General features: G+C 33.8%; 5 protein-coding genes across 7 annotated transcripts; 1 reads left to right on the plus strand and 4 right to left on the minus strand.

Annotated features, from left to right (window-relative positions):
- The first annotated feature begins 462 nt into the window (after nt 1-462).
- Nucleotides 463-7,525, plus strand: LOC132303730 (uncharacterized). 2 transcript variants are annotated; one of them, XM_059801120.1, is made up of 9 exons: nt 463-700; nt 793-867; nt 973-1,098; nt 1,188-1,377; nt 1,470-1,583; nt 2,497-2,944; nt 5,106-5,499; nt 7,076-7,153; nt 7,289-7,525. In XM_059801120.1, the coding sequence occupies exons 6-9, from the start codon at nt 2,514-2,516 to the stop codon at nt 7,337-7,339; spliced, it is 954 nt and encodes a 317-aa protein (XP_059657103.1). In that variant the 5' UTR covers nt 463-700; nt 793-867; nt 973-1,098; nt 1,188-1,377; nt 1,470-1,583; nt 2,497-2,513; the 3' UTR covers nt 7,340-7,525. The 2 variants fall into 2 exon arrangements, with proteins under 2 accessions (XP_059657103.1, XP_059657104.1); XM_059801121.1 differs by lacking the exons at nt 7,076-7,153; nt 7,289-7,525 and adding an exon at nt 5,725-6,000.
- A 7,230-nt stretch (nt 7,526-14,755) lies between these two features.
- LOC132303731 (glycosyltransferase BC10) lies at nt 14,756-21,761 on the minus strand. The gene is made up of 2 exons (XM_059801123.1): nt 20,583-21,761; nt 14,756-15,864 (listed from the first exon to the last, which is right to left on the minus strand). The coding sequence occupies exons 1-2, from the start codon at nt 21,099-21,101 to the stop codon at nt 15,226-15,228; spliced, it is 1,158 nt and encodes a 385-aa protein (XP_059657106.1). The 5' UTR covers nt 21,102-21,761; the 3' UTR covers nt 14,756-15,225.
- Nucleotides 21,762-25,784: 4,023 nt separating this feature from the next.
- On the minus strand, nt 25,785-30,856 carry LOC132303733 (uncharacterized). 2 transcript variants are annotated; one of them, XM_059801125.1, is made up of 4 exons: nt 30,631-30,856; nt 29,574-29,675; nt 28,370-28,537; nt 25,785-26,097 (listed from the first exon to the last, which is right to left on the minus strand). In XM_059801125.1, exons 2-4 carry the CDS (start codon nt 29,673-29,675, stop codon nt 25,975-25,977), a joined length of 393 nt encoding a protein of 130 aa, XP_059657108.1. In that variant the 5' UTR covers nt 30,631-30,856; the 3' UTR covers nt 25,785-25,974. The 2 variants fall into 2 exon arrangements, with proteins under 2 accessions (XP_059657108.1, XP_059657107.1); XM_059801124.1 differs by having other exon boundaries at nt 30,635-30,855.
- Nucleotides 30,857-48,712: 17,856 nt separating this feature from the next.
- Nucleotides 48,713-50,814, minus strand: LOC132305247 (F-box/FBD/LRR-repeat protein At1g16930-like). Its single transcript, XM_059802920.1, has 4 exons — nt 50,768-50,814; nt 49,662-50,562; nt 49,404-49,550; nt 48,713-49,012 (listed from the first exon to the last, which is right to left on the minus strand). The coding sequence occupies exons 1-4, from the start codon at nt 50,812-50,814 to the stop codon at nt 48,713-48,715; spliced, it is 1,395 nt and encodes a 464-aa protein (XP_059658903.1).
- An 8,965-nt stretch (nt 50,815-59,779) lies between these two features.
- On the minus strand, nt 59,780-61,884 carry LOC132305248 (F-box/FBD/LRR-repeat protein At1g16930-like). The gene is made up of 4 exons (XM_059802921.1): nt 61,838-61,884; nt 60,729-61,629; nt 60,471-60,617; nt 59,780-60,079 (listed from the first exon to the last, which is right to left on the minus strand). Exons 1-4 carry the CDS (start codon nt 61,882-61,884, stop codon nt 59,780-59,782), a joined length of 1,395 nt encoding a protein of 464 aa, XP_059658904.1.
- Nucleotides 61,885-72,089: the final 10,205 nt, after the last annotated feature.

The raw sequence follows: 72,089 nt of genomic DNA on the forward strand, positions 1-72,089 counted from the left end.
TAATTAACGGCGTTGAAGATTCCGTTAGAGCGTCGTTCAGAGGTAGGGGATAGAGGGAGTAATTAACTGATAAGTTAAAGAAATATCACTAAATTAGAATATGCAGAGTTAGATATGAAAAAATAATAATAAAAAAATAATAATAATAATTGACGTCAGATCAAATGCTCATGTATTTATTTAACACGCGCGCAAAAATTGAGTAGCGCGAAGAAAAAAGAATATAGGTAAATTGGTGACAAATTAATTAACGGCGTTGAAGATTCCGTTAGAGCGTCGTTTACCTGCGTGAAGTGGATTTGGAGTGTTTTAAATGGGGATAATTGGTGACGGACTTGACGGTTCAAAAGAGGAGAGATGTGGACCGTCTGATGTGTGATGAACGGTCTGGGAGACAAATGATTGGGCCGTGACGGACTGCGAACAAGAAACGGGCGGGTATAAAAACAGGGCTTTCAAAGGGAGAGAGAGCATTCCGTTCTATCAGAAGCTCTGTTCCTCTCTGTTTGTTCCCCTTAATTTTTCCTTCACTTTCTCGGGAAAACATATCAACAGAGGGCATTTTCCAGGAAAGTTCTGTGAGAATCACGTTTGCCTAAATGTTGAAGTTGTCCTGGTCTTAGAAGATCTGGAGCTCGTGAAGATTCGGATATTGTAGTGAGAGAGAGAGAATTTTTCTGTTTAACTGAGAGAGAGATAGGTTTGTAAATTGTAATTGAATACACCGTTTGATTTCGAATTATGTATCGTGTTTTTTAGTTCTCTAAAGTTAATTTTCCTTTTCTTTTGAAGGATTGGTTTCGTCTCATTGAATTTAATACAGAAATCGTGAATTCTGGAGAGAAAGAGAGAGATTGGAGTTCATAGGTTCGTAATTTCACACAGATTGATGCTGTATTGTTTTCTATGTAATTAATTTTGAAAGAAAAAAAAAAAAAAAAGACTCATCTTCTGTTTGATTATGTTTAACAGATGCATTTGAAAAGTTTTGAAGGTGTTATTCGAACGAATTTGGAGTGGTTTTGGTTTTGATTTCTCAGTTGTTTGTGAAGATTTCAAGTGTTTCACTGAAATACTAAAGAGAGAGATTATTGAGAGGTTCGTAATTGAGAAAATTTGAGATATAGTTCAATTCTGTACCAGTTTTCTATGATTAATTCTTGTTTTTGCTCAATCCTTGTTTACAGGTACATTTCTCAGAGACGAGTCTGAACTGCAAAGATCAGTTTCTTGGTTCTAGAGATCGGAATTGAATACGAATTCGTTCAAATAAGCCATCAATTTGAAGATACATATAGTTCGAAGATTCAAACTACAAAAGCTTGTGTTGATTTTCGTTGTGGTAGTAACAAATCTGTCGAAATTCAGGCCTTGAAGGTATGGAATTCATTAGAATTAGGGCAAAAAGAAAAGCTTCAGTTTGAGATTTGCGACGTGGCTGACGATATGATGTGTTGTGTTTATTGCAGTTTCATTTGATGATCTACAATCTGTTCAAGCCTTCCTGATTTTTCGAAGTGAAGCGACTTGATTCTTCTTTCTGTATCGGCTTTGTTTGTCGAAGACGAAGTTGAAAGTTTCAGGTAATGCGACGATTTCTGAAACAATTCTTCATCTCCTCTTCTTTTTCGCGGGTCGTCGGTGTGTGAATTCGATTCCGTCACCAGATTGTATCATCTTCTTCAATTCTGATTCACAAGTTTTTGACTCGTTAATGGCTGTTTGAACTTTTCAGTTTCAGCAACAAATCAGTCCTTTATGGCGTTTTGTTTTTGTTCTCGTTTTCTGAATCAACCCTTCCTTTTCCTAGTGATTTTGTTCGTAGATTGAAATTTTCTGCGAAATTTGAACTCAATTGTGTTTTTTGGAAGAACCAATTTGTGCAACTCTCTCTCTCTCTGATGGTGAGTTCAAAGTTCTGGGTTTTCGTTATCCAAAAGTATTCGTGAACTCGTAATCCGTAAACCCTTTCTCAAATTTGTTGCTCTGTTTGGTTGCTGAGAAAATGCAAGGTGAAGAGAAGAAATTGAAATCTGAATTCTCACTGTTTGAGTCTGAAATCCATGCTTCATAGCCTTTTAATTTGATTTCCTCTTTCGCTCGATTTTCTCGGGAACCAAACAGAGGGAGAAGAAACCCACCATTTTCCCGTCAGTGTTCGACGGTTCGTGATTATTCTAGTGAGTTAGATGTTAGATCTGCATAGACCTATTTTTAGCACCCACTACTTTGTTCAATATCTGCTTGAATTTTCTTAGAACTAATCATCAATTTTGTTTTTCTCTTCTTTTGTTTGAATTCATAGAAAGGCCTGAAGAGAGAGAGAGATCTCCAAATCTGTGTTTTTACTTTTTCTGTGTTCAGTTACTTTAATTATAGATAGAAAAGCTTAACTATAGTTATAAATTAGATAAACCAAGCTAACCTCAGTCAATTATTTCATTTCAGGAATTTTTTTTTTTTATTTAAAAATATTTATTTATTTTTAATGGACAGGTGTGATAAAAAAGGAGATGGAGAGGAATAATAATAGCAACCACAATCGAGAAAGAGTAGGAGGAGTACTAGGTGGTGGTGGTGATCATGGATTTACAACAACAGCAACAACGTTAAGAACATCCTCATCGACCTATCATCAGTCGGAGGTGACGAGATCGACGGTGACGGCGTCGTCTGAGTTCGTTCTGCAGTGGGGGAACCGGAAGCGGCTCAGGTGTATGAAGATCCAGGTGAAGGACAACAACAATAACAACAATGACTCGGCCTCGGCCGCTGCGCCGGTTCACAGGACGACCACGGTTCGCGTGGACCGCCGGGTTGTTAGATCCGATGCCAATAACAACAAGGGATCGGGTTTGAATCAACCCGTCATCACCAACAATAATACTAATGGATTTCTCAATCTCCGGCAACGTCCCTCTTCGCCGTCTCGTCGAATTCTCAGGTACTACTTCACTTCACTTCTTAAATGCTTTTTCAGCGCGTGTTGTAAACGCTCCGGTGCTTTTTTTTTTTTTTTGTGAGGCCTTTTTGGTTGGGTATTTTATGAGAGAGAGAGATAGCTAAAGCAACGTAATTGCATAAATATGTTGCTACATTTGATGAAATTTATATTTGTACACGCATATTAGGGTACTTAAAGGGCCAGCTCAGTATAGGAATCCCAACATAAAAAGTCACAATATTTACTGTTCAAACAAGTTCGGTGCACGTTCAGTATTAGACGTGGTTGTTTCGAAAGTGTATGCATATAGTATAATAAATAATAGAAGGAGATACATCCTTCAAATTTAAAGATCAAAATTATATATATATAAATGTATATATATGTATATGTATTTATCTTTTGAATTATAATGGGTGGGCCCACCACAAGATTCCAACTGGAGAAATGCGAGTAGGGGTGTGGTTTCTAGCTCATGAATTAGAAGGGTGCATCATGACTCGTATGTGCAGTAATTAATAGAGGATTGTTGCTTGTTTCAATAGTAGCACATTGGCGTTCTTTGGAGCTTCGGAGAGTCCCCTTTCACTTGCGAAAGGTTAGATTTGTATACAGTTTTATTTAATTATTTATTTTCGACGACTTCTTTTTCTAGAATTTGGTGTAGCATGATTAGAATTTGGTAAAGTTACTTATATATAATATATATATATATATGTGTGTGTGCGCGCGTGTGTGATGAGTTCATATCTGTGTGTTTGGATAATGAAACTGACTCGTCATCTTTATGATTCTCTCCCGACCCGAATGTGGGTAAAATGGGTTATGATGGTTCATCCGGCCTCGTAATAGGTTTTTTTGGGTTCAAATATAGGAGATGATTTGAGGCGTGTGTAGATGCGTATTTTAGAAAAGAAAATTAATTGTGGCTAATATGTAATGTAGCGTTATGAATATTGAATTTTCATGAAGCGGGATTGGTACTTCTTTGCTGGGTAATTAAGAGGATTGCGTTGTATGGGGGATAAGGTGGGTCATAGTGAGGTTCTGTATCATGTATTGGGAGCCCCTCTTTGTTGACTGTCCTTTCTCACTGGGATAAGGATCCCCTCAAGAAAAAGGTTGGAAATTGCCATTCAATTATTCCCACACAGTGACGTTAGCAAGTGTAAGTTTCCGTTTGCCTTGTCGGAGTAATTGTATTTTTTCTCTTCTTTCTAATCACTAACTCTTGACATTCTTGTCATAACAAATATAAGAAATATTAATAAGTTAAAATTGCTCAACTATTTGAATAGACTCGATCTTTCAAGAAGAATGTTCAATACTGTCTCATATAATGTATTTGCTCATATTTGTTTGTGTTGGAATCTTCTACTGTTACAGAACGTGTGTTATCAACGAATCTCCTGAGATTGCGCTCATCATAACATGCGATCAAGAGGTTATTGTTGACCTCCTCACTGATCATCTTACCTAACCATTGTTTAAATGTGAAACTTGTGAAAGAATAATCATTGTAGCGGGCTTATGATGTTTTGGTTCACATCTGATCATAGCTCCCACCTCTCTGGATGTTAGGTGTCAGTCATTTGAGAGGAGTTGGGAAAGTGGATACATCTCGTGCCACGTGTCCACAAAACAACTTCCCACACAAACCATCCTCAACCGTCCGATCCAATCTGGTCCCATTCCCTCCCCTCACCCACCCAACATATTGACACGTACACTCAACACGAAAAAAAACATCAACCGAATCCAACGGCCATTACGCTGCCACAGACACATATCACTCCCTTTTCCCAGTTCGTGTCCCCCAGCTGTGCACGTTAGATTCAATCACACACGTCCCAAGTCCCAAATATCTCTCTCAACGATAATCAAATTCATAACTGAACCCTCCTTAAAAAGCGCATTTTCTACGCAAAACACTAGGCCTTCACTTGCGCCCGATCTGGTCCTCCCCCCAAAGCCCAATTCCGTAATTTTACACGTAATTAATTTTTTTCACTTTATTATTCAATTATAATTTATAAATATACATGACATATATAAATATATATATATATCTACATAAATATATATAAATCTGTGGTTTGTTTGTCTATTTTTTTTTTTTTTGAATTTTCTGATGATGTGTTTGGTTGGTGTGATTTTGCAGGAATTCAGAGGGTTCAATTGGTATGAAGGGACATCACGGCAACGGTGTACGGGGACTGGCGTCACCGGAGAGAGGGGGTGCGCAGGATAAGAGGGGTACAGCTCATAATAGCAACATGGGCAATAATAACAACCACAACCATATTAGTAATGAAAATAACAACCATATAAATAATAATAATAATAATGGTGGGTCGGCATCGTCGGAGACGGCGCACGATAGCAAGAGGGGTGGGTCGTCGTCGGGGAGTGATGCGATCCCGATGGTGTGGCCGCCGAAGTTTGTGATCGCGTTGACGAACAAGGAGAAGGAGGAGGATTTCATGGCGATCAAAGGGTCGAAGCTGCCTCAAAGACCCAAAAAAAGAGCCAAGTTCATTCAACGAACCCTCAACGTAAGTTTCTCTCTCTTTCTTAGTTTTTTTTTTTCCTTCCCCGAATTATTTTTAATATTATGGTTTTTTTTAAAAAAATTACATTTAATAATTGATTAAATGATAATAAACGTTATTATGTATTTACCAAATAAATTCATCAATTTTTTTATTTTTATTTTTTATAACACAGTAGTTTTAAGTGATTTTCATTTTTCCTGAAATGCTTTCACACTCCATTTGTAGGTACTTTTGCAGACTGTAGGTGTGCTAAATTGTCTAAAAACAAAAATACTTTTGAGCGAGTGATATTTGTTTGTTTGTTCTTATTTTATTTTTTTATAAACAAATATAGAAAATGAGAAATACTCTTTGTATCATTAGTTAAAGCATAGAGAATGTATTTGAGAATACAATTGTTTCTATTTTTTTTTATTTTTTCAGCTAAAAGGAAGTGTAAGAACATGTGATATATTCCCTTTCTACATGGGAATATCTTTTTTTTTTTTTTTCAAAATTAAATACATCAATAAGAATCAAAATATATTCCGGAACATGGTGGGCCCTATCGGCTGTCACAAGGGAAGGAATGGATATGACCTACAAAACTTTCATTTGCAGTCAATTACTTTCTCTTTAATAATGTGAAATGACATTATTAACCTTGATTCAACCGCAAGAATCAAGTGTAAGGGACATTTCTGTTTAAGAAAAAAACAAAAAGTGAGTGTATTTATCATTTTATTTTCTTTGACCCAAAGAACTTCGCATGTTTATTTATTTATTATATATTGAATTATGTAAAAACAGAAGATTAAATGAATCCAGCCTATTTTTTTTTTTGTTGTAGTCCAAATTGTCATTCTTGGAGGTGAAAAAAGAGTTGGATTTTTGTAATGGGTGTTGATTTTGGTGGGGTGGGTCAGTGATATTTATATTTGCCTTTTCTTTTGATCCAAGTCTGTAACCTCCAAGAGAGGTGGGTGTCGTTAATACGCTTTCTACGTGTCAATTTATATGTTAGTGGGGCTGCTCTAAATAAATAAAAATCAGAAACCTTCCAAGAATGTCACCGGAAAGTCATGTACGGTGGATCCTATACTGTTCCAGCACGCGTGGACCAGTAGCCGGATAGTCAGATCACTCGTATGTGTGTGTGATCATAGCCGTCCACCCGTGTTTTGTACAGCTGAGGATTCGGACACGGGTGTGGCGGACAATGTCTATGGTGGTGATTAGTGGGCAAATCACAACTAGGTGAATATATACATATATTTATACATGATCTCTCTATTGAATAGTGGTTGAATCCCAGCTTGGACCACACTCTCTCTCTCTCTCACACACACACACACATAATGGTTGTATTCTAGGCTGGACCACACTAGCAACTTCCAAAATGCAAGAGACACAAAACCCATGATAACCCACCAAATATCAAAGATAATGAATGAATGCGAATAATAAATAATTCATAATAACGTTGAATTTATTTACTCTCTACGATCACACTCATGTAGCTAAGGTGGTGTTTGGCTTTGATTAATGTATTTTTAGTTGGACCTAACATGACTCAAAACTTTGTTTTGTTGCATAGTTGGTAAGTCCAGGGGCATGGTTATGTGATTTGACCTTGGAACGATATGAAGTTCGGGAGAAGAAGATCTCTAAGAAGGTATAGTTACACACTATTGCCCAAATGCAGATGAAATTTGTGTGTGTGTGTGTGTGTGAATTTGCATAATTGGATGTGTGCTGTCTTGTTTTTTAATTGACTTGTATACACTTTTTGCGTTTGTATTCTTTGCAGAGACCAAGAGGGTTAAAGGCTATGGGGAACATGGAGTCTGACTCGGAATAGTAGGAACTGTGGAACAATTAATTGGTATGTTTGTGTTGTTGAAAGGAAGGAAGGTGATTCTGATGGTGATTGATAAATATGTGGTTGGGCTTTTTTTTTTTTTTTTTAAAAGGTTGTGACCTTATTTTTCAAGAACAGTGTATTTGTTGAGAAGCTGAAAATAGTTTAGTCATATGATTCCTTTAACACAGTGGTCAATCTGATAATGTAACCACAGTGAAAAAGGACAAAAAAGGAAAAGAAAAAGTTCATCCCACAAATTAGTGCTTGATTGAGAAATGGCTTTGGAAAAGATGAATTAATATGGTACTACCATCGAAAGTTGGACTATGCTTTGATATTCGTTGCATTACAAATCATGAGTACATAGAAGTTATACAAAAATTTTATTTTGCCACATAAACTTATTATTGGTTAGTAAGCTACCATCTCTTAAAATTATTTTTGCCTTTTGACCCATTAGTCCATAAACGTTTTGGGTGGGTGCTTCCCTTAACGTTTTGATGAATTCTCCCGTACATGTTACCTCCACAAAACATTTCTCTTATACAGTAGAAATTTTCTCCCGCCTTCAATCCCTTTTTTCCCCCCTTTTAATTAGATAAGAATAAAGTGAGAAAAACACTTACAATTTAGGCAAATAATACCCATAAATTCATTAAGTTTGAAAAAATGAGCAAACAATGATTTATGTTAGGTATATAATTCTGGTATGTTATACCTATAGACTTATGTTGAGTTTTTAGAGGGATAGTTTAGTCATTTCATATTTAAATAGTTTTTTAGCTTTTTAAACTCAGTTATAGAGGGACATTTAAGTCCTTTCATAATTCAAGTCCTTATTTGTTTCAAAATTAAATGTTTAATAATTTTTAAAACTTATAGAGATATTATATACTTTATATATATACTTTATATATATACCATAAATATGTATTCACTCACTATGTGAAAAGGACCTAAGAATTGTCCGAAAGTGAATTAATGACCTAAGGTCTATTTTTTCAATGTGATTTAGGATTTAAATCGACGAAGTTAAAAAGAAAATTACTGAATCGCTTCCCAATGTGTTAGGGTGTTTTGCATTTGTAAAGGATGCTGAATTTTTTTATGTAAGGGTGTTTACGTAATTAGATGCAAGCGTGTTGGAAGACGAAAAAGTTCGTGTTGCATTAATATCAATTTTTTTATAAAAATAAAATTTTATTTTGTTACTAAAAAAGGAACATAATTTTCTAAGATATTTCCTTAGTAATTATAACATGGAGCAGTATTGTCCATTCATTAATGTAGAAAAGCACAAGGCACGCAACACGCAAAACACACACACACACACACCACACGACCTACAATGCCATCACAATTCTTTTTCAAAAGGAATTCAATTGTTCATAGAATTAATTACACCTACTCTTCAGGTATATTAATTCAATTCGCTTATAATTCCAAATGTAAACTAAACAATCAGCAAACCACTTTACAACAACCAAAAATAATTCCCCAACAACCAAAAACAATTCCCATCTCATACAATTTTTTTTTTTTAAAAATGAAACAACGAAATTACTGCCCATATATGAAATAAATGAATTATTTTTCAAATAATTATATGAGAATTGATATATTATAAAATTTATTTAATTTTTCAATTTCCAGCCACCAATTCGCTTCCAATCATAATTGAAGAGAATTACTGTCTTTTTACAAGTAATTAAGTCATACAAAAAAATAGAAAAAAAAAGAATGTGGATTAGGAATATGAATATCATCAATTTTTCCACAATGAGAATAATTGTGCATAAATATACATATATATAGATAGATATATAGATAGAAACTTCTGGACTAAGGAAAATAATTGAAGAGAATTACTGTCTTTTACAAGTAATTAAGTCATATAAAAAAAGAAAAGAAAAAAAGAATGTGGATTAGGATATGAATATCACTATTTTTCCACAATGACAATAATTGTGCATAAATATACATATACATACATATATATAGATAGATAGATATATAGATATAAACTTCTGGACTAAGGAAAATAGACAGTTAACCTAACACCATTACAATCCTACAAAAGTGCAAAAGCAAAGTTCTGTTTTATATACCAGTTTTTGAAAAAGATGGTGAAAGTATACAAAATATGAAATTTCACCAAAACTATAACATAAAAGCCTCTCAAATTGAGAAACCATATACTGAAATTTGTGGATCATTAAGGACAAAAACCTTCGTTTGGTTACCGAGAAAAAATTGAGGAAAGTGTGAGAAATTAAGCTGTTTTGGTTATTACTTCTAACAATTTGCTTTCATTTCTTAAAAAATAAATTAAAAACAATCGCATTCAGCACAAGACATTATTGTTGTATTGTCAATTTTCAATTGACTGGTTTGTTAATTCTGTCAAATTCCCTAATAATGACGAATTTCTTTTCAACACATTTCTCGGCAACCAAACACATCATCAAGTAAAAATCAACAGCATCATCTAAAGAGATCACAAACCATCAGGTCAAGTTATGAACGAAAAATCAAACACGCATTTTCGAGAATCTGTGCACCAAAACAGAGTGTTTTTTCAATACAAACCCAATCAAAACCCTAGAATCATCATACTAGAAACAAGATCCAGCATTACTAATACGAAGCAATCCACTACATAAATCCATAAAACCCTAGACAGAGAAACTCTATGTATTTATAATATGTATATATACTCTATGCGATCATCGACAGTGACAAGCACGGTAGTAATAGTAGTAGTGATAAAAGCAGTAAAAGAGAGCCTCGTTGTATAGATCTCACATCTTCAGCGCAGATCCGAAGAGGAAGGCCACGACGGCGAGGATAGAGCCGACGGCGAACGACGGAGAGATGGCGCCGGCAGAGGACATAGGGCTCGGAGCCGGTGCGTCGGCAGCGACAGATGCTCCGATGAGAGTGAACACCGTGAGGATGACCGACATTAGAGCAACCAGAGAAGCTGTGGACTGAGACACCGCCATTGTAGAGAGAGAGGGACGGAGGTTTTTAGAGAGAGAAAGTAGTGGGAAATGAAAAGGCTGTTGTGGTGTGTGAGAAACAGAAAGAGCGCTTGGCAGAGTTTTTATGGTAGTGGTGAGAAAATATATAAAAGGACGTCTTAGAGAGATAAAGAGAGGAGAGAGAGAGATATTCGGGCACAGGATCAGTTGGTTCGGGCAGCTGACCGGACTGACAGGCTGGCGATTAGTTGAAGGACAGCTGTTTGACTGTGGGTCCCATGGTTTCACCCCAATCATGGAATCATGTGACGCTAATTTTGAAAAAAATTGGAATTTGAAAGGTACGCCTTTTTAAGTATGATGCAATCGGGGTATACGACGTCGTTGGCTTTGAGTTCAAGTTGATTCGATGTCGAGGCGATAAAAGACGTCTACATAGAACAGTGATTGATTTTAGATCAGTTCAACATCTGATTGGTCAAGATTGATTCAATCAAATCAAATTGAAGTCCAAGGTTTGTTTGATTTGTACTTGAAGAAATTATAATTATAAAACAGATATTGATTTATTTTAAGATAATTTTAAAAGACAATTCAATAAAAATGTCTCTTTTTTTCTTTTAAAAGAAAAAAAAACTCTCAAACTGTGGATCAAATGATTTTAAATTTGTTTTTGAATGTTCATCATGTTTGAGCTTCACTCATTTATCCAATTTTGAACTAAATTTGAAATCGTTAACTTCGAGATGATAAAATTGGGCACAATATGTCAATGTAATTCGAATTTAATATGAATTATTATTTTTAAATAGATTAACTGATTTTATTATAACTTAATCTTTTTATGTCTATTTAATTTATTGACATGTTATTAAACATATTATTAAATAAGTTGTGTTGGTACCGGTTTTGTGACAAATAATAAAGTGAATTGTATTCATTTTGACATACATAGCAAAATATTATTGTCTTTAAATCTCAGAATACGACATGTTAACACTAACATGACATTATTGTTTGAACCGATTAAAATTTAGAAAATAATCAATTGAACCGATTATTTGTCCGGAATTTTAATTTAACAATGATATCACGTATTCTACCAATTAAAGATTCTCGTTTAAAGATAAATTGCTTACCTATTAAAAGTTAAAAAAAATAAAAAAGTTGGTAATTCAAATTTCTACCAAGATAAGTAAATACGAGTTTTATTTGAGATTTTAAAATAAGAATAATATATATATTGCAGAATAAATAGATTGATTTCCTTTTTTATATAATCCATTTTTATTAGGGATTAATTAATTTTTTAAGCACTTTGACAGCACAAAAAATTTGTAAGGGGGAATTGTTTAAGACGTTGAAAAGAAGAGAGGATTCCACAAGGTGGCGCGCAATCAAGCTAAGGCAATCACAATAATTACAACATGTGGGACCACACACACGTAAAATGTGCGAAGCTATCCAATGGAAAGGTGACACGTACGTATTAGGGTGGAAAAAACAGTTGTCCCAGTTGACGGAGAATATACGGCACGTGATTGTCTCGTCTGGGTTCTTTTGTCTTCTTTTAACTTTCTTTTTTTTAAAATTTATTTTTAATGTTTATTAACTGATTTTATTATAACTTCGAGAACCTTCCCTTGCACACGTGTTCTACAACCCCAATTACGCAATTTGTGGGAGAGCAAAAACAAAAAGGAAAATGTACTCCTACTTTTCGTCAAGGAGCGGCCGTGTGCTAGAGAAGATTAGGTCTTTTAAGTGCTCTTCAATTTATATTTATAGGTTATTAGGTGCACCGTATTCGTCTGAATCGTAAGTATTAAAAACACGTTAGTATATATATGGACACAAGACGCCGTGCGTGTTTTTGTTTTTTTGTCTGTCCCTAAATGACTCTTAAATTAGGGCGGAGAAAATATTTATTAAGGCGGTATAAAAAATCGATTGAACCGGTAAATCGAACCATTTCAATTCGGAACGATATATTTGATTTGATTTTTTTATAGTTTGGTTTGGTCCCGTATTTTAAAAATATAAAATCGTTTAAAAATGATTCGGTTACGATTTGAAATTCTACAAGACCAAACCAAACCGTTTTAGAAATTATATATATTTATATATTTTGTATTATATAAATAATAGAATAATAAGATTAATCTTTTAATTAATCAATTATATATCATAATATTATAATAAAAAATTATAATATATATAATATATTTTATATATATGTATATTAGATTGAATTATAAAAAGTTTAAAACCATAGGATTGAACATAACCAAATCGTTCTCATAATTTGGTTATGTTCGGTTCCATTAATTTCACTGTTTGATTAAGTAATAATTTTAGTTTAATTTTAAAATACTTTTAAATCGGTCCAATCCAAACTTTGTGTGCACCTAAATATTTATTCTTAAGTTGGAGTCCCCACAAACTTCTTACTTTTAAATCATTGCCCAAAAAAAAAAAATGATTAACTCATTCAAAATGATTTTAAAATATTTATAATTAAAAAAGTTTCCCACATAGATCATCAGAAGAGAAACATAAATTCAGAAACGGAAAGAATAATTGTCACTCCACCACCACCACCAACACCATTCTCGCTCGACTAATTAGAAAATTACAGACACAAATGAGAGAAAATAAAATCTTGTTAGGATTCAACTATTTATGAAATGGAAACTAATCTACGGTACAATTTGATTTAGATCGAATTGGATTTGACAGTTCTCATGTGCTCCGAACTAAAAAGCATTTGAATTTTGTTGAGAATGGAAAAATACATTTGAATTTTATGTACCGGACATTTGAATTTTGTTAGGTCTTCTGTCAAATCCAAATACGGATGGCAAACCACAGCCCTGGCAGCAGTCTGAAACCAATTTTAACTCTCATGTCTTTGACTAAAACCAGATGCTTTTACCGGATCCAATCATGGTTCACGATCGCGGTGTAATGAATTCGGAAGAATATCGGTATAAATTGACCGGTATATGGAGACGTGTAATGGTATCAAACTTTTAAAAAAAGGTTACGAACAGACCGCGTATCGACTAATACGACGAATTATAGATTCACTACCATCTATTGCAAACAATATAAATGTGCTGCATTTTCAATTTAATGATAATACCGTGTTGCAACTCAATGTAATATGTTGCATTTTCGATATAAATGTGATACATTGATGTTGCATGTGTATAACATGGATGAGCTCTTTGGTGACAAGACTAGTGGAGTCCACATTTAACTAATGAATTAAAGAAAGTACTAAATGATTCATTTAACTTTTCACAAATCTTACAAAAATGCATCCATTAAGTAATTAAATGTGAAGAGTTCACGACCTAAGCATGAGTGAAGAGCTCTGCACTTCTTAGTTGGGGATTGCACCATAGGACTATATGGAATGCAAGTGTAAGGACTCATTTTTTCAAGTTCAAAATTTAAAATCTAGAAATACTTCCCATCTCATGGTGCTGAGAAGGACCTTATTATAGCCATTAAATTAGTGGTCTCTCTCCACCACACAACCCAAAAAGACCACCACCACCACCATTAAAATCAAATTAATGCACTTTGTACCCAATTCTAGTACTGAGTTGACCTAAAGTAAACCCTAGCTCACCCCAATGATTTTTTTTTTTTTTGAATTTTTTGTTAGAGTGATTGTGGTTGTACACCATATACATGTGTGTGTTTGTGAGTGTTCCGTGTTTACCTTGACCTTCAGGAAAACAAAACAACCCACCAAGCTTACATTCATTATTAACTCCTCATTACAAGTAGGAGTGACAATTCCACCTGACCCGGCGAGTTTCCTGCATCCTGCTTTTAATGGGACAAAACACTCGAATATTTAGTCCTAATAACGTTAGTTTTAAGAATGAGTGATTGCCCTTTCCCGACCCTCTAGCCTAACCTGTGGATGTTTCGGGGACTAACAACACGTCTCGAGTTTGGAACAAGAACATAGTTGCAGGTAGATAAATGGGGCGGGATGGGGTTGAGAAAACCCGTCTTAAACCCACCCTACTACCATTCCTATTTATGGGATAGGGTTTAAGAAAACCCTGTCTTAAACCCACCCAACTGTCATTCCTAGTTATAAGTAGGCTAATCGACAACTTATAAATTTCATGATTTGAGTTGAGATTTAAAAAAAAAAAAAAAAAAATTAATAGTTCATCAACTAGACAACAAGTAACCTTTAGCATGCATGACAAATACTACAAGTGTGTGTGTGTGTGTGTATTTATATATATATATTTCAATTTGGAGGTTCTTCAAAATAAGAAAAATCTCTAAGTAATAATTCCAATACAAAATAATGGCAACTTGTTGAATTGTATGGCATTATCTGCAGATATTCATTATCACGGACAAGGCAATAGATCAATACATCTGAAACAAATAATAACCGAAATCCAGAAAGGAATATATTCTTATGAAGCAAGTAATGTACTTGACACAGCAATTGACACAGCAAATCATTCTAATAACAGAGATGGATGAGCAACGATGACAGAGAAAAAGGAATATTACACAGTAGTTATCGTAAAATAATTTGCGAGTGCAAGCACGATTGGTAGCTTAAAACTCGGATCTTGACCTTATGAATGCGATTATGATGCTAAATCTGGATGCTAGTTTCTGTACATCTAAAAATCATTGGATGTAGCGGACAGTGCCTAGACCGGTAAGTATTGAAAGTGTACGATAAGAGAATGATAAGAGGGTGACAATGTGACAATACCTAAGAAGTGGAGCACAAAGAATGAATGTCGCGGCGAACGCTTGTCGGTCCTTCTTTCTCTGTCAATTTGTGCCTTCTTTCTATGTCAATTTGCGCTTCAAAATTTAGAATTCAACGGATCATCCCATTCCTCAAAAACCTAAAAACTTTGGTGCTAGTAGCAATAGTGGTTCCAAGGCACTTGGGGCGAATTTTCTAGCGAAAAGAAAACAAACTGAGGAAGGTTGATTATTATAAACGCAGCTGTGAGCTCCAAGAATTCTCTTTAAGAAATCCTCGGTGATATCCCCTCTTCCGAAAGTAGCCGGGTGAGGACCGCCTCTTGACCAATCAACCCAAGTGATGCTTCGATTTGCTAAGAGATTTGGTGATTGAATTGTAAGCATGGTGGGGAAATAATGCTCATCCACATAACAGGCTGGTCTACAGAAATTGGCGAACTTTGGGTAAAATTTTGTATCTTCCACTATGTAAATTGCAAGCTTTCGGTTGATTTCAAACCATTGCGACCCCTTACGCCACTGACTGATGTTCACCTCAGGTGCCATGTTGTGATTGTATCGTCCTCTCCCATATGGCCCAGGGTCATCAAATGCACCAATGAAGCTATATCTGGATTTCATTATGTAGTGGTAGATGACACTGAAGTTGTAGAGAGGGGCACAAGATTCGGAGAGGAGAACAAACCATTCATTGGAGATATCGAGCAATGCATTGGCAAGAAGTCTTTTCTCAGCATCACACATACTCATTCTTCCCCACTCTGACATCTGCACAGGAAGAGAAATATAAAGAACCATTAACTTTCACCAAGATACTGGACCAAATGCGCAAGAATGGTCTAGAAACGTGGGAAGAGATGACCATCATGGAAATTCAAAACTTCAGACAGAAAAGTGGAAGAAATATAAAGATATTACCATTATGCAGGCGCATCTCTCCCTATCTTATGAAAATAAGATGACACCATATAAATTACAATACCTAAAATAATACATAGATATTACAAGGTAGACATAGATAAAAGTGGAAGCAATATAAAGATATTACTATTATGCAGATTGCAGACAAATCTCTCCCTATCTTATGAAAACAAGATGACAACATATATATTACAATACCTTAAAAAAACATAGATATTATAAGGTAGTGTTGTTATCTCATTGTTAAAACAGAATAGACAAGCAAAACCTCCACTATGGATAATGCTATTGCATTCTTAGATCTGGTTAGTAGATTACTCCAGAAAACCAAAGAATGAAAGTCATCAACACAACTAGGAAAAGAAAAAAAAAAAAAAGGGTCATCAACACCATGCCAGAATCCGCTTGCATCTTGATGTCAATAACAATTACATCCCCTTTCATTACAGCTAAGCTTTCCCGCTCTACACTGTTCCTTAGCTATACAATCAGCAGATACCAGATCACTGTAACCCTTCAGACCATAGGTTCCTAGCTGCCTAGCCATCAGGTAAGAAGGCAAGAATTTTCTCTAGTCCTGTTGAAGTAGCTCAGATGGAAGCCTAGCCAAGTTGCTAGGCTCGGCTTATCAGTGCAAGTGAACCAATCTCAACAATCCAGACCATAGGTTCCTAGCTGCCTAGCCATCAGGTAAGAAGGCAAGAATTTTCTCAAGTCCTGTTGAGAAGTAGCTCAGATGGAAGCCTAGCCAAGTTGCTAGGCTCGGCTTATCAGTGCAAGTGAACCAATCTCAACAATCCAAACCCCAAATATTGTCAATCTAATCTAATCCTCACGATACAGTTATTTATTCAAAATCTATCTAATGAGAATATCAACCTTTTGTGAATCACCACATAGGAACAAAGTATCTGATAACACCTTGAAGAAATTGTGATCATATTTAAATAAAAATCAAGGCAATTCAAGTTCAACACACGTGATTATATTTGTGTAACGGGATGGAAATTATATTAAATCCAGAAAAGGGGTTTGCTAATGATGTCTAAAATCTGGCTACAGATGGGTATGGTAATAACTGATTTGGACAATTCCAACAAATTGCACAGAACAAAATTGAGTAGTCACATTAAAATGTTCAAAAATGATTCTGATGAATTTTGTATGACCAAGAAAAGACTGTCTGGAATCCGGGTTCAATATTGTTCAGAAAGGTAAATACCTTGGGGCTATCCTCCATCACTTTCCCACCCCTAGCTTAACTCAATTCTTGATACAAAACCTTAGAATTCTTATTGCACCCCCTATGAGTAAAAAATAAAACAAACACATTTAAATACTTTCCAGAAGAACAAATCTGCCAGAAAGGATGTCCTGAATAAGTAGTGGTACCTACCTTATGCTAATGATATTGCAAAAGGCAACAATTGCAAATATACTCCTAAATCAATCATATATTACAACAGTAAATCTAATTATATTACTTTTTGAACTAATCTGCTATGCTCATGAAAGTTTAAGAAATCTAAATATCTCAAAAGCAGCTAACTTTTATAAAAGTGGATATAAAAACAGTTAGGAAGAATAAAAATAGATACATACTGATCCTTAAGTTTAATAGCACCATCAGTGTACGAGTAAATAGCCCAGAAAACAATGTCACAAGAATCCTCATCACTTACAGCCTTATCGATGCAAAATTTCCTTCATAATAACCCTTCTAATATATGGAAACTCCCACAATTAACTAAAACAGGAATTTGACAAATCAAACAAAAGACAGGTGTTTTTTTGTATCTTTAATCAGTAGCATATGCATGTAAAATTTTAAATAAGATGAAACCTTAAATAAGGTGATCATCTCACATGTGACAGTAGGATTCCCCAAAAACCACAGGCAACTGACTCAACAAACCAAGGTCACGTATTGCCTATAACTTAAAATATCTAGCCAAGCATGCAATACCAAAAACACCAATTGAAGTTGCCAGCAGGAATTCTTTGAAGTCGTATCATTCTGATAGAGTTAATGCGTAATATATATTAAAGTGCATGTTGCTTGACATCCGAAAAGATGTCTGGCTATTAAATAGATGTTTCATGAAAAACGGCTTATGGCAATGAATTTTCTGTTCCAGAAGGTCATTCTAAAAAGTGAATGAATCAGAGAGTCATTTCCATTTGAAGGTGCTGTACATAAATATGAAGAACCTCGGATAGAAAATAAAGAAACTAGAATAAAATATATTCCAGATCATCAACCACAACAGCTGAATATCAGTCAAAGCAGACTCGTGAGACTGGCCGACTTCTAGCCTTAACAGTTTGTTGGAGAAGAAATATGGAAGGTTATCTTCTTACTATTTCTATAGATGGATATGTGAAAACAGGTATACGAACCTAACATTTTGAAGAGAAGAACACAACCAGTACAAAATTTATAGTCAAAAATCAAAGCCTAAGTAAGACGACTGGAGGGATTATGAAAAAGGGGCTAGTAACTAGACAATGATGGCATCAAAACCAAGTTGTTCACAAGACATATTATTGTTAACAGGACTTTTAACTAAATGCTAAATTGAAAAAACTGAACCGACAAAGACAAAATATATGGCATATGAAAATTGATGGTAATTTTTGGACAATAGATATAAAAACTGACACCTTACATTATCATGGGTGAATAGTCCTAGAAGCTAAAAGGTAAGCGACACCTTTTTATTAGAAAACAATATGTTGTGCTATTTAAAAACATGTTGTAAAATGAATCATCTCAAATAAGATGTTGGTGTGGATAAGTCAGGAAAAAGAAAAAATATATAAATGGGAAAAGAGAACTTAACAGGAAACTAATTCTAGCATCCATTGGGGGCAAGATGAAAAGTTGGTTAAGACAGACATGTAAAGAACAATTATTAAACTCATAGGACAAGTGATTTAAATCTGATGAAATTGAAGAAAAAAAAAAATAAGGCAAGAATGAACATAGGTTGAAGATTAGAGAAAAAAGTGTGCAGGGACGATATGGCCTCAAATAGAGCCTGAATGACTAAAAAATAAGAAGAACTATAACTAGTGCAGTCGGGCAAAATCCGTATTTTTCTTCATGGGGCCTGAGAAAAACTACTAAATGGTTATTTCAATATTTTTTTTTTTCTTTTTTCGTTTTTTCTTTTTTTTTTTCTTTTTCTTTTTTTTTTTTTTTTGATAAGTAAATGGTTATTTCAATCTATAATCTCATAAAAGTTATAACCAAGAAAAGAAGGGTCATTACCTAATATGGTCCTTGTTAATCAAGGATACAGGGGGACAATTGAATATAGAGCTAACCACTGGCTGTTCTCAGGATTTGAACCCACATTCTTATACCTGACAGCCTGAGCATTTACCTCTGCACCAGGCAATGGCCCATTTTCTATAAAACTAATAAAATGAATGGAAATACTTAAAGTTATCAATAGAAGAAAGAAATTTAAATTAATGTTTAAGAAATTTTAAATCGTTTAAAGATCAATTTCACAACCAATGTCTTGACATGATGGTATCTCATGGTTATTATGGAGCGAACTTCGAGGTTCAAGAACCATTGTCAATAGAAAAAATCATAAATCAATTTCCATTCACCACAACAAAAACACTAATAGTAACGCTAAATAAATGTTATGCCAAATTATAAAACCAAAAAATATAAATAGAAAATACACATTTAATTGTACAAAGGTAGAGCCTTTTTCAAAATCAAAGTCAATGAAATTGGAAACTTATGTTGATACTATGGTTAATATTCAAGATTGGATTCAGAATAAATTAGAAAGATGATACAAAATAATGTTTGTGAATCCTAAGAATCTTTTAAATTTAACCATGAGGAAGCCAAAAGGTACTATTAGAGTGGTTTCCAATTCAAGGTGTCAGATAACCAACCTGGATGGTAAATCCTCTGTCAAGGAACCACTGCTCATTAGAGTTTGACAAATGATTCAGATCAGAAATTTAATTTCACATGACTTAGAAATTCAGCAGCAGTGCCACAGTATTCCATAACATTTTTCATTAAACTTCTTAGGAATGGTTGTGATATAATGGAAAATAAGGTGGGACATAAAAGATCACCAGTGACTAGTTATGTCCATATAAACTTACATCTATCAAAGATAGCCAAGTGCAAACCAAAATGGATTCTGTCCATTTTGAGAATCTAATATTGTGCAAAAAAAATTCTTCTGTCAGAATAGATTTTATCCACCATGCAGTAGTTACAAGAAAATGCCAACTTATACTTCGAACTACTACAAATTTGCACCAATTTTCTTGTAAATACAGAACATTCTACAGAACCCACAACTAAAAAATTTTACATTACTTTAGGGGCAGTGATCCTATAGGATATGGTTCAACAGGTAAGGAGCAAAGGTCACTTTGAAACAAGGATAAAATCTCACAATATCAGCATAAGATAAAAAGACCACGGACCGCACGAGGCATCATGAAAATATAGCATGGAAACTACAAGAAGCATGGAAAATCTACAACTAGTGAGAAACATAAATTGGCAGAAACCACACCTGACTTGGTATTTGTCTCCTGTAAAAAACTGATGATGACGGCAAATCAGATTGGAATGATGGCAGTGAATGAATATAGATCGAATAAAGCCCCTCATGCCCCTTGAAAAATCTCTCCCAAAGAGGTGCCAATGGCAATGGCCCCTTTGTCAAGAACATAAATGCAATCTTCGGAATCCTCGTGAACGGATAATTCTTAATTCTAGGCACGAAAGAAGCCTTCCAGAAGAGCTCTTTATCAGTCATGGAGTGGAGCAAATTCGACGGAGGCCTGATCAAATGTTCTAAGCTAGTAGGCTCTTCGAAACACGGCTGAAACCTAGGCCCTACAGGTGTCATCACACTATGAACTCCAAAATACCGAATCATGTAAATACTAATGAATGAAAATGCAATACACAAGACCAGAAAGAGACCAAGCAACTGAATCAACCTCTGTGGCAAAACCCTAGATTGGTTTGTCCTACTTACAACTGTAGGGTCCTTCCCTTCCTCCATTGGCACAACCCTTGATTGCATAGCTTTTGGGTATTTTGTTTTCTGCTAATTCAAATCAAATAACACCCTTCTCTGCATTCAAAAACCCTTTTCAATCCCAGATTTTCTTAAAATTATCACAAACTGTGTCCTAAATTGCATCTCAGAGCACAAACAGAGAAGTGAATTTGAACTTTACCAATTGGGTGCTTGACTCACTGTTGGAGATCTAAAGTGTTAGTTTCTCAATTGATCAAACCAGACCATCGAGCTGAGATCAGAGCAAATGGGTATGAAGCTAATAGAGAAAATAACAGTGATCGAATACAGAATCGGAAGGTTCTGCATCACGCAAAAAGGTAGAAATGATTGGTAATTACATTTTAGAAGAAAATGGGACAGTGAACATATCACAAATTCATTGACGAGAAGTGTAATTGATTGGTCGGTCTTTAACTGTGCTTGAATTGCGGTGACGAGATAAGGATAATAGTCAAAAGTGGGGGAGAGGAAGGTTAGGCAGGGGATGGAAAGAGGATGGGAAGAAAGTTAAAGAGCTAGAGAGAGAGAGAGAGTGGAAGGATTTTTAGAGAGAGAGAGAAATGAGAATGTGGTGGGGAAATCCAGGGGAAGGGGAGGAGATCTATGGAATTGGGTTCCAAGAATGTTTTGACATCACACAGTTCACACACACACACACACACGAACAGAGAGAGAGAGGTTGCGTTTTGTCGAACTCTGATTTGTTTATAACCCTTATTATTGTTATTTAGAAGAGTAATTACTAATTAGAACCATACAAATGGGGGTTATGACCCGATATCCGATCCAAATAAATAAAAAAAAACCTTTGGTTTTGGCTTATGATTTTAAATCCAAAATTTAAGAATATTGGATTTTGAATTTTTTTTAAATACGAAGAGCAATTATACATCTTTCAATTCAGAGTATACACGTGTAAATGGGGCTGTAGACCTTACCACACTCACATTCACAATACTTCATCAACATCTTTCAAAATTTGAATAAGTGCATTTTCTAAATTCGAAATATATTTTTTTAGAAGAATCATTATTAATCAAGGTCAAATTTGAATTGTGAAGATAGGTAGGTGTTAATTTAATTAGATCTAAATGTAAGTCAATATTTCATGTCCTTTTTTTATTTGGTGCTATTTAAGCACTACAAGGTTTGAAAAAAAAAACACAGAAAAAAAAAAAAGGAAGGGTTTGGAAAGGCTCAATTCCCATTTCAAATTACTATCGGGTTTAATTGTATTTCAATCGATTTTTTTAAACATGAATTTATATTTGTACAGTCAATAGTAGTGATTGTCACTTGACCTGCTGGGACCCATCATGCGGCGCAATCAAAGAGGCTTAGCTAATTTCTTGATTACAAAGTGCCTATACCAAACAAATTATGATTATAGTAATGAATGTAAGAAATTATACTATAAATAGAAGTTCATGCGTTGCATAGACACTCTTCTTTGTCTACCGTTGATTAAGAAGTTAAAATAGACTTTTTCATCAAATTAGATCCCTCACATTTAATGATCATGTGTGTCAAGCGTTAGATAGTGGCATGTCACGCCAATTAGAGCAATACAAGGTACCTTTCAATAATGCAAGTACTATGTTAACGGAGTCTCACTTTCTTATTTTATCAAAACGGAGAGTTTTATTTTCTTAAAATTTCTCCGATCATTGTGTATAATAATAATAATAATAATATTATTATTATTTTATATAAATTTGACGTGTCATGATACATTTACATAAAAATTTTAAATTATTTATTTTTAACTCCAACAATTATTTTATACCTTTTGTATAAAAATATATCTTTTAATAACAACCAATAGTGTCATGTCTGGACCTCACATAATTTTTACAAATCTACTTAATATAAGGTTGATTAATGAGAATGAGTGAGGAGAAAAGAAATATGTTAATGTGACTATGTAAAATATACAACACAACAATTTTACACATCAACGTGGCCGTGTATCTTAATAGTAGCAATATAAGCCAGTGATACCAAACCCCTACTTTTCAGTGAAAGGTCAAAAATTTAAACTTCAATGAAGACGTATATAATATGTGAATACCAACTAAAAAAAATACATACATGTTGTGAGAGTATACATTAATTTTCATAAATATATTACATTCATGGACCGAAAAAGTAATCACATAAATATAGCCAGATGCTTTGAACATTTGGACCATGCTTCATCATTTTGAGCAGCCAGAGTAAGTAAACTACCATGGACCATGATGGCGTTACTCATTCACAATTCACAAGTACACAAACCATTTGGTGATGTTCATTTAACTTCTCATTTAATTATTGGAATATGAAGTCTCAACTTCACCATTCAATTATTGGATTGCCCGCCTATTAAGTTAATATAAATATGATTCCAGTCACGTGTCAGAATGGAACCAAGTCTTGAGGAGGCCATGGACCCACCTACAACAACAACAAGGATTGCCCACCAATCACCAAGTAGCAGCCTACGTGGACTAGACGAGCAACCAGACAACCTTACATTGATGTCAACTACGTGCCAAATATACTATTGATCACCAAACAAAACCCCATTCAGCACTCAGCTCCAAAGGCCCCATTCCTTTTTTTTCCTTTCCTTTCCTTTTCTCCTATTTTCATCTAATGTAACAGAGCCTAGGTAAATTGTTCAATAGAATCATATATAGGCATCATAGAGAAGGATCTGGACTCGGAAACATTCTAACTGATCGATAATAAGTTCGCTACTCTGGGCCACCCAACCCCACGGTTGGGCTAACTGTACCTTCCAAACACACTACCTAACAGAGAAATTATTACATGGGACTATATGGAATCACAATCAAACAGGCAAGCAAAAATTTGAATAAAAACTAACACATTTACTTGCATGACGAGTTGTGATTGGCCCGGAGACCAGGTAATAATTTATCCTACCTAATATACCGGATATATTTCAGTCTAGCTATTTGATGTTGAGAAAGCAACAGAGATATGACCAAAGCATCTTCAATATGAACCAAGCAAATTCAACAGAGACTTGACTCAATACCATAGTGCAACTAAAATTTACTTCACACTGGCTATTCTCAACTAAGCAAGTGTTGGGTGGATGTCAACAGGTTCATTCTCCACAAGCATCAAAACATCATAAGAAAATTACTACGTAGTGATTTACCATGGTCACTGTACTAATTGACTTTTAACTGTAAGACTCGCATTCTAGGCTAGGTCACTAAGTCATAATTTTTCCGTTTCATATCATCATCATTCATTCTCAGTCTCGGTGATCATTGTGCAGATGAAAAACAAATCTTGCAAGATACTAAAGATCACAATCTATGGAATGCATTTCGTTAGTCAGCTTATAGTTACTAATATATCTAGGAGATAACTGTCAGTTGAACAAGCATCAAGTCACAGATTTTCCCATTTTTCTACAGCGTAAGAAGTCTGTACCCGATCACCATTTTATATACCAGTGAAAATAAACACAGGGATTTGCCACCTACTTCACCATGTGGAAGTGGAGATGGTTACTGAAGTTTGGGAAAATCAAAATGCATGCCATACTCTCACAAAACAAACTCAAAATCCAATAATAGAACTGCAAATAACTATTTCCTATTCAATAGTGAATCCACAAAGCAAATTTTTAACAATTTATATTAGTACATGCGATGTCCTTGAACTCACCACCAATCATTAAACTATAGTATACTGGATTCATCATTGCATTTCAATAAAGATGAAAAACTAAAAATATTAATAAAAAGAGGTCCATTTTATCATGAACAACAGTAACAAATGTCCAAGACCTGCAAGATACCAGAATCAGATGGAAAGATATATCTACCACAGTACTTCAATGATTCAATGATGCAGTTAAAAGGTTTAGAAAGAGTCACTAATGCGCTCAAGTACATTTCAAACTTAAAAAATGCTACATGGTTAATAACTGGCAAGCAAAGCAATCAAAGACTTACTGATTCAACTTTCCAGCCACTGCCAAATGAAAATTCAACAGGCTTATAGTCCCTGCAGTCAAACAACATCAATGGAGAAAACTTTCCTAATTCACTAATTGCCTGGGAACGGCCAGTAATCATTGTTACAGTCCCCTCCCTCCTGCAAAATTTGCACCTGAAATAGAACAAAGGCAACAACATATCTATCAGTTAATAATCTTTTCAGGAGTAAACCGAAAGAGCGAGAGCAATATTAGTGACCCAATCAAAGGATCAGAAAAAATAAAAATTTCCTTTCCTTTCTACCTATTTTCATCTAATCTAACCGGATAAATTGTTCAATAGAATGATATATCGGCATCATAGAGAAGGATCTGGACCGAAAACATTCTAACCGATCAATAATAAGTTCGCTACTCTGGGCCATGCAACCCCACGGTTGGGCTAGCCATACTTCCAAACACACCACCTAACCGAAAAATTATTACATGGAACTATATGGGATCACAATCTAACACGCAAACAAAAATTTGAATAAAAACTAATTAGGCGGGTGGCACATTAACCGAGATTAGCACTTGCCTAATTAACTTTTAACTGTAAGATTTGCATTCTAGGCTCGGTCACTAAGTCATAATTTTTCTGTTTCATATCATCATCATTCATTCTCAGTCTCGGTGATCATTGAGCAAATGAAAAATGAATCTTACAAGATACTAAAGATCACAATCTATGGAATGCATTTCATTAGTCCGCTTAAAGTAGTTACCAATATATCTAGAAGATAACTGTCAGTTGAACAAGCATCAAGTCACGGATTTTCCCGTGCGGTCAAATTTTTCTACAGCGTAAGAAGTCTGTACCCGTTCACCATTTTATATACAGTGAAAATGAACACAGGGATTTGCCACCTACTTCACCAGGTGGAACATATAGCGAAGGTTAGATATCATGACTGGGCACTCTCCCTTCTCATCATATTCAGCGAATTCGTCTCCAGACAAGTCAATGCCATCAAATGTAGTACCTTCCAGCTACACAAAAAGGGTTACAAATAAGTGCACACAAAAAGATCCAACATGAAGGTAAAATTCAGCTCGTTATATACAGAACATGAAACTGCAAAGTGATTTTCATAAAAATATAGACCGTATGTATGCAAATATTTATAACATGAGAGAGACCAAAGTAAAATGAGGGGGAAATGCATCTCTAATCCATATTTTTTCATAAAACTCTCCAGTTCTCTGAGAAACCAACTTCAGTTTATGTGCAACAGTCTAATGGCCGACTGTGCAGTTCATATATATATATATATGAGAGAGAGAGAGAGAGAGAGAGAGACGCGTGCGCAACATAGCAAGCTAATATCTTATAAAATCAGCAAGAACTTAGACAGGAATGCATCATATTCCACATTGAAATAATATTTTAACGGACTCTGTCCATATGTTGGAACAGATGAAAAGTGACTCGAGTCCACTTGCTTTCTAGAAAAAGAAAATGGGACATAAGGAATAAAATCACAACTTAAATGCTGATATATTTTGGTTTATGCCCCATGCAACTTGTTTTTTACTCTAATCCAACAAAAGATTGTTTAGAGTGAATCAGGTGCAATGCAAATTAGCATGTGATTATGGCTTACGAGATTAATGAAATCACAAAGCATAGGTACCAACACATAAAACAATATAGCAGTAGAACAAACGAAAGATTAAAAAGAAGGCCACAGAAATAGTTGGCCAACAAACTAACTTCCGTTATAATTAGATCGAGGAATTGTAAAGGTTCATCACTAAATCATGATGACTCCTAACATTTTCCTTACACCTACAAATGGGTGGAATAAACCATACAACTACTAATTAGGCGGGGGGCACATTATCCGAGATGAGCACTTGCCTAGACCTAAATGTTTTTTAAGGTATTACAAGTTCTCAGGAATCATTTTTGTTGATTATGAAACACAAAAGAGAAGTATATAATTGAATGGAAGTCGCATTAATGTATGTTACTGAGATCAAAACTAAACAAACAGAAAAGCACATTCATTCATTGGATCTTTAACATAGTTGAATTATTTTTAGCATTTAAGTGTCGTAGCTGATAATCTGATTCAGCAAGTCAGGCATCAAATATTGATCTCTAAATAATATTTGGCCACTAATAAGCAATTGGCATAATCTGATATAGTGTTTCAGCAAGTGTTCATCTTGGTACATTAACCGAGATGAACACTTGCCTAGACCTCAATGTTTTTTAAAGCAGTATCACAAGTTTTCAGGAACCATTTTTGTTGATTATGAAACATAAAACAGAAGTATATAAATGAATGGAAGTCGCGTTAATGAATGTTACTGAGATCAAAACTAATTACAAACATAAAAGTACATTCTTTCATTGGATATTTAACATAGTTGAATTATTTTTAGCATTTAAGTGTCACAGCTGATAATCTGATATAGTGTTTCAGCAAGTCAGACATCAAATTTTGATCACCAAGTAATATTTGGCCACTAATAAGCAATTGGCATATCATTTTGGGTACTGATTTCTTAAATTTTTTCTTTCTGATATGGGGGTGGCAGTGGGAAAAGCGGGTTCTTCAATGAAACACAGAACAAACATATATAAATGAATGGAAGTCATGTTAATGTATATTACAGATATGAAAAACTAATCAAAAAGTTAGAAGTGCATTCTTTGTTGAACCTTTAACATACTTCAATTATTTTTAGCTTTTTAAACGATATATAGTGTTTTCAACAATCCAGACACTAAATTTTGACCGCTAAATAATATTTGCCAGCTCATGAGATGTAAATTGTGTAATAAATGTGGAGATGGTTACCGAAATTTGGGAAAATCAAAATGCATGCCATACTCCACAAAACAAACTCAAAATCCAATAATAGGACTGCAAATAACTATTTCCTATTCAATAGTGAATCCACAAAGCAAAATTTTAACAATTTATATTAGTACATGCAATGTCCTTGAACTCACCACCAATCATTAAACTATAGCATACTGGATTCCTCATTGCATTTCAAGAAGGATGAAAAACTAAAAAAAAAATAAAAAAAGAGGTCTGTGTTATCATGAACAACAGTAACAATGTCCAAGACCTGCTAGATACCAGAATCAGATGGAAAGATATATCTACCACAGTACATCAATGATTCAATGATGCAGTTAAAAGGTTTAGAAAGAGTCACTAATGTGCTTACGTACATTTCAAACTTAATAGTTAAAAAATGCTACATGATTAATAACTGGCACGCAAAGCAATCAAAGACTTACTGATTCAACTTTCCAGCCACTGCCAAATGAAAATTCAACAGGCTCATAGCCCCTGCAGTCAAACAACATCAATGAAGAAAACTTTCCTAATTCACTAATTGCCTGGGTCAGTGGACGGCCACGGCCGGTAATCATTGTTACAGTCCCCTCCCTCCCGCAAAATTTGCACTTGAAATAGAACAAAGGCAACAACATATCAGTTAATAATCCTTTCAGGAGTAAACCGAAAGAGCGAGAGCAATATATGTGACCCAATCAAAGGATCAAAAAAAATAAGAAACATATCAGAATATAGGATAGTATGGAAATATAAGTGTTCTCTAAAACTCAATACTATGGATCTAAATGTTATTTACTGCGATCCCTACTACATTACAAGTGTATGAAACATTAAGAATATTGTAATACTAATTCATTGTTAAATTATCCTACCTCCCAAAACTTGCAAAGGAAACAGAACAAAGCCAACAATGTATCAGTTAACAAAGCCAACAATGTATCAGTTAACAATCATTTAGGAATAAACCAAAAGAACATACCAATATATGTGACACAACCAAAGGATCAAAATGAATTCAGAACTAATATAACTGGACAGTGAGGAAATAAAAAGTTCCTCTAGAACTTAATATCATGGATCTATATGTTAGAACTCAATGCTTCCTCTCAACAAATTCATGACTCAATTAAAACTCGTAAAATAACTGGACAGTGAGGAAATAAAAAGTTCCTCTAGAACTTAATATCATGGATCTATATGTTAGAACTCAATGCTTCCTCTCAACAAATTCATGACTCAATTAAAACTCGTAAAATTACTCCATTGTTACAACACCCTCCCCTCCAAGAAACTTGCAATTAAAAATAACAAAGGCAATAACTGTTAATAATCAGGTAACAAAAAAGAGTGGAACCAATATATGTGACCCAATGACCATTAAAACCTAATCTTATGGTCTAAACATTATCTACAGCAAGCCCTTCCTCACAGTTAATCCGTAAAATCATTAAGATCATAAAATTAATTCATACCTACATATATAGTGCGTGTGCGTGCGCGCACGCACACCCACACAGAGTAATCACACAAGCATTTTCCAAGCCTTTCTTAATAAAAGACATAAAAGAATATTATAAATTAATTCATAAACTCAGGCCTGCCTGATGCAGAAATATATAGAAGGGAGTAGAGAAGACATTTCACCTTCTGAACAAGGTTAGTGGAACCCTTCGGCAGTGCAACTGTTTCATTCAAACTCACACATGTCTCTTTCTGTGTCAACTCTCCACAATTCCCACACTTCATCTGGACAAATCAAATATTTTAGCAATTTAGCGCGCGCGCGCGCAAACACACACGCACACATATGTATCACACCAAAAACATGAGACTTAGATCAAAACAACAATAAAACAATCACTTATATCATAGTGAAATAAAGAACACATGGAACACATAGTTTAGTTCTATGTGATTACTCATAATATTTAATAGAAAATAATAATAATCACCTACATTCCTAGTAAAATGAGAACTAAACCGAACAGAGGTGGAACTAAATAGAGTGAAGTTAGAAACAATCAGAATTCCAAGCAAAGAAATGTGATATTCTAATTAAAAAAATTGATAATCAGAAATAATGAAGTGATGTAAGAAATAGTTGAAGAATAGGGGTGGAATTTATATCAGTTGGAATAATCATAATACATTTTATTGAATAATCGTCTGAATTCAATTTGAAATAAGAAAGTATTGAAGATTTGGCAAATATGAATTAATACAAAATCAGAAACCTAGACTAACACACAGATCTCAATCAACAAATAATAATCATATAAAATTCAAATAAAAGAGGGGAAAAAAAAAAAAACAGAGTGAAAACGAGTATAACCAAGTAAAATGAACTGATACAAAATCAAAACGTGATATTCTAATTAAAAAAATTGATAATCAGAAATAATGAAGTGATGTAAGAAATAGTTGAAGAATAGGGGTGGAATTTATATCAGTTGGAATAATCATAATACATTTTATTGAATAATCATCTGAATTCAATTTGAAATAAGAAAGTATTGAAGATTTGGCAAATATGAATTAATACAAAATCAGAAACCTAGACTAACACACAGATCTCAATCAACAAATAATAATCATATAAAATTCAAATAAAAGAGGGGAAAAAAAAAAAAAACAGAGTGAAAACGAGTATAACCAAGTAAAATGAACTGATACAAAATCAAAACGCTACAAAAATAAATACCTACATTCGAAGCCTTCTTGAGGCTGAAGATCATCGCAGCCTTCTTGAGTTTATTTTTGTAGCGTTTTTGTAGCGTTTTGAGTTTGGATCATCGCAGCCTTCTTGAGGCTGAAGATCGGTGAGGTTCTCGAGCCTCGGCGGTGATCATCAACACGTAATTCACCATATTTCCCGACTGTGAAAATGAATCTTTCTCTCTCTACAAGCACCAAAGTAGAGAGAGAAAAAGTGGTCCTGGTATATAATTATTTTTTAAAAAAATTAAATAATTTATTATAAAAAAAAATATTGAAAGTGTGAATTTCCCATTTTATCCTTTTCAAATGTCTATACTTTTTTTTTTTTTTTCAATTAGAAAATGAAAGCTACCAGGGTACATTGGTCAAAAATTCTTTTTTCTTTCCCGCTGATTATAAAGTGTCGTCACACTCTCGTTTCGGTTGCGCTGCTTCTACTTTGTGCAGGTTCACTCCCTCTCTCTCTCTCTCTCTCTCTCTCTATATATATATATATGAAATTTAAAGGTTTTTCATTTTAGGTTTCAAAATTATTATTTTTGATTCTAATTGTTGTTGTAGGTGATATTGTTTGATACAAAAAGACTAAGATCAAATCAATCTCTCTCACACTCAATCGAGGTAACTTCATATATATATATATATATATATATATATATATATATATTTATTTATATATAGTGTGTGTTATATATTATGAATGAGAATTAGTTCATCCAAATGACCGTGAATCGTGTTTTCTTGTATTTATGTATTAATGGAAATCGGTTTTGGTCCTATTATTGTCTCCGAATGTTTTAGTTTAGCTAAAATATATATACGGACCTGCGGTGGCCGGGATTCGTTTCTATACTGGAAAATTAACAAGGAGTTTCAATCACACACATGTTTTAGGAAGTCTTGCACATTAGTGTCCTCTGCCCTCTAGCTTGCTATTGGTGAGGAGGGAGGAAACCTTCAAAGAACAGAGTACGTTAATGACTACTGAACTAGAGAATGACTACTGAACTAGAGATAGAGAGAATAAGAGTTGATACAGAATTGAGTCCATGACGTACGTCAACATTTGGAAGTCATTGGACATCAGTCTGTCAACTGTGAGGCTCCAATGCAATGGTGGTTTTTCAAAACCTGTTGTGTTTAGTAATTAAAAAGTAGAGAGAGATGTAATATATTCAGAAAATTATACTAGTGCATAGGATTAAGTGATTTAGTTTACTGCTCTATATTGTCAATTGTATATATGGGTGGTTGCTATAAGTTTATTTTGCACTGTCATTTCTATATGGGCCTATTTTTAATTGGGCTAGGGCCATTGCGTGATGTCAAGTTCAACAGGGTAATTGGCTTTATTGTACTACTGTTAATTTGCCTTATTGTTTACTTGGGATAATTTCTTCAAAGGTAAACATTTACTGCTAATTATCATTGTGTGATGTCAAGTTCTTAAGGCTAATTGGCCTTATTGTACTACCATTAATTGGCCTAATTGTTTACCTGGGGTCATTTCTTCAAAGGTTAGCATTTCTAATTTTGTGAGCCGTTTTATTATTGAAACATCCCATATAGACTTCGAATTTGAGGGGAAGAAAGATCAGATTGTTAGTTGGTCTATTGTACTACTGTTAATTGAAGCTTCTTTGTATGCCATTGTATGATGTCAAGTTCTAATTGGGCAGTTTCTAGGAAAAAATAATTTTGAAGAACTGAGGACAAGAATTTCAAAGTAAGTTTCTAGGAATAAATAGTCAGCACTTTCTGAAATTCACTCTTCTCAAGGCATTAACATGCTATAATTGGAAAGCCATTTACTTAAAACACTTAGAAATGGATTATATTTACAGTACTGCGAATTCTCTTTGTGCATGTGTAAACCAGACTTGGTCTTGGAAGTTGATTGTTGTTTACAGGACTGAACTAGGATTTAAATCATTGATGAGTGCTTTAGCTGTTCCAGATTTCATAACATTTGCTGCCACAGAACGTGGGTTTCACGTATTTGTGTTATGTTCATCTCCAATCAAGATGATTGAATTAGCTAGTTTGTTATTAATTGATATAGTAGAAAGGACTCACACTATTTATATTTGAACTGTAAAGAGAGGCTGGATGTTATGCCTTAATATTTATATTTTCTCTTATGCAAACTTTGATTTTAATGCTTGACAATAAAAATTTCAGTATGACTGCGACTCACCCCGGCAATGAGGCTCTCCGGGCATTGTTCAATCTGCAAAATGACCTGCAAGATCTGGAATCGAGGAACGAGGACACTTCGGCTGTAAGGACCCAGATCAATACAACAATTCAAGCGCTTGTTGCTACATCATCTTTCACCCTCTCCAATGAAAATGAAAAAGATGTTACGGTGGTGGAAAACTTGAAATTTCGGCACGGCTGGCACGGATACTTTCTCATACATGACAAAACATCTAAGACTCTCAGAAAGGCCATGGCATTGGAGCTGGCAAGGAAGAGAATTAAGTGCAAATAGAAGACTACACTAAAGACTTTCTTCCGGAAAACAATCTTACAATTAAAATTTATGTAATTACTAATTATAGACCTCCATGCTATATTCTCTGCTCTTATCATTTCTATGTTTATGATGGTGAAATACAGATGGTGAAATGCAGCGTTACGATATATGTGGTGAATTTTTATTAATTAAGCATACCACTGCTCGCTCTTTTAAGGATACAAGATTTTTTATTTTTGAGACCTGTATTCCTGGGCTGTAATCCTCTCCATGGCACCTCTTACTGGAGGGTGTCTATGGCAGATCCAAGGGTTTGAATGAAGACATGTCAGCATACTTTGCCACGTCATTGCCTTGACGAAGCGCCAAGTCAGCAGTAACTTTTAAACCTTACTTTTTTTTTTATTATGTATGAATATTACAGACAAAATACATACTTAAGGCCAAAAGAAGGCAGACCCATGGCTTCCCCTTCTTCTTTCCTCTGCTTTCTCTCTCTACTCTCTTCATCAACGTCCTCCACCATTACCATCCCTCTCTCCCATTTCCACACAAACCCATCTCCATCTCTAGATCCATACCAAACCCTCACCCATCTAGCCTCCACTTCCTTAACCAGAGACCACCACCTCAAAAAACCCCCAGTTGTTGCTCTCTCTACCACCCCTCACAGCTATGGAGGCTACTCCATTTCACTCAGCTTTGGCACACCACCCCAAACCATCCCTTTTCTGATTTCAATTGGTTTCCATGTACTCAAAGTTACCTCTGCAAAAATTGTTCCTTCTCTTCCCGTCAACTTCGTCGTCGTCGGCTGTTCTCTCTTCTCTTCCCGTCAACCCGCCGGAATTTCCGGGTTCGGCCGTGGCTCTGCCTCGCTGCCGAGTCAACTCGGTCTCAGAAAGTTCTCTTATTGCCTTCTCTCGCACCAATTCGACGACAGCGGTGAAAGCAGCTTGCTCGTGTTGGACGGCGAGTCAGATTCCGGCCACAGGACCGACAATGTCAGCTACACCCCGTTCTTTAAAAATCCAGTGGTCGCCGAGAAACGGGCATTTTCAGTATACTATTACGTCGGACTGAGAAAGATCACCGTCGGCGTAGAGCGAGTTTAAGATTGTGTGTATACAGATGTCTTGTACAGATACATATGAGACTATTAGATACATACAATACTTTATGCACATACGTGTCATGTCTCCCATGCCACATCAGCAAAGGGTGTCCCGAGACAATTTTTCTCCGTTATTCCTAGTTCTTCTAGCTGCAAGTTGGGCTGGCCCAACCTAACCCAATCCCAACCCAACCTCAACCCAAAATCGGGTTGAGTTGGGTCATTCCGAATTGTATCCAATATGGTTTATGGTCATTACCCGAACCGAATTTTTTGGGCGAGTTGGGTTGACGGGTTGAGTTTTTTTAATTTATTATATATATTTGATTATATAATTTTATTATATTATTATTAAAAAAAACAAAATATTTTTAGGGCAAATCATTTCAGCCTCCCCAATCGCCTCCATTTTCTATCCCTCGTCTCAACCCTGAACTTGTCCTCTCTCTCTCTCTCTCTGTAATTGCAAACTACAAAATCTGCAAGAATCAAAAGTTCAAAACCCATATATTTCAATTTATCTAAGAATCAAAAGCTCAAAACCTATTACCTGTATTAAAACCCATATCGGCATATCATTGCAGATTGTTCAAAAAATCAAAACTCGTATCTTTTAGTTTCCATCGCCCGCTGTTCCAGTTCGGGTTCGTCGTTCGCAAGCTTCAGCCACTGTCTCTCAACTCTCAAGCTCCCCCCCCCCCCCTCTCTTTGCAACTGCTAACTTATATGTATAGGTTTTGTTTTAATTTTTGAAAGTGACGGCGGCGGCGGTGGATCAATTTTCTGGCTTGATCCCGTTTGAGATTGAAAACTTGAAACTCTTGTGGATACTAGATCTATAAACTTGGCCGCCGCTGGAGGTGGCAGCAGAGGGGATGGTGGCAGGGAGAAAGAGAAAGAAGAGAGAGGAGAGAGAAAGGAGAAAAAAAATAAAATATTTTTTATTTTGGGTTGGGTTCGGGTTAAGCCCGAGCCCAACCCGAACATGTCTGGGTTTTGACAAAACCCAACTTGAACATGAGCCCAACTCGTGAAATTAAAGCTCAAATTTCAAAATTCTAGGTTGGGTGTGGATTAATCCGCCCAAGTTACAGCCCTATTATTAAGGGTGGCAAATGGGCGGGTTGGGCCAGGTTTGGGTTGGGTTGAAAATGGACGGGTCAAATATGGGTCAAGATCCATATTCAAACATGGGAAAATGTAATTTGCATATTTGAAAAAATATATATATATTGACCCGTCCCGCCCAAAATATTGATATTTTAAAAATAAAATTTTCTTAAAAACTTTGATGTTTACAAACATGGAAAAGGAAAATATAATTTGCATATTTGGGAAAAAAAAAAAAATTGACCCGTGAAACCCGACCAACCCGCTCAAAATATTGATGTTTTAAAAATAAAATTTTCTTATAAACTTTGATGTTTACAAACATGGAAAAGAAAATGTAATTTGCATATTTAAAAAAAAAAAAAAAACAAAAAAATTGACCTGTGAAACCCGACCGACCGGCCCAAAAAATATATATATTTTTTCTTGAATCCCACCCAAAATATTGATATTTTAAAAATAAATTTTTCTTAAAAACTTTGATATTTATAAACATGGAAAAGGAAAATGTAATTTGCAGATTTGAAAATAAATAAATAAATTTTGACACGTGAAACCCGACCGACCCGCCCAAAATTTTGATGTTTAAAAAATAAAAATTTTGATGTTTACAAACTTGGAAAATGAAAATGTAATTTGTATATTTGTAAATATATATATATGAGTCCTGATCTTTTACTTCCCATGTAGTAAGAAAAATAATCCACACTTTCTATATAAACCGTTAGATTAAATCTAAGGGTCATTTTACAAACTTACCTACGGCCTTTCCTTTTAATACAAAACCACTCTCACCCTATTTTTAGTTTCTATAATTAATTTTGCCATTACCACCTACTGTAACAATAAAAGATAATTATCAAAATGAAAATAGAAACATTTGAAAAGATATGATGTTCGAGATATGTACACCATGTCAATTATCATTGTCAAAGGTCCCTCTAATTTATTTATTTATTTATTTTTTTCTGAAAATCAGCAAGCAAACCTATCAATTAGAAGTATTAAGGTGAGTGACTACGGTTTTTGTTAAGGGTCTAGAATTGCTTGAGATAGTTTGAATGCAAGAGGTGTATTAGGAAAACAAAGAAAAATAAACGCTTGCTCTGGATTAAAATTATATTTGAATCAATTAAAATTAATGCAACAAGATTTTTACTTTATGTATTGAATTAGTGATTTATAAAACTGGGCAAAGGAGGTTGAAGAATAATAATTAGAATAAGGAGCCACACATAACTTAAAGATTTAAAGGGAAAACAAATTTACTTTTTCAAAACAAAATAAATAAAGAAGAGCCTTAGCCTGCGATTACCGCCTAATTCCTATCAATTCTCTTGTAATTCTTCTTTGTTTGACATAATCGTGAAAAATAGAGGTGAAAGCCGAAAGATATAAACATCTAAATAAAAACAAATTTATTAGTAAAATATACGGGAATTAATTTTTTTTCAAAGGTTTCTATTTTTATTTTGATAATTACCTTTTATTGTTACAGTAGGTGGTAATGGTAAAATTAATTATAGAAACTAAAAATATGGTGAGAGTTGTTTTGTGTTAAAAGAAAAGGGTATAGGTGGGTTTGTGAAATGACCGTTAGATTTAATCTAACAGTCTATATAAAAAGTATGGATTATTTTTCTTACTCCATGGGGAGTAAGAGATTAGGACTATATATATATATATATCTATTCTCGTGAAACCAGTCCAAAATATTTAGCCTGCTCAACCCAACCCGATTTTGGGTTGAGGTTGGGTTGGGACTGAGTTAGGTTGGGCCAACCCAACTTGCAGCTCTAATAGTGATTTAATTTTAAAAAGAGAAATGAATTGAGTGTAATATAGAATAGATATGTGTTGTGTGTCTATTATGGGTAATCATATTAGACTCATTTTGACATTCAAATTAAGTGGTTAAAAATTACCTAATTCATTTTAAACCATTTTGAATATGGTTTATCCAAAATTATTAAAAAGCACGAATATGAACGAGTTAATATGACAGTGAAATGGGCTATAAGTGATACTGTATGGTCAAAGGTTTTGTACTCATCAGCATTTATACCGCCTTACATAGAAAGTCAAAATTTTTTAAATTTTTCTACACAACCCATTATTACTATTATATATATCTACATCATCTTGTAACAAATACCTACTATAAGCCTTTTCCCAAACAATAAACTATCCGATATATAATATCAAATCAAGCCTTTTGCCCAACATTCAACTATCCAATACTACATAATATCAAATAAATTTAAAAGAGAAGTATGTAGAAGCAATAGGTTTTACAAACATGCAATTATAGGATAACCAAAGCTACTTTAGCAGGAAGTTTGGTTCGAAACTTCTCGGCACGTTTTCTGGCTTTTTTTCTCCGCTTGGTCTCCATAAACTCCCATGGGGTTCCTATAAGAGATGGATTGCGAGAATCAAAAGTAATCTTCTCAAGCTTGACAGCACCCTTAATTAAATACATGGCAAGCTCAATATCAATCATCTGCCCAACGAACCCAATAAATTCCACCTCCTTAAGGTACTGATGGGGCCAAAATTTAACCCCTTGCCATTTTCTATGCACATTGGAGCCGATCCATTTAAGCTGTAACAAGGAGGAATGGAGTCATGGGGTGCTTTAGGAATGACATAAGATGGATTCACAATGATGAGAACAAAGCAATCCTAGGATGTGTATCATATTAAACAACCATGTAAAACTCTTAGGCAATAAATGTTAAATCAAAATGGGAAACATAATGATAGGTATTCATTTTAAAAAAACTTGAGCAACCAGGAGAATAGAGCAAGCTAAACACTGTAAGAACATTTTTCCTATTACTAGTAACAGTGTGATTTTGTAATAGACATAAAAAGAAGCAATTACTTGGAATAATTGAAAGCTTTTAAGCCGAAGTCCTATTGAATCAACATTTGAAAATTCAATTATGAAGTAATAAACATCACAAAGCAGGTTGAAAAGTAAGACTTATTACCTCCAACACAAATTTACACAAGAAAGGACACGCCTCTATTAGGGGAGTAAAAATAACAAGGCTTTCATCATAAGAATCATAAATTTTCAACTCCAGTTGCTTGAGCTTATTAAATACAGGAAATTTTGGAAACTCGTCGATAATAAACTGAATAAACCAAATAAAAGAAAAGTAAATCAGCACACATTTATAATTATGTTAAAAAATGAATAAAGTAAAAATGAAAGGGAAGAGATAAAATTAATTAGTTAAACTTACAAAGTCATGGATGGAGATCAAGTGCATCATCGTAACATCCAATGTAAGGCTCTCTAGCTGAGAAAGATAGCTTGAAAATTCCAAAAAGTTATAAAGTAGTTCTTTGCTATATTCACCCCCGATATACATTTCAACAGGCCACGGGACATTCTTAAATGGCTGGTTTATTTTTGGTCCGAAGTATTTAAATGACATGAGATTCATTGCAAAAATCTCAATATTTTCCACATCGAAGCAATAAATAATCTCCAATCGCTTCAATTTCAGCGATGTATTAGGAACTTTCAAATTTACCAGAAGGTCAGAGTTTTGCACAGACAATTGTTCCAAAAATGTACAGTTACTTAAGAAGTACTCAAGAACTTGTCCAGTTATATTCACATGTGCCAGCCGGAGATCGGTTAGGGAGTTCCAGCAAGTAAACCCAAGAGACAATGAGTGCAGGTGACTTGTAATATAGCCCGTGTCTGGAAAACTGTAACCCTCCGAGGTTCTCCAAATTTCTGACAATTCTAACTCGAGCCTTTTAACTCTCTTTTCTATTGCAAAGTTAACCCAATTGTCAATATCAAGGCTACAACTTTCATCAAGATCAAAATGAACTCTAAATTCATCCACACTTGGACTGTTGTTCGATTTCAAGACTTGATTAACCCAACTCAAATACAAAAGTCTTTCTACTTTAAGTTCCTTATCTTCCAGTAGAATTCCATCTATAAGATGTGGGGCATCAAAGTGCAAAACAGTAATGTGAGTCCACGAATACCTCCATTTCTTTGAAAGCACACTAGTTCTTGCAGCTTCTTTCATTGTCAAGAGTGACAATATTGAAACAAGGACAACATCAGGAAGTCCATTAATGTGATCCTCCAAACACAACCCTCCTTTATCTACCTTCTCACTATTTCAATTAAATGTAAAAATAAAAAATAAAAAAATAAAATATAAATATTTATTGAGAAAGGATGATAACAGAAACAACACGGTAATGCTCAATTTTCGTAACAAAAATTCTTCTTCTGAAAATAAAATAAATATAAACATACATATACATATACATATACATAAGAAAAAAAAAAAAAAAAAAAAAAAATTGTAAATTTTTACCTTGCGTCTTCAGCAAATATTGGAGTGTGTCTGATGGTTTTCTCCATTGGATTTGATTTTCCAATTGTTTGTCAGAGAGAAAAAGAGAAATTTTGTCCAGAAAACAAACATGCACATTCATAAAGATTGATTGCTGTATTTTCAGAAAGAGAAAAAGAGAGCAATTTTATATACATGTGAGATTAGTACGAACTTGGAAGGTAATAAATAGATTTTTACTTTCCTTTTCTCTGTTTCTGACTAGGATTAGGAAACTTAATCCTCAAGATTAGGCAATGCTTGACTTTACGATCCTAGAGGGAGAGGGAGAGGGAGAGGGAGAGATTCTAACGGTTGAGATGTATCAAAATCTAATGGCTCTGATGAAATCTTATTAACGTGGGTCAACTCTTTCGGTCTTACCAACGAAACGATGTAAGTAGGAATAATGGACTAGTGAATTATCAACTCTTTGGGCCATAATGTGAGCTGGCCCAAACTTGTACTTTTATGGGTTAAACCATGTACAATTACGAGTCTACTCAAGTTTAGCTCGTGTTACTGAATGAACAAGTCCGAATCCAACTTCAATTTATGTGCTACAGTATAATGGCCGACTGTGCAGTTCATATATATATGTGTGTGTGAGAGAGAGAGAGATGCGCGTGCGACATAGCAAGCTAATATCTTATAAAATCAGCAAGAACTCAGACAGGAATGCATCATATTCCACATTGAAATACTCTTTTAACGAACTCTATGCATATGTTGGAACAAATGAAAAGGTGACTCGGGTCCACCTGCTTTCTAGAAAAAGAAAATGGGACATAAGGAATAAAATCACAACTTAATATGCTGATATATTTTGGTTTATGCCCCATGCACATTAACTGAGATGAGCATTTGCCTAGACCTCAATGTTTTTTAAGGTATCATAAGTTCTCAGGAATCGTTTTTGTTGATTATAAAACACAGAACAAAGTATATAATTGAATGGAAGTCACATTAATGTATGTTACTGAGATCAAAACTAAACAAACAGAAAAGCAGATTTAAAAAAAATAATAATATATAATATCTGATTCAGCAAGTCAGGCATCAAATATTGATCTCTAAATAATATTTGGCCACTGATAAGCAATTGGCATAATCTGATATAGTGTTTCAGCAAGTGTTCATCCTGGTACATTAACCGAGATTAGCAATTGCCCAGACCTCAATGTTTTTGTAAGGCAGTATCACAAGTTCTCAAGAACCATTTTTGTTGATTATGAAACACAAAACAGAAGTATATAAATGAATGGAAGTCACGTCAATCTATGTTACTGAGATCAAAACTTATTACAAACATAAAAGTACATTCCTTCATTGGATCTTTAACATAGTTGAATTATTTTTAGCATTTAAGTGTTGTAGCTGATAATCTGATATAGTGTTACAGCAAGTCATACATCAAATTTTGATCTCTAAATAATATTTGGCTGCTAATAAGCAATTGGCATATCTATCATTTTGTAATAAATGTGGAGATGGTTGCAGAAGTTTGGGAAAATCAAAATGCATGTCATACTCTCACAAAACAAACTCAAAATCCAATAATATAATGCATGCCATACTCTCACAAAACAGACTCAAAATCCAATAATAGAACGCAGATAACTATTTCCTATTCAATAGTGAATCCACAAAACAAATTTTTAACAATTTATATTAGTACATGCACTGTCCTTGAGCTCACCGCCAATCATTAAACTAGAGTATAATGGATTCCTCATTGCATTTAAATAAGGATGAAAAAAAGAAGGTCCTTTTTATCATGAACAACAGTAACAATGTCCAAGACATGCTACATTCCAGAATCAGATGAAAAGATATAACTACCACAATACTTCGATGATTCAATGATGCAGTTAAAAGGTTTAGAAAGAGTCACTAGTGCACTTAAGTACATTTCAAACTTAATAGTTAAAAATGCTACATGATCAATAACTGGCACACAAAGCAATCAAAGACTTACTGATTCAACTTTCCAGCCACTGCCAAATGAAAATTCTACAGGCTCATACCCCCTGTAGAATCTACAGGCTCAAAAAGGGCTTGATGTCAACAAGTTCATTCTCCACAGCCATTTTATGATCCAATCTCAGGTGGGGAATTTACGGCACCGTCGAATTGGATGCAAAGTGTGTGTGTGTGTGTGTATATATATATATATATATATATATATGTATATACACAATTAGTAGGGATAAGGGTATTTTAGGAATTTTAGTAAGAATAGTAGATGACGTCATCAATTTTCGTCGTTGACTGTCATTGACTCTAACAGAAAGAAGGTTCGTGTAGATTTTTTCTAAAATTAAGGGTGGTTAGAGTAAAACAGGAGAGAAGATCCTTATAATTATGACAAATCATATAAGTAGTTTGTGTAAATTACCCATTTTGATTTAGGTAAACAGTGACATCTTTGTGATTTGTTCCAGACACTCAAATACAAATACAAAAAATTCATCTATTTTTTAATAATTACCTCCTCATAGTTTTAGTAAAGTAAATAAAAGACACTCCTACCTATCCACTTATACGATACCGTAAATTGACATTATTACTTTTTGACAGTCACTTTTTCTAAGCTCACGTGGTAGTGACATAACAAATAATCTATTTCAAGAGAAGCATAACAGTGACGGAGCCAATAATCTATTTCAAGAGAAGCATATTGAGCGTGCTAAATTTTTATTTCTTGTTTCCTAACATGACAAGTAACACCGCAAGAATACAATAATTCAAAAATAAAACTACTATAACAGTGCATTAATCAAGATTAAAATAATATATCATTATTCACAAAAATATTAGAGTAACTAACTTGAAGTAGAGAAAAAATGTTACATACATACACCACACCTAAGTGCAAAAAGAAGAATTTTGAGAAGAAGAAAAAAAAAACATGAAAGAATTTTGAAGAAAAAAATTAGGGTTTGATTAAAGAAGGGAAATGTAACTTTTCTTTTAATGTTCAATCATTTTATTTATCCTATCCCCCAAGAAACATACTAACACATCCAATTTGCCCCCATAGAGATTTCAATCCTCAACCTTCTATCTTAAAAGGTAAGAAAGTACACTAGACTACAACTCTTGATATATTATATCATTTTAAATGCAACTATTAACCAATAAATAAAATGATAAAATAGCAAGACTTTATATTTAGTCTGGGATGTAATTTTCCCTTTTCACCGGAACACATACATGAATCACAAGAGAGGAGATATAAATAAGAAGTTTCAAAATCTATTTCATGTAGGAATGGCGGCTCAGGTTGACTGAACTTGGCAAAGCAACATCGAGATATCTCCAGAAATCGGTGAAAAAGGTATACATAGCAACCTGATAAAAATATTTTGCCACCGACCCTACACAAAAGATAGACGTCACAAAATGGGCTGGTGACGTGGGGGAATGGTGGTAACATTATTTATTATCATATTTATCTAAAATAACTATTCCCCATTTGTTAACTAATGCTATATTTTTATTTAACTTTTAAATTTATCGTTTTGTTTTGTTTTGGTTAGACAAATATTAACAGTAAAAACGTGAAAAATTAAAGTGAAGTGAATAATAGGAATATCAATTTTTTAGATACATTTAATTAGAATGAGTGTATTTTATTTTTTTTGACATTTTTTTAGTTTACTTAAATTGCTTATATATATATATATATTAAATAAGATAATAGATCTAAAAAAATACTCCTTGGGTTATAATTATGCAATTATGTAAATTTATAATTATGTAATTTTTTATCCTTCTAGGTTCTAAATAAAATGGGGATAAGATCCTACAATATAATTTATTTAAATTATTATGTTACTTTAGTTTTAAAAAAAGAGACAAAAAAAAAAAAAAAAATACTGTAACTCATTTCGTCGTACTCATTTCATCTTCCATTTAAATTTGATGACGGTTTGGCATGGCAGCGGAGGGTGCTTGGTGATGGGATTTAAAATTTTAAATTATTAAGTAGAACTAATACTTAACTTATTTATACTAATTTTACTTTTCAACTGAATCTATGTGGCCATCTCATCTTCACGGATAAATTATTAAATGATCTAGATCTATTTGATATTTGGTAGACTAATTCAATGACAATTTTTTGTAATATATTAATACATTCTTTTCTTGTGGTATCATTTTCTCAATATGAGAGTTTGTTTTTAGCTGATTTATCAAATATCAATGGTTCAGAATTATCTAATAATTTATGAAAGTAATTAGCCCAATTCGAAAACCAAGATACTTAATTTTATGAGTCTCTCGATCATATAAGACCACTCCACGTTCTTAATACTATGGATCTAAATGCCATTTACTGCAATCCCTACTACACTACAAATGTATGAACCATTAAGAATATTATAAAACTTGCAAAGGAAACAGAACAACGTGATACTAACCGAAGTCATATGATTTGTTGATGAGATCGTCCCTCTCAATTGTGTGTATGAATTGGCAAGTTGGGAATGAATTTTCAAGACTTGTTGGGACGAGCCCAATCATCTAACATTTGAGCAAGCTTTTACATGTGAAATAAAAATATATATATATATAAGTACTAAATATAATTAATTATTAAAAACAAATATTTATTATGGGCTCCGGGCCTCAAAATTTATTTCTAGACTTTCATTCTCTCACCATATGACTTGGATATTAAGTTAACCAATACTGTAATTTTTTTGCTTGTTTATTTTCATTTAGAAAAGTAAGGTTAAAATAGTCAAGGAATAGGTTTTCCAATGTGACTGGGACGAGTAGCAGAGGATCCGGCCTCTACCTTATAAAGGTTGAACTAGTTTTCAAGTTCACTCCTTCCTTGCTCTCTTGCAACTGGGGGATTGTAGCTTGTGATGTGCCATGTTGTATTTTTAGTGGACTTGCTCTTTTTATTTACGTAGTATTTACTTTTTTTATATTGTATAGTTAGCTTATTATTTACCAAACTTAACTTAAAAAATAGTTGTTTCAGCAAAGACCATGTTTTAGGTACAGCTTCAAAATTTTTGAACACAAGGACAGGACACCATTTTATTTTAATTGGTAAATCTGTAAAGCAAAATTCAAAGCTCTGTTTAGCTTGGGGCAATATAGCAATTGGAGGCTACTCCATTTCACTCAGCTTTGGCACACCACCCCAAACCATCCCTTTTCTGATTTCAATTGGTTTCCATGTACTCAAAGTTACCTCTGCAAAAATTGTTCCTTCTCTTCCCGTCAACTTCGTCGTCGTCGGCTGTTCTCTCTTCTCTTCCCGTCAACCCGCCGGAATTTCCGGGTTCGGCCGTGGCTCTGCCTCGCTGCCGAGTCAACTCGGTCTCAGAAAGTTCTCTTATTGCCTTCTCTCGCACCAATTCGACGACAGCGGTGAAAGCAGCTTGCTCGTGTTGGACGGCGAGTCAGATTCCGGCCACAGGACCGACAATGTCAGCTACACCCCGTTCTTTAAAAATCCAGTGGTCGCCGAGAAACGGGCATTTTCAGTATACTATTACGTCGGACTGAGAAAGATCACCGTCGGCGTAGAGCGAGTTTAAGATTGTGTGTATACAGATGTCTTGTACAGATACATATGAGACTATTAGATACATACAATACTTTATGCACATACGTGTCATGTCTCCCATGCCACATCAGCAAAGGGTGTCCGGAGACAATTTTTCTCCGTTATTCCTAGGTCTTCTAGCTGCAAGTTGGGCTGGCCCAACCTAACCCAATCTCAACCCAACCTCAACCCAAAATCGGGTTGAGTTGGGTCATTCCGAATTGTATCCAATATGGTTTATGGTCATTACCCGAACCGAATTTTTTGGGCGAGTTGGGTTGACGGGTTGAGTTTTTTTAATTTATTATATATATTTGATTATATAATTTTATTATATTATTATTAAAAAAAACAAAATATTTTTAGGGCAAATCATTTCAGCCTCCCCAATCGCCTCCATTTTCTATCCCTGGTCTCAACCCTGAACTTGTCCTCTCTCTCTCTCTCTCTCTCTCTCTGTAATTGCAAACTACAAAATCTGCAAGAATCAAAAGTTCAAAACCCATATATTTCAATTTATCTAAGAATCAAAAGCTCAAAACCTATTACCTGTATTAAAACCCATATCGGCATATCATTGCAGATTGTTCAAAAAATCAAAACTCGTATCTTTTAGTTTCCATCGCCCGCTGTTCCAGTTCGGGTTCGTCGTTCGCAAGCTTCAGCCACTGTCTCTCAACTCTCAAGCTCCCCCCCCCCCTCTCTTTGCAACTGCTAACTTATATGTATAGGTTTTGTTTTAATTTTTGAAAGTGACGGCGGCGGCGGTGGATCAATTTTCTGGCTTGATCCCGTTTGAGATTGAAAACTTGAAACTCTTGTGGATACTAGATCTATAAACTTGGCCGCCGCTGGAGGTGGCAGCAGAGGGGATGGTGGCAGGGAGAAAGAGAAAGAAGAGAGAGGAGAGAGAAAGGAGAAAAAAAATAAAATATTTTTTATTTTGGGTTGGGTTCGGGTTAAGCCCGAGCCCAACCCGAACATGTCTGGGTTTTGACAAAACCCAACTTGAACATGAGCCCAACTCGTGAATTTAAAGCTCAAATTTCAAAATTCTAGGTTGGGTGTGGATTAATCCGCCCAAGTTACAGCCCTATTATTAAGGGTGGCAAATGGGCGGGTTGGGCCAGGTTTGGGTTGGGTTGAAAATGGACGGGTCAAATATGGGTCAAGATCCATATTCAAACATGGGAAAATGTAATTTGCATATTTGAAAAAATATATATATATTGACCCGTCCCGCCCAAAATATTGATATTTTAAAAATAAAATTTTCTTAAAAACTTTGATGTTTACAAACATGGAAAAGGAAAATATAATTTGCATATTTGGGAAAAAAAAAAAAAATTGACCCGTGAAACCCGACCAACCCGCTCAAAATATTGATGTTTTAAAAATAAAATTTTCTTATAAACTTTGATGTTTACAAACATGGAAAAGAAAATGTAATTTGCATATTTAAAAAAAAAAAAAAACAAAAAAATTGACCTGTGAAACCCGACCGACCGGCCCAAAAAATATATATATTTTTTCTTGAATCCCACCCAAAATATTGATATTTTAAAAATAAATTTTTCTTAAAAACTTTGATATTTATAAACATAGAAAAGGAAAATGTAATTTGCAGATTTGAAAATAAATAAATAAATTTTGACACGTGAAACCCGACCGACCCGCCCAAAATTTTGATGTTTAAAAAATAAAAATTTTGATGTTTACAAACTTGGAAAATGAAAATGTAATTTGTATATTTGTAAATATATATATATGAGTCCTGATCTCTTACTTCCCATGTAGTAAGAAAAATAATCCACACTTTCTATATAAACCGTTAGATTAAATCTAAGGGTCATTTTACAAACTTACCTACGGCCTTTCCTTTTAATACAAAACCACTCTCACCATATTTTTAGTTTCTATAATTAATTTTGCCATTACCACTTACTGTAACAATAAAAAATAATTATCAAAATGAAAATAGAAACATTTGAAAAGATATGATGTTCGAGATATGTACACCATGTCAATTATCATTGTCAAAGGTCCCTCTAATTTATTTATTTATTTATTTTTTTCTGAAAATCAGCAAGCAAACCTATCAATTAGAAGTATTAAGGTGAGTGACTACGGTTTTTGTTAAGGGTCTAGAATTGCTTGAGATAGTTTGAATGCAAGAGGTGTATTAGGAAAACAAAGAAAAATAAACGCTTGCTCTGGATTAAAATTATATTTGAATCAATTAAAATTAATGCAACAAGATTTTTACTTTATGTATTGAATTAGTGATTTATAAAACTGGGCAAAGGAGGTTGAAGAATAATAATTAGAATAAGGAGCCACACATAACTTAAAGATTTAAAGGGAAAACAAATTTACTTTTTCAAAACAAAATAAATAAAGAAGAGCCTTAGCCTGCGATTACCGCCTAATTCCTATCAATTCTCTTGTAATTCTTCTTTGTTTGACATAATCGTGAAAAATAGAGGTGAAAGCCGAAAGATATAAACATCTAAATAAAAACAAATTTATTAGTAAAATATACGGGAATTAATTTTTTTTCAAAGGTTTCTATTTTTATTTTGATAATTACCTTTTATTGTTACAGTAGGTGGTAATGGTAAAATTAATTATAGAAACTAAAAATATGGTGAGAGTTGTTTTGTGTTAAAAGAAAAGGCTATAGGTGGGTTTGTGAAATGACCGTTAGATTTAATCTAACAGTCTATATAGAAAGTATGGATTATTTTTCTTACTCCATGGGGAGTAAGAGATTAGGACTATATATATATATATATCTATTCTCGTGAAACCAGTCCAAAATATTTAGCCTGCTCAACCCAACCCGATTTTGGGTTGAGGTTGGGTTGGGACTGAGTTAGGTTGGGCCAACCCAACTTGCAGCTCTAATAGTGATTTAATTTTAAAAAGAGAAATGAATTGAGTGTAATATAGAATAGATATGTGTTGTGTATCTATTATGGGTAATCATATTAGACTCATTTTGACATTCAAATTAAGTGGTTAAAAATTACTTATTTTATTTTAAACCATTTTGAATATGGTTTATCCAAAATTATTAAAAAGCACGAATATGAACGAGTTAATATGATGGTGAAATGGGCTATAAGTGATACTGTATGGTCAAAGGTTTTGTACTCATTAGCATTTATACCGCCTTACATAGAAAGTCAAAATTTTTTAAATTTTTCTACACAACCCATTATTACTATTATATATATCTACATCATCTTGTAACAAATACCTACTATAAGCCTTTTCCCAAACAATAAACTATCCCATATATAATATCAAATCAAGCCTTTTGCCCAACATTCAACTATCCAATACTACATAATATCAAATAAATTTAAAAGAGAAGTAGTAGAAGCAATAGGTTTTACAAACATGCAATTATAGGATAACCAAAGCTACTTTAGCAGGAAGTTTGGTTCGAAACTTCTCGGCACGTTTTCTGGCTTTTTTTCTCCGCTTGGTCTCCATAAACTCCCATGGGGTTCCTATAAGAGATGGATTGCGAGAATCAAAAGTAATCTTCTCAAGCTTGACAGCACCCTTAATTAAATACATGGCAAGCTCAGTATCAATCATCTGCCCAACGAACCCAATAAATTCCACCTCCTTAAGGTACTGATGGGGCCAAAATTTAACCCCTTGCCATTTTCTATGCACATTGGAGCCGATCCATGTAAGCTGTAACAAGGAGGAATGGAGTCATGGGGTGCTTTAGGAATGACATAAGATGGATTCACAATGATGAGAACAAAGCAATCCTAGGATGTGTATCATATTAAACAACCATGTAAAACTCTTAGGCAATAAATGTTAAATCAAAATGGGAAACATAATGATAGGTATTCATTTTAAAAAAACTTGAGCAACCAGGAGAATAGAGCAAGCTAAACACTGTAAGAACATTTTTCCTATTACTAGTAACAGTGTGATTTTGTAATAGACATAAAAAGAAGCAATTACTTGGAATAATTGAAAGCTTTTAAGCCGAAGTCCTATTGAATCAACATTTGAAAATTCAATTATGAAGTAATAAACATCACAAAGCAGGTTGAAAAGTAAGACTTATTACCTCCAACACAAATTTACACAAGAAAGGACACGCCTCTATTAGGGGAGTAAAAATAACAAGGCTTTCATCATAAGAATCATCAATTTTCAACTTCAGTTGCTTGAGCTTATGAAATACAGGAAATTTTGGAAACTCGTCGATAATAAACTGAATAAACCAAATAAAAGAAAAGTAAATCAGCACACATTTATAATTATGTTAAAAAAAGAATAAAGTAAAAATGAAAGGGAAGAGATAAAATTAATTAGTTAAACTTACAAAGTCATGGATGGAGATCAAGTGCATCATCGTAACATCCAATGTAAGGCTCTCTAGCTGAGAGAGATAGCTTGAAAATTCCAAAAAGTTATAAAGTAGTTCTTTGCTATATTCACCCCCGATATACATTTCAACAGGCCACGGGACATTCTTAAATGGCTGGTTTATTTTTGGTCCGAAGTATTTAAATGACATGAGATTCATTGCAAAAATCTCAATATTTTCCACATCGAAGCAGTAAATAATCTCCAATCGCTTCAATTTCAGCGATGTATTAGGAACTTTCAAATTTACCAGAAGGTCAGAGTTTTGCACAGACAATTGTTCCAAAAATGTACAGTTACTTAAGAAGTACTCAAGAACTTGTCCAGTTATATTCACATGTGCCAGCCGGAGATCGGTTAGGGAGTTCCAGCAAGTAAACCCAAGAGACAATGAGTGCAGGTGACTTGTAATATAGCCCGTGTCTGGAAAACTGTAACCCTCCGAGGTTCTCCAAATTTCTGACAATTCTAACTCGAGCCTTTTAACTCTCTTTTCTATTGCAAAGTTAACCCAATTGTCAATATCAAGGCTACAACTTTCATCAAGATCAAAATGAACTCTAAATTCATCCACACTTGGACTGTTGTTCGATTTCAAGACTTGATTAACCCAACTCAAATACAAAAGTCTTTCTACTTTAAGTTCCTTATCTTCCAGTAGAATTCCATCTATAAGATGTGGGGCATCAAAGTGCAAAACAGTAATGTGAGTCCACAAATACCTCCATTTCTTTGAAAGCACACTAGTTCTTGCAGCTTCTTTCATTGTCAAGAGTGACAATATTGAAACAAGGACAACATCAGGAAGTCCATTAATGTGATCCTCCAAACACAACCCTCCTTTATCTACCTTCTCACTATTTCAATTAAATGTAAAAATAAAAAATAAAAAAATAAAATATAAATATTTATTGAGAAAGGATGATAACAGAAACAGCACGGTAATGCTCAATTTTCGTAACAAAAATTCTTCTTCTGAAAATAAAATAAATATAAACATACATATACATATACATATACATAAGAAAAAAAAAAAAAAAAAAAAAAATTGTAAATTTTTACCTTGCGTCTTCAGCAAATATTGGAGTGTGTCTGATGGTTTTCTCCATTGGATTTGATTTTCCAATTGTTTGTCAGAGAGAAAAAGAGAAATTTTGTCCAGAAAACAAACATGCACATTCATAAAGATTGATTGCTGTATTTTCAGAAAGAGAAAAAGAGAGCAATTTTATATACATGTGAGATTAGTACGAACTTGGAAGGTAATAAATAGATTTTTACTTTCCTTTTCTCTGTTTCTGACTAGGATTAGGAAACTTAATCCTCAAGATTAGGCAATGCTTGACTTTACGATCCTAGAGGGAGAGGGAGAGGGAGAGGGAGAGATTCTAACGGTTGAGATGTATCAAAATCTAATGGCTCTGATGAAATCTTATTAACGTGGGTCAACTCTTTCGGTCTTACCAACGAAACGATGTAAGTAGGAATAATGGACTAGTGAATTATCAACTCTTTGGGCCATAATGTGAGCTGGCCCAAACTTGTACTTTTATGGGTTAAACCATGTACAATTACGAGTCTACTCAAGTTTAGCTCGTGTTACTGAATGAACAAGTCCGAATCCAACTTCAATTTATGTGCTACAGTATAATGGCCGACTGTGCAGTTCATATATATATGTGTGTGTGAGAGAGAGAGAGATGCGCGTGCGACATAGCAAGCTAATATCTTATAAAATCAGCAAGAACTCAGACAGGAATGCATCATATTCCACATTGAAATACTCTTTTAACGAACTCTATGCATATGTTGGAACAAATGAAAAGGTGACTCGGGTCCACCTGCTTTCTAGAAAAAGAATATGGGACATAAGGAATAAAATCACAACTTAATATGCTGATATATTTTGGTTTATGCCCCATGCACATTAACTGAGATGAGCATTTGCCTAGACCTCAATGTTTTTTAAGGTATCATAAGTTCTCAGGAATCGTTTTTGTTGATTATAAAACACAGAACAAAGTATATAATTGAATGGAAGTCACATTAATGTATGTTACTGAGATCAAAACTAAACAAACAGAAAAGCAGATTTAAAAAAAATAATAATATATAATATCTGATTCAGCAAGTCAGGCATCAAATATTGATCTCTAAATAATATTTGGCCACTGATAAGCAATTGGCATAATCTGATATAGTGTTTCAGCAAGTGTTCATCCTGGTACATTAACCGAGATTAGCAATTGCCCAGACCTCAATGTTTTTGTAAGGCAGTATCACAAGTTCTCAAGAACCATTTTTGTTGATTATGAAACACAAAACAGAAGTATATAAATGAATGGAAGTCACGTCAATCTATGTTACTGAGATCAAAACTTATTACAAACATAAAAGTACATTCCTTCATTGGATCTTTAACATAGTTGAATTATTTTTAGCATTTAAGTGTTGTAGCTGATAATCTGATATAGTGTTACAGCAAGTCATACATCAAATTTTGATCTCTAAATAATATTTGGCTGCTAATAAGCAATTGGCATATCTATCATTTTGTAATAAATGTGGAGATGGTTGCAGAAGTTTGGGAAAATCAAAATGCATGTCATACTCTCACAAAACAAACTCAAAATCCAATAATATAATGCATGCCATACTCTCACAAAACAGACTCAAAATCCAATAATAGAACGCAGATAACTATTTCCTATTCAATAGTGAATCCACAAAACAAATTTTTAACAATTTATATTAGTACATGCACTGTCCTTGAGCTCACCGCCAATCATTAAACTAGAGTATAATGGATTCCTCATTGCATTTAAATAAGGATGAAAAAAAGAAGGTCCTTTTTATCATGAACAACAGTAACAATGTCCAAGACATGCTACATTCCAGAATCAGATGAAAAGATATAACTACCACAATACTTCGATGATTCAATGATGCAGTTAAAAGGTTTAGAAAGAGTCACTAGTGCACTTAAGTACATTTCAAACTTAATAGTTAAAAATGCTACATGATCAATAACTGGCACACAAAGCAATCAAAGACTTACTGATTCAACTTTCCAGCCACTGCCAAATGAAAATTCTACAGGCTCATACCCCCTGTAGAATCTACAGGCTCAAAAAGGGCTTGATGTCAACAAGTTCATTCTCCACAGCCATTTTATGATCCAATCTCAGGTGGGGAATTTACGGCACCGTCGAATTGGATGCAAAGTGTGTGTGTGTGTGTATATATATATATATATATATATATATATATGTATATACACAATTAGTAGGGATAAGGGTATTTTAGGAATTTTAGTAAGAATAGTAGATGACGTCATCAATTTTCGTCGTTGACTGTCATTGACTCTAACAGAAAGAAGGTTCGTGTAGATTTTTTCTAAAATTAAGGGTGGTTAGAGTAAAACAGGAGAGAAGATCCTTATAATTATGACAAATCATATAAGTAGTTTGTGTAAATTACCCATTTTGATTTAGGTAAACAGTGACATCTTTGTGATTTGTTCCAGACACTCAAATACAAATACAAAAAATTCATCTATTTTTTAATAATTACCTCCTCATAGTTTTAGTAAAGTAAATAAAAGACACTCCTACCTATCCACTTATACGATATCGTAAATTGACATTATTACTTTTTGACAGTCACTTTTTCTAAGCTCACGTGGTAGTGACATAACAAATAATCTATTTCAAGAGAAGCATAACAGTGACGGAGCCAATAATCTATTTCAAGAGAAGCATATTGAGCGTGCTAAATTTTTATTTCTTGTTTCCTAACATGACAAGTAACACCGCAAGAATACAATAATTCAAAAATAAAACTACTATAACAGTGCATTAATCAAGATTAAAATAATATATCATTATTCACAAAAATATTAGAGTAACTAACTTGAAGTAGAGAAAAAATGTTACATACATACACCACACCTAAGTGCAAAAAGAAGAATTTTGAGAAGAAGAAAAAAAAAACATGAAAGAATTTTGAAGAAAAAAATTAGGGTTTGATTAAAGAAGGGAAATGTAACTTTTCTTTTAATGTTCAATCATTTTATTTATCCTATCCCCCAAGAAACATACTAACACATCCAATTTGCCCCCATAGAGATTTCAATCCTCAACCTTCTATCTTAAAAGGTAAGAAAGTACACTAGACTACAACTCTTGATATATTATATCATTTTAAATGCAACTATTAACCAATAAATAAAATGATAAAATAGCAAGACTTTATATTTAGTCTGGGATGTAATTTTCCCTTTTCACCGGAACACATACATGAATCACAAGAGAGGAGATATAAATAAGAAGTTTCAAAATCTATTTCATGTAGGAATGGCGGCTCAGGTTGACTGAACTTGGCAAAGCAACATCGAGATATCTCCAGAAATCGGTGAAAAAGGTATACATAGCAACCTGATAAAAATATTTTGCCACCGACCCTACACAAAAGATAGACGTCACAAAATGGGCTGGTGACGTGGGGGAATGGTGGTAACATTATTTATTATCATATTTATCTAAAATAACTATTCCCCATTTGTTAACTAATGCTATATTTTTATTTAACTTTTAAATTTATCGTTTTGTTTTGTTTTGGTTAGACAAATATTAACAGTAAAAACGTGAAAAATTAAAGTGAAGTGAATAATAGGAATATCAATTTTTTAGATACATTTAATTAGAATGAGTGTATTTTATTTTTTTTGACATTTTTTTAGTTTACTTAAATTGCTTATATATATATATATATATTAAATAAGATAATAGATCTAAAAAAATACTCCTTGGGTTATAATTATGCAATTATGTAAATTTATAATTATGTAATTTTTTATCCTTCTAGGTTCTAAATAAAATGGGGATAAGATCCTACAATATAATTTATTTAAATTATTATGTTACTTTAGTTTTAAAAAAAGAGACAAAAAAAAAAAAAAAATACTGTAACTCATTTCGTCGTACTCATTTCATCTTCCATTTAAATTTGATGACGGTTTGGCATGGCAGCGGAGGGTGCTTGGTGATGGGATTTAAAATTTTAAATTATTAAGTAGAACTAATACTTAACTTATTTATACTAATTTTACTTTTCAACTGAATCTATGTGGCCATCTCATCTTCACGGATAAATTATTAAATGATCTAGATCTATTTGATATTTGGTAGACTAATTCAATGACAATTTTTTGTAATATATTAATACATTCTTTTCTTGTGGTATCATTTTCTCAATATGAGAGTTTGTTTTTAGCTGATTTATCAAATATCAATGGTTCAGAATTATCTAATAATTTATGAAAGTAATTAGCCCAATTCGAAAACCAAGATACTTAATTTTATGAGTCTCTCGATCATATAAGACCACTCCACGTTCTTAATACTATGGATCTAAATGCCATTTACTGCAATCCCTACTACACTACAAATGTATGAACCATTAAGAATATTATAAAACTTGCAAAGGAAACAGAACAACGTGATACTAACCGAAGTCATATGATTTGTTGATGAGATCGTCCCTCTCAATTGTGTGTATGAATTGGCAAGTTGGGAATGAATTTTCAAGACTTGTTGGGACGAGCCCAATCATCTAACATTTGAGCAAGCTTTTACATGTGAAATAAAAATATATATATATATAAGTACTTCATATAATTAATTATTAAAAACAAATATTTATTATGGGCTCCGGGCCTCAAAATTTATTTCTAGACTTTCATTCTCTCACCATATGACTTGGATATTAAGTTAACCAATACTGTAATTTTTTTGCTTGTTTATTTTCATTTAGAAAAGTAAGGTTAAAATAGTCAAGGAATAGGTTTTCCAATGTGACTGGGACGAGTAGCAGAGGATCCGGCCTCTACCTTATAAAGGTTGAACTAGTTTTCAAGTTCACTCCTTCCTTGCTCTCTTGCAACTGGGGGATTGTAGCTTGTGATGTGCCATGTTGTATTTTTAGTGGACTTGCTCTTTTTATTTACGTAGTATTTACTTTTTTTATATTGTATAGTTAGCTTATTATTTACCAAACTTAACTTAAAAAATAGTTGTTTCAGCAAAGACCATGTTTTAGGTACAGCTTCAAAATTTTTGAACACAAGGACAGGACACCATTTTATTTTAATTGGTAAATCTGTAAAGCAAAATTCAAAGCTCTGTTTAGCTTGGGGCAATATAGCAATTGGAGGCTACTCCATTTCACTCAGCTTTGGCACACCACCCCAAACCATCCCTTTTCTGATTTCAATTGGTTTCCATGTACTCAAAGTTACCTCTGCAAAAATTGTTCCTTCTCTTCCCGTCAACTTCGTCGTCGTCGGCTGTTCTCTCTTCTCTTCCCGTCAACCCGCCGGAATTTCCGGGTTCGGCCGTGGCTCTGCCTCGCTGCCGAGTCAACTCGGTCTCAGAAAGTTCTCTTATTGCCTTCTCTCGCACCAATTCGACGACAGCGGTGAAAGCAGCTTGCTCGTGTTGGACGGCGAGTCAGATTCCGGCCACAGGACCGACAATGTCAGCTACACCCCGTTCTTTAAAAATCCAGTGGTCGCCGAGAAACGGGCATTTTCAGTATACTATTACGTCGGACTGAGAAAGATCACCGTCGGCGTAGAGCGAGTTTAAGATTGTGTGTATACAGATGTCTTGTACAGATACATATGAGACTATTAGATACATACAATACTTTATGCACATACGTGTCATGTCTCCCATGCCACATCAGCAAAGGGTGTCCGGAGACAATTTTTCTCCGTTATTCCTAGGTCTTCTAGCTGCAAGTTGGGCTGGCCCAACCTAACCCAATCTCAACCCAACCTCAACCCAAAATCGGGTTGAGTTGGGTCATTCCGAATTGTATCCAATATGGTTTATGGTCATTACCCGAACCGAATTTTTTGGGCGAGTTGGGTTGACGGGTTGAGTTTTTTTAATTTATTATATATATTTGATTATATAATTTTATTATATTATTATTAAAAAAAACAAAATATTTTTAGGGCAAATCATTTCAGCCTCCCCAATCGCCTCCATTTTCTATCCCTGGTCTCAACCCTGAACTTGTCCTCTCTCTCTCTCTCTCTCTCTCTCTCTGTAATTGCAAACTACAAAATCTGCAAGAATCAAAAGTTCAAAACCCATATATTTCAATTTATCTAAGAATCAAAAGCTCAAAACCTATTACCTGTATTAAAACCCATATCGGCATATCATTGCAGATTGTTCAAAAAATCAAAACTCGTATCTTTTAGTTTCCATCGCCCGCTGTTCCAGTTCGGGTTCGTCGTTCGCAAGCTTCAGCCACTGTCTCTCAACTCTCAAGCTCCCCCCCCCCCCCCCCCTCTCTTTGCAACTGCTAACTTATATGTATAGGTTTTGTTTTAATTTTTGAAAGTGACGGCGGCGGCGGTGGATCAATTTTCTGGCTTGATCCCGTTTGAGATTGAAAACTTGAAACTCTTGTGGATACTAGATCTATAAACTTGGCCGCCGCTGGAGGTGGCAGCAGAGGGGATGGTGGCAGGGAGAAAGAGAAAGAAGAGAGAGGAGAGAGAAAGGAGAAAAAAAATAAAATATTTTTTATTTTGGGTTGGGTTCGGGTTAAACCCGAGCCCAACCCGAACATGTCTGGGTTTTGACAAAACCCAACTTGAACATGAGCCCAACTCGTGAATTTAAAGCTCAAATTTCAAAATTCTAGGTTGGGTGTGGATTAATCCGCCCAAGTTACAGCCCTATTATTAAGGGTGGCAAATGGGCGGGTTGGGCCAGGTTTGGGTTGGGTTGAAAATGGACGGGTCAAATATGGGTCAAGATCCATATTCAAACATGGGAAAATGTAATTTGCATATTTGAAAAAATATATATATATTGACCCGTCTCGCCCAAAATATTGATATTTTAAAAATAAAATTTTCTTAAAAACTTTGATGTTTACAAACATGGAAAAGGAAAATATAATTTGCATATTTGGGAAAAAAAAAAAAAATTGACCCGTGAAACCCGACCAACCCGCTCAAAATATTGATGTTTTAAAAATAAAATTTTCTTATAAACTTTGATGTTTACAAACATGGAAAAGAAAATGTAATTTGCATATTTAAAAAAAAAAAAAAACAAAAAAATTGACCTGTGAAACCCGACCGACCGGCCCAAAAAATATATATATTTTTTCTTGAATCCCACCCAAAATATTGATATTTTAAAAATAAATTTTTCTTAAAAACTTTGATATTTATAAACATGGAAAAGGAAAATGTAATTTGCAGATTTGAAAATAAATAAATAAATTTTGACACGTGAAACCCGTCCGACCCGCCCAAAATTTTGATGTTTAAAAAATAAAAATTTTGATGTTTACAAACTTGGAAAATGAAAATGTAATTTGTATATTTGTAAATATATATATATGAGTCCTGATCTCTTACTTCCCATGTAGTAAGAAAAATAATCCACACTTTCTATATAAACCGTTAGATTAAATCTAAGGGTCATTTTACAAACTTACCTACGGCCTTTCCTTTTAATACAAAACCACTCTCACCATATTTTTAGTTTCTATAATTAATTTTGCCATTACCACTTACTGTAACAATAAAAAATAATTATCAAAATGAAAATAGAAACATTTGAAAAGATATGATGTTCGAGATATGTACACCATGTCAATTATCATTGTCAAAGGTCCCTCTAATTTATTTATTTATTTATTTTTTTCTGAAAATCAGCAAGCAAACCTATCAATTAGAAGTATTAAGGTGAGTGACTACGGTTTTTGTTAAGGGTCTAGAATTGCTTGAGATAGTTTGAATGCAAGAGGTGTATTAGGAAAACAAAGAAAAATAAACGCTTGCTCTGGATTAAAATTATATTTGAATCAATTAAAATTAATGCAACAAGATTTTTACTTTATGTATTGAATTAGTGATTTATAAAACTGGGCAAAGGAGGTTGAAGAATAATAATTAGAATAAGGAGCCACACATAACTTAAAGATTTAAAGGGAAAACAAATTTACTTTTTCAAAACAAAATAAATAAAGAAGAGCCTTAGCCTGCGATTACCGCCTAATTCCTATCAATTCTCTTGTAATTCTTCTTTGTTTGACATAATCGTGAAAAATAGAGGTGAAAGCCGAAAGATATAAACATCTAAATAAAAACAAATTTATTAGTAAAATATACGGGAATTAATTTTTTTTCAAAGGTTTCTATTTTTATTTTGATAATTACCTTTTATTGTTACAGTAGGTGGTAATGGTAAAATTAATTATAGAAACTAAAAATATGGTGAGAGTTGTTTTGTGTTAAAAGAAAAGGCTATAGGTGGGTTTGTGAAATGACCGTTAGATTTAATCTAACAGTCTATATAGAAAGTATGAATTATTTTTCTTACTCCATGGGGAGTAAGAGATTAGGACTATATATATATATATATCTATTCTCGTGAAACCAGTCCAAAATATTTAGCCTGCTCAACCCAACCCGATTTTGGGTTGAGGTTGGGTTGGGACTGAGTTAGGTTGGGCCAACCCAACTTGCAGCTCTAATAGTGATTTAATTTTAAAAAGAGAAATGAATTGAGTGTAATATAGAATAGATATGTGTTGTGTATCTATTATGGGTAATCATATTAGACTCATTTTGACATTCAAATTAAGTGGTTAAAAATTACTTATTTTATTTTAAACCATTTTGAATATGGTTTATCCAAAATTATTAAAAAGCACGAATATGAACGAGTTAATATGATGGTGAAATGGGCTATAAGTGATACTGTATGGTCAAAGGTTTTGTACTCATTAGCATTTATACCGCCTTACATAGAAAGTCAAAATTTTTTAAATTTTTCTACACAACCCATTATTACTATTATATATATCTACATCATCTTGTAACAAATACCTACTATAAGCCTTTTCCCAAACAATAAACTATCCCATATATAATATCAAATCAAGCCTTTTGCCCAACATTCAACTATCCAATACTACATAATATCAAATAAATTTAAAAGAGAAGTAGTAGAAGCAATAGGTTTTACAAACATGCAATTATAGGATAACCAAAGCTACTTTAGCAGGAAGTTTGGTTCGAAACTTCTCGGCACGTTTTCTGGCTTTTTTTCTCCGCTTGGTCTCCATAAACTCCCATGGGGTTCCTATAAGAGATGGATTGCGAGAATCAAAAGTAATCTTCTCAAGCTTGACAGCACCCTTAATTAAATACATGGCAAGCTCAGTATCAATCATCTGCCCAACGAACCCAATAAATTCCACCTCCTTAAGGTACTGATGGGGCCAAAATTTAACCCCTTGCCATTTTCTATGCACATTGGAGCCGATCCATGTAAGCTGTAACAAGGAGGAATGGAGTCATGGGGTGCTTTAGGAATGACATAAGATGGATTCACAATGATGAGAACAAAGCAATCCTAGGATGTGTATCATATTAAACAACCATGTAAAACTCTTAGGCAATAAATGTTAAATCAAAATGGGAAACATAATGATAGGTATTCATTTTAAAAAAACTTGAGCAACCAGGAGAATAGAGCAAGCTAAACACTGTAAGAACATTTTTCCTATTACTAGTAACAGTGTGATTTTGTAATAGACATAAAAAGAAGCAATTACTTGGAATAATTGAAAGCTTTTAAGCCGAAGTCCTATTGAATCAACATTTGAAAATTCAATTATGAAGTAATAAACATCACAAAGCAGGTTGAAAAGTAAGACTTATTACCTCCAACACAAATTTACACAAGAAAGGACACGCCTCTATTAGGGGAGTAAAAATAACAAGGCTTTCATCATAAGAATCATCAATTTTCAACTTCAGTTGCTTGAGCTTATGAAATACAGGAAATTTTGGAAACTCGTCGATAATAAACTGAATAAACCAAATAAAAGAAAAGTAAATCAGCACACATTTATAATTATGTTAAAAAAAGAATAAAGTAAAAATGAAAGGGAAGAGATAAAATTAATTAGTTAAACTTACAAAGTCATGGATGGAGATCAAGTGCATCATCGTAACATCCAATGTAAGGCTCTCTAGCTGAGAAAGATAGCTTGAAAATTCCAAAAAGTTATAAAGTAGTTCTTTGCTATATTCACCCCCGATATACATTTCAACAGGCCACGGGACATTCTTAAATGGCTGGTTTATTTTTGGTCCGAAGTATTTAAATGACATGAGATTCATTGCAAAAATCTCAATATTTTCCACATCGAAGCAGTAAATAATCTCCAATCGCTTCAATTTCAGCGATGTATTAGGAACTTTCAAATTTACCAGAAGGTCAGAGTTTTGCACAGACAATTGTTCCAAAAATGTACAGTTACTTAAGAAGTACTCAAGAACTTGTCCAGTTATATTCACATGTGCCAGCCGGAGATCGGTTAGGGAGTTCCAGCAAGTAAACCCAAGAGACAATGAGTGCAGGTGACTTGTAATATAGCCCGTGTCTGGAAAACTGTAACCCTCCGAGGTTCTCCAAATTTCTGACAATTCTAACTCGAGCCTTTTAACTCTCTTTTCTATTGCAAAGTTAACCCAATTGTCAATATCAAGGCTACAACTTTCATCAAGATCAAAATGAACTCTAAATTCATCCACACTTGGACTGTTGTTCGATTTCAAGACTTGATTAACCCAACTCAAATACAAAAGTCTTTCTACTTTAAGTTCCTTATCTTCCAGTAGAATTCCATCTATAAGATGTGGGGCATCAAAGTGCAAAACAGTAATGTGAGTCCACAAATACCTCCATTTCTTTGAAAGCACACTAGTTCTTGCAGCTTCTTTCATTGTCAAGAGTGACAATATTGAAACAAGGACAACATCAGGAAGTCCATTAATGTGATCCTCCAAACACAACCCTCCTTTATCTACCTTCTCACTATTTCAATTAAATGTAAAAATAAAAAATAAAAAAATAAAATATAAATATTTATTGAGAAAGGATGATAACAGAAACAGCACGGTAATGCTCAATTTTCGTAACAAAAATTCTTCTTCTGAAAATAAAATAAATATAAACATACATATACATATACATATACATAAGAAAAAAAAAAAAAAAAAAAAAAAAAATTGTAAATTTTTACCTTGCGTCTTCAGCAAATATTGGAGTGTGTCTGATGGTTTTCTCCATTGGATTTGATTTTCCAATTGTTTGTCAGAGAGAAAAAGAGAAATTTTGTCCAGAAAACAAACATGCACATTCATAAAGATTGATTGCTGTATTTTCAGAAAGAGAAAAAGAGAGCAATTTTATATACATGTGAGATTAGTACGAACTTGGAAGGTAATAAATAGATTTTTACTTTCCTTTTCTCTGTTTCTGACTAGGATTAGGAAACTTAATCCTCAAGATTAGGCAATGCTTGACTTTACGATCCTAGAGGGAGAGGGAGAGGGAGAGGGAGAGATTCTAACGGTTGAGATGTATCAAAATCTAATGGCTCTGATGAAATCTTATTAACGTGGGTCAACTCTTTCGGTCTTACCAACGAAACGATGTAAGTAGGAATAATGGACTAGTGAATTATCAACTCTTTGGGCCATAATGTGAGCTGGCCCAAACTTGTACTTTTATGGGTTAAACCATGTACAATTACGAGTCTACTCAAGTTTAGCTCGTGTTACTGAATGAACAAGTCCGAATCCAACTTCAATTTATGTGCTACAGTATAATGGCCGACTGTGCAGTTCATATATATATGTGTGTGTGAGAGAGAGAGAGATGCGCGTGCGACATAGCAAGCTAATATCTTATAAAATCAGCAAGAACTCAGACAGGAATGCATCATATTCCACATTGAAATACTCTTTTAACGAACTCTATGCATATGTTGGAACAAATGAAAAGGTGACTCGGGTCCACCTGCTTTCTAGAAAAAGAAAATGGGACATAAGGAATAAAATCACAACTTAATATGCTGATATATTTTGGTTTATGCCCCATGCACATTAACTGAGATGAGCATTTGCCTAGACCTCAATGTTTTTTAAGGTATCATAAGTTCTCAGGAATCGTTTTTGTTGATTATAAAACACAGAACAAAGTATATAATTGAATGGAAGTCACATTAATGTATGTTACTGAGATCAAAACTAAACAAACAGAAAAGCAGATTTAAAAAAAATAATAATATATAATATCTGATTCAGCAAGTCAGGCATCAAATATTGATCTCTAAATAATATTTGGCCACTGATAAGCAATTGGCATAATCTGATATAGTGTTTCAGCAAGTGTTCATCCTGGTACATTAACCGAGATTAGCAATTGCCCAGACCTCAATGTTTTTGTAAGGCAGTATCACAAGTTCTCAAGAACCATTTTTGTTGATTATGAAACACAAAACAGAAGTATATAAATGAATGGAAGTCACGTCAATCTATGTTACTGAGATCAAAACTTATTACAAACATAAAAGTACATTCCTTCATTGGATCTTTAACATAGTTGAATTATTTTTAGCATTTAAGTGTTGTAGCTGATAATCTGATATAGTGTTACAGCAAGTCATACATCAAATTTTGATCTCTAAATAATATTTGGCTGCTAATAAGCAATTGGCATATCTATCATTTTGTAATAAATGTGGAGATGGTTGCAGAAGTTTGGGAAAATCAAAATGCATGTCATACTCTCACAAAACAAACTCAAAATCCAATAATATAATGCATGCCATACTCTCACAAAACAGACTCAAAATCCAATAATAGAACGCAGATAACTATTTCCTATTCAATAGTGAATCCACAAAACAAATTTTTAACAATTTATATTAGTACATGCACTGTCCTTGAGCTCACCGCCAATCATTAAACTAGAGTATAATGGATTCCTCATTGCATTTAAATAAGGATGAAAAAAAGAAGGTCCTTTTTATCATGAACAACAGTAACAATGTCCAAGACATGCTACATTCCAGAATCAGATGAAAAGATATAACTACCACAATACTTCGATGATTCAATGATGCAGTTAAAAGGTTTAGAAAGAGTCACTAGTGCACTTAAGTACATTTCAAACTTAATAGTTAAAAATGCTACATGATCAATAACTGGCACACAAAGCAATCAAAGACTTACTGATTCAACTTTCCAGCCACTGCCAAATGAAAATTCTACAGGCTCATACCCCCTGTAGAATCTACAGGCTCAAAAAGGGCTTGATGTCAACAAGTTCATTCTCCACAGCCATTTTATGATCCAATCTCAGGTGGGGAATTTACGGCACCGTCGAATTGGATGCAAAGTGTGTGTGTGTGTGTATATATATATATATATATATATATATATATATGTATATACACAATTAGTAGGGATAAGGGTATTTTAGGAATTTTAGTAAGAATAGTAGATGACGTCATCAATTTTCGTCGTTGACTGTCATTGACTCTAACAGAAAGAAGGTTCGTGTAGATTTTTTCTAAAATTAAGGGTGGTTAGAGTAAAACAGGAGAGAAGATCCTTATAATTATGACAAATCATATAAGTAGTTTGTGTAAATTACCCATTTTGATTTAGGTAAACAGTGACATCTTTGTGATTTGTTCCAGACACTCAAATACAAATACAAAAAATTCATCTATTTTTTAATAATTACCTCCTCATAGTTTTAGTAAAGTAAATAAAAGACACTCCTACCTATCCACTTATACGATACCGTAAATTGACATTATTACTTTTTGACAGTCACTTTTTCTAAGCTCACGTGGTAGTGACATAACAAATAATCTATTTCAAGAGAAGCATAACAGTGACGGAGCCAATAATCTATTTCAAGAGAAGCATATTGAGCGTGCTAAATTTTTATTTCTTGTTTCCTAACATGACAAGTAACACCGCAAGAATACAATAATTCAAAAATAAAACTACTATAACAGTGCATTAATCAAGATTAAAATAATATATCATTATTCACAAAAATATTAGAGTAACTAACTTGAAGTAGAGAAAAAATGTTACATACATACACCACACCTAAGTGCAAAAAGAAGAATTTTGAGAAGAAGAAAAAAAAAACATGAAAGAATTTTGAAGAAAAAAATTAGGGTTTGATTAAAGAAGGGAAATGTAACTTTTCTTTTAATGTTCAATCATTTTATTTATCCTATCCCCCAAGAAACATACTAACACATCCAATTTGCCCCCATAGAGATTTCAATCCTCAACCTTCTATCTTAAAAGGTAAGAAAATACACTAGACTACAACTCTTGATATATTATATCATTTTAAATGCAACTATTAACCAATAAATAAAATGATAAAATAGCAAGACTTTATATTTAGTCTGGGATGTAATTTTCCCTTTTCACCGGAACACATACATGAATCACAAGAGAGGAGATATAAATAAGAAGTTTCAAAATCTATTTCATGTAGGAATGGCGGCTCAGGTTGACTGAACTTGGCAAAGCAACATCGAGATATCTCCAGAAATCGGTGAAAAAGGTATACATAGCAACCTGATAAAAATATTTTGCCACCGACCCTACACAAAAGATAGACGTCACAAAATGGGCTGGTGACGTGGGGGAATGGTGGTAACATTATTTATTATCATATTTATCTAAAATAACTATTCCCCATTTGTTAACTAATGCTATATTTTTATTTAACTTTTAAATTTATCGTTTTGTTTTGTTTTGGTTAGACAAATATTAACAGTAAAAACGTGAAAAATTAAAGTGAAGTGAATAATAGGAATATCAATTTTTTAGATACATTTAATTAGAATGAGTGTATTTTATTTTTTTTGACATTTTTTTAGTTTACTTAAATTGCTTATATATATATATATATTAAATAAGATAATAGATCTAAAAAAATACTCCTTGGGTTATAATTATGCAATTATGTAAATTTATAATTATGTAATTTTTTATCCTTCTAGGTTCTAAATAAAATGGGGATAAGATCCTACAATATAATTTATTTAAATTATTATGTTACTTTAGTTTTAAAAAAAGAGACAAAAAAAAAAAAAAAATACTGTAACTCATTTCGTCGTACTCATTTCATCTTCCATTTAAATTTGATGACGGTTTGGCATGGCAGCGGAGGGTGCTTGGTGATGGGATTTAAAATTTTAAATTATTAAGTAGAACTAATACTTAACTTATTTATACTAATTTTACTTTTCAACTGAATCTATGTGGCCATCTCATCTTCACGGATAAATTATTAAATGATCTAGATCTATTTGATATTTGGTAGACTAATTCAATGACAATTTTTTGTAATATATTAATACATTCTTTTCTTGTGGTATCATTTTCTCAATATGAGAGTTTGTTTTTAGCTGATTTATCAAATATCAATGGTTCAGAATTATCTAATAATTTATGAAAGTAATTAGCCCAATTCGAAAACCAAGATACTTAATTTTATGAGTCTCTCGATCATATAAGACCACTCCACGTTCTTAATACTATGGATCTAAATGCCATTTACTGCAATCCCTACTACACTACAAATGTATGAACCATTAAGAATATTATAAAACTTGCAAAGGAAACAGAACAACGTGATACTAACCGAAGTCATATGATTTGTTGATGAGATCGTCCCTCTCAATTGTGTGTATGAATTGGCAAGTTGGGAATGAATTTTCAAGACTTGTTGGGACGAGCCCAATCATCTAACATTTGAGCAAGCTTTTACATGTGAAATAAAAATATATATATATATAAGTACTTCATATAATTAATTATTAAAAACAAATATTTATTATGGGCTCCGGGCCTCAAAATTTATTTCTAGACTTTCATTCTCTCACCATATGACTTGGATATTAAGTTAACCAATACTGTAATTTTTTTGCTTGTTTATTTTCATTTAGAAAAGTAAGGTTAAAATAGTCAAGGAATAGGTTTTCCAATGTGACTGGGACGAGTAGCAGAGGATCCGGCCTCTACCTTATAAAGGTTGAACTAGTTTTCAAGTTCACTCCTTCCTTGCTCTCTTGCAACTGGGGGATTGTAGCTTGTGATGTGCCATGTTGTATTTTTAGTGGACTTGCTCTTTTTATTTACGTAGTATTTACTTTTTTTATATTGTATAGTTAGCTTATTATTTACCAAACTTAACTTAAAAAATAGTTGTTTCAGCAAAGACCATGTTTTTAGGTACAGCTTCAAAATTTTTGAACACAAGGACAGGACACCATTTTATTTTAATTGGTAAATCTGTAAAGCAAAATTCAAAGCTCTGTTTAGCTTGGGGCAATATAGCAATTGGCAGGATGCAATGCATATACTAGATACACGATCATTCAGGGGGCTATAAGTGATATAGTCAAAGGTTTAGCAGTCATTAGCACTTTTCCCACCCTACATAGAAAAAGTGAACTCATAAAAATTTCAATTTCTCTATATAAGATCAAGATATTATCTGAACAATCAAATAAATTTAAAAGAGAAGTATGTAGAAGCAATAGGCTTTACAAACATGTAATTATAGGATAACCAAAACTACTTCAGCTGGAAGTTTGGTTCGAAACTTTTCGGCACGCTTTCTAGCTATTTTTTTCAGCTTGGTCTCCGTAAACTCCCATGGGGTTCCTATAAGAGACGGATTGCGAGAATCAAAAGTAATCTTCTCAAGCTTGGCAGCACCCTTAATTAAATACATGGCAAGCTCAACATCAATTATCCGCCCAACGAACCCAATAAATTCCACCTCCTTAAGGTAATGATGGGGCCAAAATTTAACCCCTTGCCATTTTCTTTGCACATGGGAGCAGGTCCATGTAAGCTGTAACAAGGAGGAATGGAGTCATGCGGTGCTTTATACAAGCTCAAGGAATGACATAAGATGGATTAACAATGATCAGAACAAAGGGCACGCCTAGGATGTGTATCATATTAAACAACCATGTAAAACTTAGCCAATAAATGTTAAATCAAAATGGGAAACATAATGATAGGTATTCATTTTAAAAAAACTTGAGCAACCAGGAGAATAGAGCAAGCTAAACACTGTAAGAACATTTTTCCTATTACTAGTAATAGCGTGATTTTGTAATAGCCATAAAGAAACAATTACTTGGAATAATTGGATGCTTTTAAGCCGAAGTCCTATTGAATCAACATTTGAAAATTCAATTACGAAGCAATAAACATCACAAAACAGGTTGAAAAGTAAGACTTATTACCTGCAACACAAATTTACATAAGAAAGGGCACGCCTCTATTAGGGGAGTAAAAATAATAAGGCTATCATCATCATTAGCAAAAATTCTCAACTCCAATGCTTGAGTTTACTAAATACAGGAAATTTAGGAAACTCGATAATAATCTGAATAAACCAAATAAAAGAAAAGTAAATCAGCACACATTTATAATTATGTTAAAAAAAGAATAAAGTAAAAATGAAGGGGAGGAGGTAAAATGAATTAGTTAAACTTACTAACCACGTCGTCGTAGAAAGAGTTCCAGCACATCATCAAATGCAACGTAAGGGTCTCTAGCCGAGAAAGATAGCTTGAAATCTCTAAAAAGTTATAAAGTAGTTCTTTACAGTATTCACCCCCGATTTGCATTTCAACAGGCCAGGGGACGTTCTTAAATGGCTGGTTTATTTTTGGTCCCAAGTATTTAAATGACATGAGATTCATTGCAAAAATTCAATATTTTTCACATAGACGCAATAAGAAATTTCCAATCGCTTCAATTTGAGTGATGTATTAGGAACTTTCAGATTTACCAGACTCTCAGATTCTTCCACAGACAATTGTTCCAAAAATGTACAGTTTCTTAAGAAGTACTCGAGAACTTGTCCACTTATATTCACGTGTGCCAGCCAGAGATCGGTTAGAGAGTTCTAGCAAGTAAACCCAAGAGATAATGAGTACAGGTGACTTGTAATACGACCCGTGTCTGGAAAATTGTAACCCTCCGAGCTTATCTTTATTTCCGACAATTCTAACTCAAGCCTTTTAACTCTCTTTTCTATTGCAAATTTAACCCAATTGTCAATATCAAAGCTACAACTTTCATCAAGATCAAATTGAACTCTAACTTCATCCACACTTGGACTGTTGTATTGTTTCAAGACTTGATTAACCCAACTCAAATACAAAGGTCTTTCTACTTTAAGTGTTCTATCTCCCAGTAGAATTCCATCCATAAGATGTGGGGCATCAAAGTTCAAAACAGTAATGTGAGTCCACAAATACCTCCATCTCTTTGAAAGCACGCTAGTTCTTGCAGCTTCTTTTATGGTCAACAGTGACAAGATTGAAACAAGGACAACATCAGCAAATCCATTAATGTGGTCCTCCAAACACAACCCTCCTTTATCTACCTTCTCACTATTTCAATTAAATGGAAAAAAAAAAAAAAAAAAAAAAAAAAATTATTAAGAAGGTGTGATAACAGAAACAGCACAATAATGCTCAATTTTCCTAACAAAAATTCTTCTTCTGAAAATAAAATAAATATAAACATACATATACATATATATATCCATAAGAAAAAAAGAAAAAAAAATTGTAAATTTTTACCTTGCGTCTTCAGCAAATATTGAAGTTGGTCTGATGGTTTTCTCCATTGGATTTGATTTTCCAATGGTTTGTCAGAGAGAAAAAGAGATAAATTTTGTCAAGAAAACAAACATGCACATTCATAAAGATTGATTGCCGTATTTTCAGAAAGAGAAAAGGAGAGCAATTTTATATACATGTGAGATTATTACGAACTTGGAAGGTAATAAGTAGATTTTTATTTTCCTTTTCTATGTTTCTGACTAGGATTAGGAAACTTACATTCTCAAGATTGGGCAATGCTTGACTTTTATTACGATCCTAGAGGGAGATGGAGAGGGAGAGAGTTGACTCGAACGCTACCGACGGGATCGTGCGAAATCTTATTTGAATATGGGTCAACTCTTTCGGTCTTACCAATGAAACGATGTAAGTAGGAATGATGGGCTAGTGAATTATCAACTCTTTAGGCCATAATGCGAGCTGGCCCAAACTTGTACTTTTATGGGTTAAACGATATATACGAATTACGAGTCTTGCTCAAGTTTAGCTTGTGTTACTAAATGGAAAAAGTTCAAATTCAACTTTTAACGATTTGAACCCAATTCATGAACAACTAAGTTCATTTAAATGATCCGAACTCAATTTATGCAAACAAAATAATTGATTTGAATCTACTTCGGATATCGCTCAGCGATTTACTCATTAGTAAGGGTGCAACTTGGGTTGGGAAATCCGAACCCAATCCAAGCCTAGCCTGAATTTTTACGAGTTTAAACAATCATTTTTACAATTAGGGTTGGGCTTGGGTTGAAAAACTTTAACCTGAATTGAATCAGGGTTAGGTTTAGGTTGAAGTACTAGCAACCCGAGCCAACCCGAACCCGAATTATAATATTATTTTCATATATATTTTTACTTTAAAATACATTATATATATTATATAAAATATGATTACCTTTTTTCTTTTCAACTTCTTTTGTTAAATGTTAATTTATTGTTTGTAATTTATTAAAAATCTACAAAAAGTCTTTGAATTTTTTTTTGTTTAAGAGTAATTTAATATAAAACTAATTCAAGATCATATTAAATTTTCGGTGTGAAAAGTATTCATATAAGTAATTAACCTGAATTAACCCGAAGTTTTAACACGAAATCTAAGCTCGAATTTAAAAGTAGAATGATGGATTGGGCTCGGGTGGAATAATTAGGGTTGAGGATAGGGTTAAGGTTGGGCTTGGGTTTAACATTTCATATGGTGGGTTGGGCTTAAGTTATACCTCAAACCCACCCAACCCACTAGAGTTGCAGCCCTACTCGCTAGACCTTGAAGCTTATCAAGCCCAAGGTCTAGGGTTCGAATCTCGTTGGGTGTTCTTTGTTGCTAGCTTTCACTGTCCTTGTAATTACTTATCCGGTCCTGGCGGAGAGGTGACCTTTCGGATCCTAGAGAAATAGTTGGATTGTTGAAGGGTCCCTAAGAGTTCGTGTCATCCCGAACACTTGGGTTAAAAAAAAAATTAAATAAAATAAAAAAATAATTGATTTGAATTCCCAATTATGGAAGGTACGTATTGAACGTTAATAGTAAATTATTGATGCAAGGTTTTGCTTGGCTTGGGGTAAGGGGCTTTCCTCCAGGAGAGGTGGGGTTGGAATTCACGGATCATTACCAAGGTTTAAAATGATAGGACAATATTTTAAGTTCATAAAATTTTCTTAAAAAAATGAAAATTGTGATTTATTTATTTATTTATTTAATTTTGAGAAGATTACTATTAAAATTTCCATTTTCCTTGGTATCTACAATCTTAAAATATTTATAAAAATTTCCTGACCATATAATAATTTATCCTACCCACCATATGAGAAAGCAACAGAGATATAACCAAAGCATATTCAATATTAACCAAGCAAATTCAATACCATAGTACAACTAAAATTTACGTCACACTGGCTATCCTCAACTAAGCAAGTGTTGGGTGGATGCCAACAGGTTCATTCTCCACAAGCATCAAAACATCATAAGAAAATTACTACGTAGTGATTTACCATGGTCACTGTACTAATTAACTTTTAACTATAAGACTCGCATTTTAGGCTCGGTCCACTAAGTCATAATTTTTTCATTTCAAATCATCAACTTGAAACTTTTAACTGTAAGACTCGCATTCTAGGCGGCGGTGGATCAATTTTCTGGCTTGATCCTGTTTGAGATTGGAAGCTTGAAACTCTTGTGATACTAGATCTGTTAACTTGGCCGTCGCTGCCGGCGGTAGCAAAGAGGATGGCAGCGGCGGCAACAGAGGGGGTTTTGTTTTAATTTTTGGAAGTGACGGCGGCAGCGGTGGATCAATTTTCTAGCTTGATCCCGTTTGAGATTGGAAACTTGAAACTCTTGTAGATACTAGATCTGTCAAACTTGGCCGCTGCCGGCGGCGGCAGCAGAGGGGATGGCGGTAGAGAGAAAGAGAAAGAAGAGAGAGGAGAGAGAAAGGAGAAAAAAAATAAAATATTTTTTATTTTGGGATAGGTTCGGGTTGAGTCCAAGCCCAACCCGAACATGTCTGGGTTTTGACAAAACCTAACCCGAACATGAGCCCGATTTGTGAATTTAAAACTCAAATTTCAAAATTTTTGGGTTGGGTGTGGATTAGCCCGCCCAAGTTGCAGGCTTGCAACCCTATTATTAGCAGTGGCAAATGGGCGGGTTGGGCCGGGTTTTGGTTGGGTTGAAAATGGACGGGTCAAACATGGGTCAAGACCCATATTCAAATATGAGAAAATGTAATTTGCATATTTGAAAATAAATAAATAAATAAATAAATATATATATATATATATATATATATATATA

Source organism: Cornus florida, unplaced genomic scaffold (assembly GCF_030987335.1).
Source record: "Cornus florida cultivar Cherokee Brave unplaced genomic scaffold, ASM3098733v1 CherokeeBrave_3.0.0_Hap2_Chr04, whole genome shotgun sequence".
Classification (NCBI taxonomy): domain Eukaryota; kingdom Viridiplantae; phylum Streptophyta; class Magnoliopsida; order Cornales; family Cornaceae; genus Cornus; species Cornus florida.

Excerpts from the sequence above, each read along its gene's own strand:
- LOC132303730 (XM_059801120.1), top strand. The coding sequence starts at position 2,514 with ATGGAGAGGAATAATAATAGCAACCACAATCGAGAAAGAGTAGGAGGA. Across the intron at positions 5,500-7,075 it reads TCATTCAACGAACCCTCAAC|TTGGTAAGTCCAGGGGCATG; the intron begins GTAAGTTTCTCT and ends TTTGTTGCATAG. Across the intron at positions 7,154-7,288 it reads AGAAGAAGATCTCTAAGAAG|AGACCAAGAGGGTTAAAGGC; the intron begins GTATAGTTACAC and ends TATTCTTTGCAG.
- LOC132303731 (XM_059801123.1), bottom strand. The coding sequence starts at position 21,101 with ATGCAATCAAGGGTTGTGCCAATGGAGGAAGGGAAGGACCCTACAGTT. Across the intron at positions 15,865-20,582 it reads GGAGACAAATACCAAGTCAG|ATGTCAGAGTGGGGAAGAAT; the intron begins GTGTGGTTTCTG and ends CTTCCTGTGCAG.
- LOC132303733 (XM_059801124.1), bottom strand. The coding sequence starts at position 30,664 with ATGATCTTCAGCCTCAAGAAGGCTTCGAAT. Across the intron at positions 29,676-30,634 it reads GCCTCAAGAAGGCTTCGAAT|ATGAAGTGTGGGAATTGTGG; the intron begins GTAGGTATTTAT and ends TGATTTGTCCAG. Across the intron at positions 26,098-28,369 it reads GTGGCTGGAAAGTTGAATCA|CTGGAAGGTACTACATTTGA; the intron begins GTAAGTCTTTGA and ends CTTTTTGTGTAG.
- LOC132305247 (XM_059802920.1), bottom strand. The coding sequence starts at position 50,814 with ATGGAGAAAACCATCAGACACACTCCAATATTTGCTGAAGACGCAAG. Across the intron at positions 49,551-49,661 it reads TGATCTCCATCCATGACTTT|TTTATTATCGACGAGTTTCC; the intron begins GTAAGTTTAACT and ends TGGTTTATTCAG. Across the intron at positions 49,013-49,403 it reads TGTGTAAATTTGTGTTGGAG|CTTACATGGATCGGCTCCAA; the intron begins GTAATAAGTCTT and ends TCCTTGTTACAG.
- LOC132305248 (XM_059802921.1), bottom strand. The coding sequence starts at position 61,884 with ATGGAGAAAACCATCAGACACACTCCAATATTTGCTGAAGACGCAAG. Across the intron at positions 60,618-60,728 it reads TGATCTCCATCCATGACTTT|TTTATTATCGACGAGTTTCC; the intron begins GTAAGTTTAACT and ends TGGTTTATTCAG. Across the intron at positions 60,080-60,470 it reads TGTGTAAATTTGTGTTGGAG|CTTACATGGATCGGCTCCAA; the intron begins GTAATAAGTCTT and ends TCCTTGTTACAG.